Source organism: Nuphar pumila, chromosome 3, assembly GCF_984573655.1.
Source record: "Nuphar pumila chromosome 3, dmNupPumi1.hap1.1, whole genome shotgun sequence".
NCBI lineage: Eukaryota > Viridiplantae > Streptophyta > Magnoliopsida > Nymphaeales > Nymphaeaceae > Nuphar > Nuphar pumila.
The window spans coordinates 146,568,101-146,640,189 of NC_143251.1; the positions used below are offsets into that span (position 1 = coordinate 146,568,101).

General features: G+C 39.1%; 4 protein-coding genes and 1 non-coding gene across 8 annotated transcripts in view; 3 read left to right on the top strand and 2 right to left on the bottom strand.

Moving 5' to 3' along the window:
* Positions 1–11,115: 11,115 nt before the first annotated feature.
* LOC149844326 (uncharacterized) lies at positions 11,116–22,750 on the top strand. 3 transcript variants are annotated; one of them, XM_090000500.1, is made up of 14 exons: positions 11,116–11,196; positions 11,324–11,367; positions 11,812–11,894; positions 12,132–12,258; positions 12,960–13,136; positions 13,240–13,422; positions 13,520–13,631; positions 13,717–13,750; positions 15,503–15,540; positions 15,642–15,676; positions 15,751–15,903; positions 16,747–19,364; positions 22,311–22,397; positions 22,516–22,750. In XM_090000500.1, the coding sequence occupies exons 5-14, from the start codon at positions 13,057–13,059 to the stop codon at positions 22,578–22,580; spliced, it is 3,405 nt and encodes a 1,134-aa protein (XP_089856626.1). In that variant the 5' UTR covers positions 11,116–11,196; positions 11,324–11,367; positions 11,812–11,894; positions 12,132–12,258; positions 12,960–13,056; the 3' UTR covers positions 22,581–22,750. The 3 variants fall into 3 exon arrangements, with proteins under 3 accessions (XP_089856626.1, XP_089856627.1, XP_089856629.1); XM_090000501.1 differs by lacking the exon at positions 12,132–12,258; XM_090000503.1 differs by lacking the exons at positions 11,116–11,196; positions 11,324–11,367 and having other exon boundaries at positions 11,778–11,894.
* Positions 22,751–23,182: 432 nt separating this feature from the next.
* LOC149844327 (serine/threonine-protein phosphatase PP1-like) lies at positions 23,183–26,516 on the bottom strand. The gene is made up of 3 exons (XM_090000504.1): positions 26,315–26,516; positions 23,467–24,026; positions 23,183–23,377 (listed from the first exon to the last, which is right to left on the bottom strand). Exons 1-3 carry the CDS (start codon positions 26,514–26,516, stop codon positions 23,183–23,185), a joined length of 957 nt encoding a protein of 318 aa, XP_089856630.1.
* A 1,704-nt stretch (positions 26,517–28,220) lies between these two features.
* LOC149844328 (protein CORTICAL MICROTUBULE DISORDERING 3-like) lies at positions 28,221–31,329 on the bottom strand. Its single transcript, XM_090001077.1, has 5 exons — positions 30,223–31,329; positions 29,684–29,899; positions 29,492–29,583; positions 28,782–29,052; positions 28,221–28,700 (listed from the first exon to the last, which is right to left on the bottom strand). The coding sequence occupies exons 1-5, from the start codon at positions 31,327–31,329 to the stop codon at positions 28,221–28,223; spliced, it is 2,166 nt and encodes a 721-aa protein (XP_089857203.1).
* Positions 31,330–40,420: 9,091 nt separating this feature from the next.
* Positions 40,421–40,493, top strand: TRNAA-AGC (transfer RNA alanine (anticodon AGC)). The gene has a single exon. It is a non-coding gene; the product is annotated as a tRNA-Ala (tRNA).
* A 31,340-nt stretch (positions 40,494–71,833) lies between these two features.
* The window catches only part of LOC149844330 (vacuolar protein sorting-associated protein 52 A-like), a 203,750-nt gene continuing 203,494 nt past the window's right edge, over positions 71,834–72,089 (top strand). For both annotated transcript variants that reach the window (XM_090000506.1, XM_090000507.1), the window contains exon 1: positions 71,834–72,076. The gene's annotated coding sequence lies outside the window, so the exon portion shown is untranslated. The remainder of the gene's footprint in view (positions 72,077–72,089) is intronic.

Consider the following 72,089-nt stretch of genomic DNA (forward strand, 5'->3'; position numbering starts at 1 on the left):
AGGGTCGACCCCTATATGTTGTAACCTTTTCAGGGTTTTTTGCTAATGAAGCTTAAGTTGTCTTCCCTCTCTATTCTCCTCTCTTCTCCTTTTGTTTTTGCTGGTTTCCCGATTTCAATATGGTATCAGAGCTCTATTGAAAATGAAAGGGTGCTTTGTTGAAGATCGGTGAGAGGAAGAAGCTTCATCTGGATCGGTCGTGCTGGGACCCACCTCAGTTTGTGTTCTCCACAGCTGACGTCCATACCAACCTTGAAGTCTTGAACTTTTGGTCGATTGATGTTGGATTCCATTAGCTCTTGATTTTTGTGATTGAATGAATCAAGAATTTTAATGGTCGGATGAAATCTCAATTTTTAGTGGATTTTCTTGTATTTTCTGAAAAAACTGATGAACAGTACCCTGAATGCAAAAAGTTTGTGATTGTGATGCTATCGGTGGGTTTTGTTTGCCCAAATCAATTGTAATCTGGTCATTTTTTGGTGTGTGATAGATTGGGACTGATTTGAAGGGCTATTTGGGTGTTTGGGTGCAATTTTGATGATAGATTTGGGTTCCTAGTTCAGGCGGTAACCCATTTTCTGTAGTTTTTCTCTGTTTTGACCAGCATATTGTGTTGGGTTATTGGTGCTTTCGACCAGCACAAGTACGACCAGCATATTTTTCTCTGGCGAAAGATATTTCTAAATATCGCATTATGTGAACTTATCAATAAGAAAGGTTTGTTCTTAGAAATCGCTGTATTGATGAACCGACGGTAATGTACACCTAAGGCGATTTCTTTAGACGTACTAGTGGATTTATTTGAGACCCAAGGATTCGATCCAATCGCATTGACTACCATTCAGAATAGCCCTCTGGCATGACATTGTTTTCATTAATGCGGAGTGCTTTTTTATTTAAGATTTGCTTTTGGTTTAATGAAACTGACGTATATACTCGAAAACTGACGGAGGGTGATAGGACGTGTCATTAATATTTGAAAGACACAACACACAGTTTCACTTTGCTTCGCGAATAAGGAACTGACATAATCGACAATTCATGCATAAATGACTTATTCTTGAATCGAGTGCATAGGCGGCTTCGACGCAGTTGTCGTATCCGTCTATACCTTTTTCATAGGTCTGTAAGATCATAATTGAAGAAACCGTCATTTAAAATTCAAGCAATTTTCAAATGCTGGCACAGGTTTTCATGGTCGTAGCAGTGTAGTTTGACGTTAGACCACCAAGCGTATCGCTTTGTACTATTCGTAAAATAAGAACGCGACATTAAAGAGATGTTTAAGCATACAACATTTCATAGCGATGTTGAATATTATCATTTCGAACATTAGAAGTCTTTGTTCATTGCACACATCGTAGTCTCACCCTGCGACTGTCAATCCCGCGGGTTGAGCGCACATCTTTTATCAATTACAAGCCTTTTAGATCCTCGCCTCCATCAGTTTCTCCTTCGAAATTAGAAAGGACGTCAACTTTTTGCAGAGTTCTTCGCGGAATCCGGGTATATCAACCTGCAAAAACAGATTGTAAACTAGAAGCAATAGACATGCCCTTAATTGCCAATAACAGAGGCCAAGGAATGGCATACAGCGTCAAAACAGGGTTCTGCACCATTGTATATCGCTTCAATGTACTTCATTACAAATACGCCGCAATCAACGCCATTATCTTGTAAAGGAGTATGGTATGTCGTGCAATAGATCCACTCGCTGACATCGACTCCCAAAATGGCTATGAGGAAACCGATCTGAGAATAATGCGATCGAAAGTAAATTCATGACCCCAGTACACTACACGATACTCATATAGATGGAATTTTACGAGATGGGAAATGTCTAGCCGTAAACAACTGTCAACTTCCAACGAATTGTAACACCATAGTTGTTTTTCGCGTAAATCCATCACGTATAAGACCCAATGCTTTTCAGACAGCCAGAGTGTAGGAATCAGTATCTGCAAATAGATCAAAAAAATGTTGTTACCACTGTCACGCTGTAATATTGCACTGTAGGTTTGTTTGCTTACCTTTTCACTTGTCATAAGGTCTCTGCAGTGATTACCGTTAACCCAATAAGGTTTGCCGTCTTGAAATCCACTGGAGTATGGCAAACAGCGTAATATAGTCTGCAAACCGAAAGAAACATTGCTAACACCAACGTTAACATACGAATCAATTGGACTAAATCAATAATGAAAAGCAACATAAAATATAACCGATATACCATGAAATATGGGCTGACGACGCTCACAGTCTGGCTTGGTGCGTTGCTTTTAATATAATTTATGAAATCGGATATAGTCTGTTTGCAGCAAATATGGTGTTGTATTGATCATACGTACACATGGCTTACGTTTATAGACAACTACTACTAGTTTAATACTAACAAAATTACTGATCATGTTGCATTGTGCGAATTCACTGCGCATTCGGTTGATGTCCTCCAGGAGTGATTGACTAAGTTTTCGCCCAACTTCGTCGGTGGATGTTCGACTGAAATGAATGCGGACATTGCAACGACCGATATTTAAATTACATTATATAGTACACAAAAACAAATCGCAAAAAATGCATGAAAGAGACGGATTTTGCTGAACATGTAGACTATGTGTAGACAATATACCCAGGATTCGCCATTGTTGGTCGTGTAGTTGTCTTCGTCTGCCTCACCGACGGATCTCCAAGTTTATGAAGGAACCGTCGGTTTGGTTGTTGCTGGTTCACGAAGTAGAAGACAAACACACCTTCCAGTGCTTGTGCGACTATTTATGACCTAAAAGATGTACTGCTCAACCAACATGATCAATGAATACTGTACGACAACTCAAACATTTATGGGTATCCGTTGGAAAATACACATTGAGTAGCTTTTTATTTATAATATATGGATACAACTTTTCACAAGATAACAATAATGATTTCAAAAGGCAAGTAGAGGTGTCGGGAACGCGAAAGATTTGCTGGAGAAGAAGTTGACTGGAGGTGTATGGCGATTTGTGGTTATTGTTGAATAGCGATCTGTGGCATCGCAGCACAGTGATTGACAGTCCTACGCTGCGATGCCACACATCGCAGCACACTTGAACAATCCTTCGCATCACGCTAAGATTGACAGTCCAACAACAATCAACAACGTTCTACGCTGCGATGCCACATATCGCTATCCACGTGTGATTAGACATTCGAACAATACCCAAAAATCACTATGCTGCGATGCCACAGATCGCTCTCCGACTCAAAGCACGAAGCTAATTAATTGATTGCGTTTAAAAAAAATATAAATACGGCTTTTCGCATGCCGCCTTTTTTTGATAACCGCCGCCAAATTAAATGCTTGCGTTCGAAGTATTCAAAAATACGTCTTTCCATGCCGCTCATTAAGTTTTAAATATTCAAAAATACGTTTTCCATGTGTGATTTGACATTCGAACAATACCCACAAATCACTATGTTGCGATGCCACAGATCGCTCTCCGACTCAAAGCACGAAGTATCCAGCGATGGCAACAAATCCTTTCCTTATCTATTGATTATTTGCATCGCTGTAATCAGCGATGGCAAACAATCGCTGTATTTGTCTTCGCCAATACTTTGTGCGCTATTCTTTCGAGGCGAAGACAAATACAGCGATTGCGAAGACAAAGATCTCTGTAATAGTAATTTCAATTGTAATCATTGCATTTTTTGGAAAAATGAGAAGCTTGACTTTTGAACAAAGATCTACGTTTACAAACAAATCTTTTGAACTTGTGCACTAGGATTTATGCTGCGATGCCACAGATCGCTCTCTGACTCAAAGCACGAAGTATCCAGCGATGGCAACAAATCCTTTCCTTATCTATTGATTATTTGCATCGCTGTAATCAGCGATGGCAAACAATCGTTGTATTTGTCTTCGCCAATACTTTGTGCGCTATTCTTTCGAGGCGAAGACACCCGTAGTATCTAAGGGAGGATTTGCTTACTATGTTATTTTTTTTATGATTATTCAAGATTTTGTTGGATATACTTCCTTAAACATAAGCATGAAGTCTTTGCATCGTTTAAGACATATCATATGATGATTAAAAATCAATTTAATGATAATTTCAAAAATCTTTAGAGTTGATTCCGGAGGAGAGTATCTTTCAAATGATTTTAAAAACTATCTTGAAAACCATAGAATAGTTAATCATAGATCTTGTCCAAAAACACCATAACAAAACAGTCTAGCTGAAAGAAAACATAGGTATATTATTGAAACAACTAGAACAACTAGAAGCAAAAACCCGCTATCTATCGATTTGAACAAATTCAACCACGAACTGCAAGTCGTCAATGACAAACGACTATAAACTCTCCAAAAATCCGGCATTGTGGAGATCAGGTTATGCAAAGAGGCATGCCAACTAAGTTAATAGCCCACACGAGATTCCTGTGTCCCAAACCTATCTGTCGACTGCATCGTAGCCTGTCATGAAAGAGAAAATATTAGACACTGAATTAAGTTTCACAAGAAATGCCTACCTCCCCGCAACATCGATTACATACCAAAAGCCTTGTAAAACTGTAGCGATCGTTGCCGGAAATCTGGTCGGGAGGAATGTAGGTTTGAACGTTTGCCGGTACTTCTGCAGGGTATTGCTGCATGATGGACATTACACGAGTTAGCTAATTGACAAGCTTCACGTAATGGGGAGCAATATAATGTTTTACATACCTGTTCATTCGAAAGGCTTTGTTTTTTATTACAGGTTGGTTGTTTCTTAGTCCTTTTCTTGCCAACCAATTCTAGTGCACCCTTTGCCCTCCGACGACTGTGATCAGAGGCAGGTTTTCTTTTGATACCCTTTGCTTCATGAATATGTCCATCATAATCAACAACGTTCACTACTGACTTGTTGAAGATAATGTTTACGCTTCGGCGCAACTTCTCGGGAGTGTCAAGCGAGACATGATTTTGACCTACGTTGTTCGATCCCATTATCTTCGGCTGGTATTCATTCGCTGCAAAAGACTTAATGTGAGTTAACTCCACGTTTTCAAGTAACTCCGTTGCAGCTTTTCTCGCACATGCATAGCCTTCTTCGCTTCTCGATGCCAAATCAGCAACATGCATCAATGACCTACACAGTTGTTGGTAACGGGAGGCTATTTGGCACTTCTCGTCAACACCAGATTTACTTGCATTGTCCATAACGAGCATTTCAATCTTCGCGCGTCTCGTCCATCTTCGCATTACGTAAGACTCAGGTATTTCTTGTATCTTCTCTTGATTGAGTGCCTTTAATGCATGACAACATAGGATACCTTTGAATTCATACATTTTGCACGAACATTCTACCCTTCCGTTGTCGACATTGTACGTGACATGCGCTTCTTGCCTTTCCTGATGCTTTTTGCCCTGACAAAAAATATGGTATTTGTGCATATTCTCGGTTTGCACCAGTTCTTCTATTCTGCAATTCATGACATGCAACACCTCTTTCTTGATCCATTCAAATACAGTTAGTGTATACAGAGCTGCAGGTCGCATCAATATTTTCATACCAAAAGTTAGAGGTCGTGTATTGAAGCATTTCACGTCTTGTTCAAACTTATTCTGTCTTAAACCGTCTACAAATAATTCATATTGTTCAATGAAACGAAACATTGTTAAACATGAATACAGGGTTTTCTTCAGCGTGGCATGCATAGATTCGGCTCTTTGTGTGCTTATCATACCTGCACAAAAGTATTGTCTTCCATATGCCAATGCCCACTTCTCTTTTTCTGCATATAAATTTTGTAACCACAGACAGTCAGCAAGGTCGTATGTCTTAATCATTTTGTCCCAATCTGACTTAAAGGTGACCTCGTCTACGCTACGAAGTACACACCTTGTAAAATGTTTGTCAAACCCTGTATTCTGATTAAATATGTGTCCTATGTTCTTTGCTGCATTTTGAAAGATATGCCACAAACACAGGCGATGATGTGCATCTGGCCACACATGAAGCACTGCACCCGCAATTGCGTGATCACCATCTGTGAGTACAGTTTCAGGATGCTTCCCGTTCATTGCCTGTGTAAATACTCTGAACAACCACTCAAAGGTTTCCTTGGTCTGGTCATACACAAAAGCACCGCCTAATATACAACTCTGTGCGTGATGGTTCACTCCCACAAACTGCGCAAATGGCCACTGTTCAGTGTTAATCTTTACTGTAGTATCAAACACAAGCACATCATTGAAGCATTCATAATCTAATCTAGACCTTGAATCTGACCAAAACATATTCACGGCATATCCATCTGCGTCCACTTGCATTGCACTAAAGAAACCATGTTCATTGCTTGATTTATTCTGTAAGTAACGAACCAAACAACATATTTCTCCGTTCTTCATGTTATCTGTCTTCTTCCTGCTCAAGTGGTTTCTAAGATCCAAAGGTGTGAATGGCACATTTTCGCGACCACCATCTATGCGGGTAAACAAATTGTATGTCTTCCTTGGTGCAATGCCGGCGCTATCGGCTATTTCAGCCATTGCAGCATGAGCTACAGTTACTTTACGATGTGACCTAAGCATAGGAGTCATAAATGATGCAGATAAATCATGATTATGATCACTGATTAAAGTACGCACGACAAATTTCCCATTTGGATGTCTTCTCAAAACCAATCTCGCCTGACATCCACATCTTGATTCTGGCGTGCTCCTAGTTGGATTTCCCATTGATTTCTTCCAACCTTGCTTGGAACAGACATATGTTTTTCTAACCAAGACACCCTGTGCATTTTTTGACCAAGAAAACCTTCTCACACTGAAGCCAACTTTTAAGGTATAATCATTGTAAAATTTATATGCATCTTCTTCGTTATTAAAATGCATTCCTTCTACAGGAACATAGTCAAGTGCAATTCCATGTACATTCCCAGTTCCTACGGTTTTATTAAGTGTACTGACATCAAAATCAGGATCATTATTGAATTGCATTTCTTCTCCTGGAACATTGAAGTCAGGTGTACTTCCGTGTACATTCCTGGTGCATACACTTTTATTATGTGCGCTGTCATGGTAGTCTACCTCATCATTGAATTGCATTTCTTCCACTGGAACATTCAAGTCAATAGTGGGTCTAATGCCTGCACCCTTCTTTTCATGTGCATCGTTAGTGCAGATGTTCAATTCTTCAGTTGGGTCATAAGTATAGATATTCAATTCTCCAGATCTTTCTATTGATTGAGCTACATCGTCTTTATTACAACCTGATGATAAGCTCAATAATGTTCTAAGCAATATATCAATTTGTGTTTGCAGTAACATGGCAAACAAGTCGATATTATCTCACAAAAACGAGAGTCTGTTACTAATACAGCGGTTTGAGATACAATGCATATGATGAGTGAATGTAGGATACCTGATGGGGTAGAGGCCCTTCCTAGCATCTGCAAACAAGCATTCCTGTCAACAGGTCCCAGCGTCTTACAAATATCGATAAGTTTCCAACCTTCGTAAGAACAAGATCTACCTGCAATAACCAAACAAAGCCTTAATGACACACAAGACGACATGCTTTCTTCATCGATAGCATGATGCTGGGAAGCTACTCACGCCGCCTTGATGGAACTGGTTGGAATGTTTGTGCATCATTGCTTTCTTCCTTAATGCCTAACAACAACGACAAATAAAAGAAGACAGTGGAATGTTTTGTAAGCAATATATCAATTTCTGTTAGCAAGCGGCATAGGTTTACTACGATTTAATCAGGATGCATATAAGAACGGATACCACTAGGGTTACGCAAGTCAAAGCAACGATTTAATGAATGAAAGTATCAAAGCAAGTGCGGTTTGATGTTTGCTTGTGCTGAGCATCGACGTGTCGCTTACCATGCCAATAAAATAAACATGTCGTACATGTGTGTTGACGATAACGCTCTCATAATATCCATGAGGCTCTAAAGCGAGTTCAATAGAAGTCGCTGAGAGAGCAACGATATGCATGCGAAAATCGCCCCGCCATGCGTGTCAAGATGTGTTTCTGCACCCAAACATTTTCAAAGTATGTGTACAAATATCTTACAAATACATATTACAAAACATATAATATCTTACAAAACGATATGTATAGTGATTTGTCAGATATTGAAAATCGATACGGCAGTTCAGTTTTTATAACTTATAACTCGACGATACAAAAACATACTATCTAAAAGGTCGATAAATATATCGCACAATAAATTACAAATCGATAAGAAAGAACTTGAACATAATAGCAAACAAATCGATATTAACTAACAAAAATGTATCTCACAAAAATGAGAGTCTGTTACTAATACAGCGGTTTGAGATACAATGCATATGATGAGTGACTGTAGGATACCTGATGGGGTAGAGGCCCTTCCTAGCATCTGCAAACAAGCGTTCTTGTCAACAGGTCCCAGCGTCTTACAAATATCGATAAGTTTCTAACCTTCGTAATAACAAGATCTACCTGCAATAACCAAACAATGCCTTAATGGCACACAAGACGGCATGCCTCCTTCATCGATAGCATGATGAGATGAAAAGCTACTCACTGTGCCTTGATGGCACTGGTTGGAATGTTTGTGAATCATTGTTTTCTTCCATGATACCTAACAACAGCAGTAATGAAGAGAAGACACTGGAATGTTTTGTAACACTGGAACGTTGATAATGGGAGCACTGTTACAGCAGATGGCGCAGGCGAACGTCTCCACTTTAAATGGTTAACATCAAACTTTCTGGAAGGAGGACTTTTTTGTCCTTTTCCCCACCCGTCGTTTCACAACTTTTGAATGAAGGATATTTTTGTCATTTCCTCAAACCGTCATTTCAGGGCAAGAAAAGCAAGTAAGGGTGATTAAGTCTTTGCAATAGCACCAGAGTCCGATGCAAAGTTATGTCAACATACACGGGAATACGAGCTCCATGTGCATGAATACGTGGCGCTCATTCGATCCCCCGAACACGGACGTGGGATTCAGTGAATCATCGGGGGCGAACATTCACAACCCTCCCAAGTGAAAGGGTGCTATGAAAAAATACTCCGTCCGTACATCCTCTCTTGGAGGATATGTGATGGGGACAAGGATTGAAGTGTGTGCAAGTATTGGCTGTTTTGATAAATGATTATAGAGAGAGAGAGAGAGAGAATATGGGTGCAAATGATTCAGTCAATCATTATTACATCCAAATTGAATCTGACATCAAGGTATGAGATACAAATCCAAGTCTGGATCTGAATTAGATTGGTGAGGTATGGTTGAATTGGATCCAACGAGTTGGTAAAGTGGGATAAGCACGTTAATGTCCTCATTCCAGAGTTCAAGGATCGAACCCCACTTATTAAAAAATGGCAAGTTGAATCCGCTACGAGTAACGTACACAGACAAAAAAAAAAAAAAAAAGAAGAAGAGGTTGACAGCATCATTAACCCATCAATCCCTTGAGATTGAGTTGCTCAAAGGGAACGTTGTAACTACGGATTGGCGTTTTAGCATTAAAAATAACAAAACAATGGCATCACATGTCATTTTTTGTAAAATAAGAGATCGAATCCCGTTGGTTGGAGCCACCGCTTTAGTCATCAATTGACCATCGACAATTGATAAAAATTGGGCACCGCGATGGCAGTGGACTGGGGGACAACGGGCTCCGCCCCGCCTCACCCCTTTTGGATCGAGGATGAAGAGCATGAAGGTTAAAATCTATCTCCATGCAGGGATGAACTTATGTTTTTCCCTGCCCGCCCCGTCCCCGTCTCAATCTCTGCCCCATCACGTTCCCAATCCTTTAAGGAATAACTATAGACCGAAGGGAAACGGGGCTTCGCCCCACCTCACCCCGTTTGGACCGGGGATGGAGGACATGAAACGGGGATGAAGGTTAAAATCCATTGCCGTGCGGGGATAAAGGCGGGGATGAAAGTTCAGATTTTGAAACGGGGCAGGGGTGGAGACCTTGTCCGGGCCCCGCTGGGGTCCACTGCCATCCCTGTTCACGTACCTGGATGAGGGCAAAATTTAACGGTCCGATTAGGAACACCTAACGGTGGCGATCTCTTGTCGTCCGTATTCTTTTTTTTTTTTAAGCACCAAACTCACACGTAATTATGACGTATTTATTCTTTTGTATTTTGGAAAGTTCGAGAGCGTCCCCCGGATTCTCGCGACGCAAGCAAGAAAACACACGCTTGAAGCCGAAAAGGCATCTAGCTGAGCAGTCAAGCCGCGCCGATCGTGAAGCCACAAGTGAACACTAAGCAGGCCGCCAGAGGTGACTGTCGCGCCAACAACGAAGCCGACTTCAGCCAGCACACTATGAAGCCAAGCTGACTTGGCCACGCGCGCGCTCTGATGCAGTGCTCTTTATTTTGTTAGCAGCTTTCAAGTTTTTGAACGAAGATCTTTATACAATACGTGTCCTTTTTTTATTTTGATAAAAATCGTCTACTACCCTCCATATGGCTATAAGCCCATAATATAACTAGTGTTGGGCATCAGGCAGGCCGGCCCGGCTCATTTACTATCGGGTTGGGTTTCGATCCCGTTTTTAATGAGCTCGGGTTTTGAAGAAAAGCTCATGGCTTAGCTCATTGGCCAAAGCAGGCGAACTCAAACAAGACGATTCTTATCCAAAACAACTCTAGCTAACTGTGATTTGGTGTAATTAATTATCTTTTTCTTAAAATTGATATAATTAATTAAGTAATTAATAAGTTTTAATGTACCCAAATTACTATGTTATTTTTAGTTTTTATAAAAAAATTATTTTTTTTGTTTTTTTATAACTCAAGCTCATTGGGCTGGCCCGCTAATGAACCCAGCCAAGTTTCAGCCCGATTCTTAAAACCTAAAATCCAAACCCAACCCATGACTAGCCGGCTTGGCCCATCGGGCCGCCCGGCCCGTTGCCCTCACCTAAAATATAACCCCTTGTTTTTAAAATTCTTAGAACTGGAAATGACAAGGGGGGCCTTGGGACACCTGTAGTAAACACCAAAGGTGTAAGTGGAACAATTGACAGTGGTGTGTGTCTGAAGGTTGACAGCTTTCATCTTCTTTCTTTTTCTCTTTTCTTCTTTTCGTCCCGTTTCATTGTCTGGTCCCGTCCACCTCCACCTCCGCCTCCACCTCTCTCGAATTTAAGGGGTAAAGATTCAACAGAATTTCGTCAAAGTTTAAAAGGATGGTTCACTCTGAGGTACCTTCTCTTTCTTCCTACTCTGTGCTTCTTCTAGATCCATCTAATATTCGAGACTGATGTTTGATGATAACGTTGATTTTTACGTTGTTCACCTGTAAATTTCATGTCTTTTTGCCTCGATCAGGAAAATGTGTCACATTTGGGCCTTCTCTCCACACTTTTGTGAAGGTACGTTTTCTTCGTCTTCAAATCTTGTTCCTGCGCAGGTATTGGTCTAAAGATTCTTCGTTAAAGATTTGATCTTTGAGCCTTGCATATTTGCGTTGAGTTAACGCTTCTTAGGTTCAAGATTTCAGGAAAAAAAGAAAAAGGTCTTTTTTTTTTTTGCTCTCCGCACTCCTCTTTCTTTTCGTTGGTCTGTTTGATTTGGAGACTAGAATGGTTGAGTGGGGACACCAAAATTTTTTCTCTGCAATTTAGCGAGAAAATTGTTGAAAATGTGATGGATGTGATTTTTCATTTCACTTGATTTCGGTTGGGGGTAGTCACTGAACCTCTCCCTTCTCCTTCCTTATGGAATTCATAAATGTTTTCTTTTAATGGGATCCCTTTTATTCCCATGATGATTTGAGCTGCAGATCTGAATTCATCTTTTGTTTCTTAATTTTGAAGCATCTTTCCGACAACCAACCATTGATTCTGATGATTCTTGAGCTTGTCATGAAGTATGGATTTAAACAGGAAAATGCTGTCAGGTCGGTGATTTATGATATACACTTACAGCAATTGTTATTTTAACAAGTGTCTTTCATCTGCAAAATTATACCGGTTTGCTTAATCATTTCTGTTTACAGCATTCCGAATCAGCTTCTTTTTTTATATTGACAAAGAAGCCCTACTCTTCTTTTTCCTATAACAAGAAATAAGGGTCGAAACATTCGGATCTTTCTGTCCCCACCCTAACATTGTCTCGTGTCTTTCTTTGAGTTTAGCACAAGAATGATGACAACAGGACTAAGTGTTTGAAAGTAGCCAATCCCTGCTTCCCGTTGAAATCCCTTCGCAACAAGGCGGGTTTTATATGGCTCAAGTGATTCCTTCAGCTGTCCTTTTAATGCGGTAAATCTACTTACATCCAATGAGATTCTGGGATGAATCATGAGGGACAAGTGTCCAATTTTTATTTTTTAGCAAGGCTGCAAATTAACTGCATAGCATCATGCCGGGATTGGGCATGTCTAAAGGTAGTAGGTTCAATGTTTGTGAATAATTCAGTGAGGGCAATGAGCAGAGGATGTATGGTGTCTTGGAACTGCTTGGGCTTAAGAGTTTTGAGTTCGTAGAGGAGGAGGAGGGGGGTCGGGAAGGACAGGTGACAGCAGGGGTGTGGTCTCTACGCCATCTAAGAGAGGAGTCATAGATGCACTAGGGTTGATAGGAGATGGATTAGGCACTGCAGGTGGAGTAGGAGGGACGTTGGACTCCAGAAGGGAAGGTGGGGCAACGGTAATGGGGACAAGGAAAAGACTCTCGGTTATAGTGGGTTGGTTAGGTTGAGTCATAGGCTGCAAATTATGAAAGGAAAATGACTCTTCGTCGAAAAAACATGGCGAGAGATGAAGACTTTTTGGTTGACTGGATTTATGCAGAGATAGTCATGGTGATGGGGACTATATCCTAGGAAAATATGACGAGCAGATTTGTAATCTAATTTGTTATAAATGTTTCTTCCCAGTTGATGCCTGTTTTTTTCTGAAAATAGAAGCATTAGTGTCATTGATGCTTTTGACTCTTACTGGTGTTGATGTTCATGCTCACAGTGTCATGTAATGCACATGTGTCTGGTGTGAGATTGCCTGACAATGCTCTCGTGGTTGTGAGAGGAGTTATTCTTGGAGAAAATTGCTAGGCCAAGCAATGTGGCAAATGGAAGCAGCGACCGGTGTCAATGGGCCTCTGGATTACGTTGCAATTAAAATTTTGCCACAAAACAATGGGTGCGTGCTACTATTATTGTTACGAATATTGATGTTACTGTTATTATTTCCTTATTGTTTGATTGTGGTTAAAATTCTGTCCCCTTGTCCTTTCAATTGGCAGCTGCGAGGTATCTCTATGTCACCAAGAGAAGGCAGAGAGGCTGGCATTATGGCGTCTAGAACAGATAACCTCGCATATACCATCCACAAAAGATCACTTTGACCATACAAATGAGATTTTTAAACTGCAACCCACTCAAAGCCCCAAGATTGCCCGTTGGTTTACTAAAGAAACATTGGACAGGTTTGACTTGATTTCTCTTGGGAAGTCGCATAATTCTGTCAACCATAGCAATGTGCCCATTATTATCTATTTGACCAATTGAATTGCATTTTCATAGGTTTTTCCGTATTGTTGGTGCATCCGAATTATTGGAACATGCCTGTGAACTTTCAAATGAGATGTCCCAATTGGAGGAAGCTAGGAGGTTTCATCTTTCTCTTTATTCTGAGGTAGAGTTGCTTATGTGATTTCATTTTTATGTGCTCCTCACCCCAAGTAAAACACACTTGATGATCAGAGCATGTACTTTTTCAGGGCGATGGGGACGGTTCCTTGAGAGGAACTACAGGTATGTTTCTATCTCACTACAAATGTTTGCAATTGTTTTGTGTCAATTGAATTAACCTGACAGAATCGCTTCTTTATGTAACTTACTCGCATATACACTCTTCATCACCATTATGTTTCCTAATGACCATGAATCCCTTTATGGTGGCTTATCCATCTCATTGGAGAACAATGGAAACATAGGAAAACCTGGGGCAGGAGAAGTGCAGAATTGCCTATGCTTTTGTTTTGGTGGGTTTCACACCAATCAATAATCCTGTGGTAAAAATCTTTGGTCTGTGTCAACATTATTGTTGTTTTTGTGGTCCTATATAGAGATGGCTATGAATTAATAATATAATAGGTATACTGGAACTATTATGCTTACTTGGATATAGTTGTGTACCTCATTTATTCCTTCAATTCATAGGCGTGGTAAGTGGGCTCATACATAGGATTCATCTTATCCTATGTGATAAATGTCGCTTACATGTTCATCCTTTATCATAAGGAAGTTTGTAAAAGTAGCATCACAAACTGGCATCAACTTGATGCCAACAGAACAGAGATACCATTATAGGTGATTATGCTTCCAGTGATGATGAGAGTATGTCCCATTAAGGATGGAAGCATATTGTAGTCAAGATGAGAAAGCAAGCTACATGTTGTTCCTCTCGAATCTATGGAACTGTGGATCAGAAGATGTATTTCAGATTGATAGTAGACTCTGCTACCAAGGTCCAAGTAGGTGCCTATGTTTTCCCATTGTGGATTTGAACAACATTGTTGATTGGAACGGTTGCAGCATATTCTATTCTGAGGGATGAATTGAATTGCGAACAGCCTGTGGTCTTACCTTTTCTGGTTCTCCATATCTGCAGCAGGCATGTGTGTGTGTGTGTGTGTGTGGTGGGGGCGGGATTCTTAATTTTCAATCCCATTGATTGGTTGCTGGTTAACACTTTTGAGGGATCATGCACCCAACAAAATAGGAGGATAGTTCACATTTAATCATAGTCTGTAACCAATGCAAGTATATTTGTCTTTTCTTGGACACATGGTGTTTGAAGTACACAAAGACAAGGATGAACTTTCTTTCAAGGAAGGAATTGTATGTCAAAAGCCATGGGTTCATGTGTTGATTAATTTACCCTAAAGGTCTATGAGATTGTGCATCCTGCATATGTCCATGGTTGATGAGAGCTAGATTGTTATGACTGAAGAAACATTTTCATGCATTCCACAAGGATGTGATTCTTAATTTTCATGCATTCCACAAGGGCGGGGGTGTGATTCTTAATTTTCAATCCCATTGATTGGTTGCTGGTTAACACTTTTGAGGGACCATGCACCCAACAAAACAGGAGGGAGCAACCAATAGTTCAATTTAATCATAGTCCGTAACCAACACAAGTATATTTGTCTTTTCTTGGACACATAGCTTTTGAAGTACACAAAGACAAGGATGAACTTTCTTTCAAGGAAGGAATTGTATGTCAGAAGCCATGGGTTCATGTGTTGATTAATTTAAGTTAAAGGTCTATGAGATTGTGCGTCCTACATATGTCCATGGTTGAGTGCTAGATTGTTATGACTGAAGAAACATTTTCATGCATTCCTCAAGGATGTAAACATGAAAATGGGTGTTGGTTTACAAGTGAAAAGATTTTCATGTCCATTTCAGCTACCCTGTCTTTGCTCTATTATCTCCTTGTGTGCTTCTGCTGCAGAATTAGAGCTTAGTTTTGTTTTGGTTTTTTCCATGTTCTAACAGATAGCAGCTACTTAGAAGGATTGGAGCTAACAGACAAGGTAACATCATTTTCTTATCGCAATTATTATTATTTGCACCCTCATCTACTTAGCATCAAATTGCCTGATTGATTGACATATACATGTGGTCTCACTTACAGTCCAACGTCCTGGGAGCATCTTGTGATGCAACAAAGTAAGTTCTTTAACCAGAACGTCTCAGATTTTAGCCTCAGTGCCTACGCTAACCTACAAAATCAACAATGCCAGGAATGAGCTATTGTGTGCGATGGATGTGAAACTAACAACACTGAGAGAGGAGTTGACCAGAACACTAGATCGAGCTTCAGGTGGCCCTTGCTCATTTCAGGAACTTTCTGATTTACTTGAATTCACTCAGATGTTTGGGTCTACAAATCTGAAGTAACTTACCTGAACTCTCTTGAATTTTCTTATACATTTAGAGCATATTTCCTGCTAGTATTCGTTAATATCGAGATCTTTGTAATTGTGAATGTTTTCATAGTTATGTTCCATTTTTTATTCAATGCCACATTTCTGTGCTTCTTGACTTCAGTCTGAACGACTTTGTCATGGACCAAACTGACTAATGTTCTACCCTGGTGTGGTCAAATTGATGTTAGCATGTGGTAGATCTCTGCTGCACAAGTTTAGCGAATTTTACATACCAAAATAGACATTTATCAAGAAAATCCTTTCAGCATTTGTACCCCTGTTTTTCTGTCTTTCTCTCTCTCTCTCTCATTTTTTTTACCTGCAATGATCCAGTTGACTTAAACATTCATAGTGTTTTGGGAATTTCCCTCTAAAGGAAACCTTAAACTATGTTGGAGACTCTAAAAATGTGCCATGTGTATATCTGTACAGTTATGCATGCTCATGACAATAAGTGTACATGTATCTATCTGTTGATTTGCTAAGTATTCCCTCAATGGAAAGATGAGTGATTACTGTTGACGAATCTTTTTGTTTGTTTGTGCATGTGTGTTGTAATGGCGCATGGATGCATGTGCATGTGCATGTGCAACTGGATGGTTGTGTGCATGTTTTCTGCTAAATGTTGATTATCAATGAAGAAGTTCTGATTTCCAAGTGCCTCCAGTATATGATAGCTTATCTTTCAACTGTATTATATAATGGTTTATGTGATTCAGGTATCCATGAGTCTAAAATTGTCAAGGACATCATTAGGATTTGCAATATTGTCTTTCATTTGTAAGCACTTACATTATGGTAATATACCAGGAATTTGTTTTTGAAGTACTTTGCTATGAGCCAACATAGTCAAGCAGCAGATGTATCAGATAACAAGCATTCAACCTCTGATGTAACTTCTGAAAGTAATGATGGAACTAGCATAAACAAAGTTCCAGATGCATGTCTTTCAGCTTTAAGTTGCCTTAACGGAGAAAAATGCTCAAGAAATACTGTCTCTCCTGCTAAAATTGCTCAAGCTGAAAGGCAGACACCAACTGACAGTGAAGAATCATCTTGTTCAAGTGATGAAAGACAAAATCCTACTGAAAGAAGTCGACCTATGATAAGATCAGCATCACCAAGGAGGTCAGCATCCCCAATGCGTCGGATCCAGATTGGTAGATCTGGCTCACGCAGATCAACAGCACTGACCATTAAGAGTCTAGGTTTCTATCCTGCAAGGGAAAAGATACCAGCTATAAATAGGGAAACTGAAAACAGTAGCGAGGATGTAGACCCAACAGAGGCACCTAAAAAAACTGAAAGTTCTGTGAGGAGTATGAGTGTTCAGGATGCGATAAACCTCTTTGAAAGCAAACAGAAAGACTTAAGTTTGGACTTTCAGAAAAGAAGAGCTTCTGCTGAGACAGGGGCTTCTTTTATCAACACAAAGAAATCTGTTTTGAGGAGATGGAGTTCAGGTATGGAAGATAGTTCCATAAAATGTATGCAGGAAGGTACTTCTGACAATGTTGCTCAGAGAGCCACCGAGAATTCTGTTCAGAAGATCTTGGAAGATAAGACAGAAGGAAATCCTCCAGCTTCATCCGAGATGCATTCTGGTGCTGAAAATCTAAATACAGATAATGCTATTGAGAGAGATAAGAAGGAATCTCCCAAAAATGGTGCTACTGAATTAGCTACACCCAAAGTCGATGAAACTTGTGAACATGAATTAACAGCAGCTGAATGGAATCAACAGCAGGATGCTGAGTTGAATCAAATGTTGCTTAAAATGATGGACAACAAGCCTACCAGTTACCAAAATCAACCAGAAAATGGTGCAAACCAGGCAATCCTTGATTTATCAAATTCACCGAAGGGTGGCTTCTATGAACAGTACAAAGAGAAGAGGAATGCAAGGCTGCGAGGAGCAAATGCTGGAAAAAGGGCTGAGAAAGACACCAAATTCAAGGCAATGCAGGATGATCTTGAGCGAAGGAAAGCAGAAATGTCCAGCAAGTCCAGAGGTGCTAATATCAAACAAGATCAACTGGGGCCATCTCAAAAGGCTCTAAGAAATTCGTCTCCATCAGGATTACCAAAACGTGAAAATTCAAAACCAGTCACTTCAAAAAAAGCCCCAACCAAATCTTCACCAGTCTCTGCAACACGTAGCCCTTTTTCATCAGCAGCATCACCAAGGATCTCCACTATACCTACTAAAACTTCTGCCACTCCCACATCCACTTCAAATGCAGTCACTCGCAAGAAACACCAACCAGCGCCCTCCCCAGCCCGGACAAATCCAAGAACAGAAAGATCTCAAACACAGCAGCTTAAAAACACAAAAAAAGGAGTTCAAAGTGAAGGAAAGCCTGGCTTAAAGAGCAAGGATGACAAGAAGCATAATATGATAAGAAAAAGCAGCAATGGTCTATGTGGTGAGAAAACTGGTGTTACTGCAGCCACCGATGATTCAGCAATGACTTCAGCCAAGCCAAGCTTCTACAGCAAGGTAACAAAGAAAAGCAGTGTGGTGCCATTGGAATCAAAGCCTTTCCTGCGTAAGGGGACAGGAATTGGCCCTGGTGTTGGTCCTGTTGTTGTTAAAACAAAAGCAGCACAGCTTGATGGCTCATCTAAGGCCGAGACAAACCTTACCCAAACCCAAGAATTGGAGACAGACACTATAATGGTGGATGCTCCTCAGTTGCCAGAAAGCAATGAAGTGGATCAGGTGAAAGTGGATGTTACAGGATCAGGGCACTGTGAGAACTTCCCTGAGAAGCTTGGAGATGGCATTATTGAACCTGACAACAAGAACGATATCCCAGAGCAGTTGCGTTCTAACACAGATGAGTGCTTTATAACTGAAGCCACATTTCCTGTAGAAGCTCCTATAGATATTGGTCAAATGCATGCACAGGAGGACGTGACAGATTTGATATGGGCTGAGATGGATCAGAAAGAGAAGCAAGTGGGGCATGAAAACACACTACTACAAGCAACAATTCCTACAGTTGTTGGTCCAGAATTGTCTATACAGAGTCCCCACGTCCGCCACTCCTTGTCACAGATGCTTCAGGCTGATAGTGGTGAATCTGAGATAACAAGTGAGTGGGGAAATGCAGAGAATCCTCCGGCATTGGTTTATCAGAAAGATTCACCAAAGGGATTTAAAAGGCTTCTAAAGTTTGCTAGGAAGAACCGAGGTGGTGATGGTATGACAGGATGGTCCAGCTCACCAGTTTTGTCAGAAGGTGAGGATGACAATGAGGAACAAAAAGGTTTTAGCAAAAGGAATATAGATGCTCTGCTGAGGAAGTCTGCACCACATGTGAAAGGTTTTGGACAGCAGAAGGCTATGCTTGGAGAAAGCTATGATGGAGGGAACTCAAGCAAAAGAAGTGTGGAGTACAATGCCCTTCATGACCACTTACCAAGTACGTATGTCACCATTTATGATTATTTATTGCGAAAAAGGTAACAGCAAATGTGAAAATATGAGTCATCCAACCAATGACATATATAATAATGTCAAGGTCCTCAGGCTATTCTTAAAAACAAATATTTAGTAGTCAATTATGTGAAGTTACTCTTTATCATTTTTGCCAAATTTATGCAATTTTTTCAATGCAATCAGTTTCTGTCTCAGATCTCCCAAATGCTTTGTACAATTCTTGCAGTATACATCAAATTATACCTAGCAGTTTTTATTACTGAACACCAAAGGTATCCAGCTTAATTCTTATTCTCATTACTTGAAACTCTTTTCTCATATTTAGGGCTATTATTTGAATGACAACATGCTTTGGCTGACACGGGATCCTAAACAGTGAAGCTTTTGCCACAAAAGTTGCTTTATCCTTTTTTCTTTTCTACTTTTTCCTGCTTTTTTTATACTGTATTTCTTTCAAGATGTTGCAGTGCCAGTGCCCTATAATTTGTTTTGAATTGATAAGGCCTTTATAGGTGTTAATATAACAGTTGTTTAGTGTAATTCTGAGCTCTTTCATGATGAAAAAATAATTTTCTTCAGATTAGGAAAAGCTTATAATGCCCACATAGTTCATCTTGGATGGGATCCGTCTCATATGGGTTATATTCATCTCTTGATTCTTAGCTGTACAAGGTTTAGCCCATGCCTTCCCTCTCTGGTGATCGCCTTGAGGTCATCCTGCACTTCTTGGAGTTCCCAGTTTCCTTCTTTCTTGGTATTTTTGCTGATATTTTCCTAGTTTTAATTGGTAGAGTAATGAACTGATTGTGAAGTCTCTGTTCATTAATTATTAGCATCTTTCTTGCTGACAGATATGAGATAACCTGTGGAAATCCAAAGTATGACAATCCTGAAGTGCTACACCGTAAAAGAGAATGCCCATCACTCCAACCATGAATGCTTTTACAAGAGCATGGTGTTATTTTGTCCTTGATAGCCCTAACAAGGCCATAGACCAAGTGAAAATGCAGTCATTTACCATGACTGTAGATGGCCTTTTCATTCATTTTATGTTTAACCATAACGTTTAACTACTATTTTCCTTTCTCTTTCAGTTTCATGTACGAAGTATTTAGCTACTATGTTCCTTTTATTCTGATTTCCATAGGAAGCGTTAACACCACACTTGAGGCATTCAGTTGCCATAAGGCCAGTCAGCATGTAGTATTTGTGGTTTCTAAATAGGTTCCCAAAATCCATCACTGCTAGCATTCTTTTCTCGTGTTTCCTAATTGTTATTGTAAGCTTATGAATTTGATTCGGAACGAGGAGATACGTAAGAAGGTAGGCGTTGCACCCATTGAAAATAAGATGAGAGAGAATCGTTTACGGTGGTTTGGACATATTCGGTGAAGGCCTAATGATGCTCCAGTTAGAAGGATGGAGAAATGGGAAAATATATTAGTTAAAAGAGGTCGGGGTAGGCCTAGGAAGACATGGATGGAGGTGATAGGAAAGGATATGAATGCTTTGAACCTCACCAAGGACATGGCATTGGATAGAAATGATTGGAGGAGAAGGATTCATGTGGAAGACCCATAATGATTTTCTTTTTTGGTTCATATCGCCGACCCCAATTATTTTGGGATGAAGGCGTAGTTGTTGTTGTTGTTTGTATATTGGTTATTATTTCCTTGTTTCTTGCTTATCTTTTTCCTGATTGTTTCATTTCCCCACCCTGTCATTTAGAAGTGCAGGATTCTATACATCCTTTCCTATTTCTCTCTCTATAGTCCAGTAACAGCTGGAGAAGCAAGATTTATCTTTCCGGACCAGGAGCTGTGAATTTGGGCCTCATTGCATTAGAGCAGAGTATATATATATATATATATATATATATATATATATGTGTGTGTGTGTGTGTGTGTGTGTGTGTGTGTGTGTGTGTGTGTGTGTGTGTGTCATTTTACTGCAGCATCATAATTTCTCGAACCTTATCCAGTGGAAAGCCAAAACGATCCCGAATTAGCAGAGAGTAGGTAGGGGTGCTACTTTGTGACCATGAATGCTCTTACAAATGCATCTAGTTATTTTTAAACCTTGATAACTGTACAAACTTCATATAATCAAGCAAACTGTGGTCACTGCACCTTGCTCATATATGGTGTCTTGATTCATCTTATTTAATCATGGCTCTTCTCTGACGCTCTCAAGGCCTGTAAATCAGGGGTTGTAGTGTATTTGTTTTGTTCCAACATACCACAACGACATGATCAGCTATTAAGATCTTGTTAAAATTCTGAAGCCCTCAAGATTCATGTCCTTGCCTTGGAGCCTATGTCACCTGGGTACAGGTGCGGGTACGGGAATGGAGGGTACGACACGGCAATTCCAAAAAATGTGGGTAAGGGGGCATGGCTAAATATATACTGTAGAATATATATTATATATCTAAAATATATAATGAAAATATATATTATATATCTAAAATATATATTATATATTGAAAATATAATATAATATAAGTATATAGGATATGGCAAATGCTGTGTCCGGCTACGGCACCTTAAGTGCCATGTCGTTGTAACATAGCTTGGAGCTTGTTTCAAATTCCATTTCTTTATGACATTATTTTCTTATCATGGAAAAAGAAGGCCATTCTTCAAGAAAAATCTGGGGAATTTGGATGTTTGCTTGTATAACCGTTGCTATTATATTGCAATCCTGATATCCAAGCGGCTTCATGGACCTGCCATGGTTTCCTAATTTTAACTGCACCATTCAAAGACTACCTTTTGTATGTGCATGAAAAGTTCCCCTTAAGTTTATCTGTGATTGTTGGGTACATGATGCCTGCATTATGTTCATACACATCAACAATTTTATGTCATGAATCATAGTCATTTTTGCTGTGTGATTCTCATGCTTTCACTGTTTTGCTTTTCTTCAGATCATTCAAATCTCAGCAATTTTGCTCAGTCTTCTTCCCCAAAATTACGAGAGGACCAAGCCTCTGCAACTTCCACCTCTACCAAAGGTTAGCTTGCCAGTTGCCATAACTGCAGAAATTTGATGCTTATTCTGGCTATTTTACTTTCTGCACCAACTTCCTTGAAAGAATCTGCTTACACCATACTTTTACTGTTTCTTTACAGCAACAAGGTCATTCTTCTCACTGTCAACTTTTAGGAACAAAGGAAGCGAGACAAAGATACGTTGATGCTAGTTTTGGTGCCGAGACAGTTGCCATTTGCCACGTGAATCTGAACGGGAAAGTCTTTCAATATTTGTCCTAATTTACATTAATTAGTAGCAAAATTGGTGTTTTGTGTCTTTGTAAGAGTTGCATCTGTACAGAATGTGATTATCAATGTAATATGTTTTCCTCAAGCTAAAGATGAATGGTTGCATAAAAATAGGGAAAGAAGCTCTTTTACTTGGTTATGAATAGGAAAGCTGTCATTCCTAAAGTGTTTGGAGTCAAATTGCGGAGGAAATGATGCCATAGCAATTTAAGGACCTTTCACTGTTAATAAACAACAAAGCAATTCATGCTGGCGAAGGGAAATATTTGTCACCCCAAGCCAGCGCTTCTTTTCTAATCGGGCTGTCCCAGAGACAAATTTTCAGATCATGTACACATTCAGGTGGCATTTGTGCCAACACATACAAAGAAATGCAAATTATGGAGGCGTCTGCAAACCTTCTCCCCGTGTAAGCGGTGCAGATGACAGCAGCACGCTCTCCCCTCTTGTTGAAAAGGTACATCGTTTTGTGCCATGACCAATGTCTTTTCCCTTACGTTAATGTCGCACTGGAACATTATCCTGACCTTGACGAGCTAGAAGAGGATCCGATCTTTCCCTTTCCAGGCTTAAGAATTTGAAAGGAGCAGAGGAGGTTTGTGTCGACAAGCATCATGGCTCCTGCATTATTGAACTCTCCACAGTAATTGGGAGCAGAAAATATGGTGACAAGCTGTCTATCTGCGAAGAACTCGTACCCATCTTCCACAACCTGAACGCAGAATGTTGTTAGAATGAAAACCAGATGCCAATGACTGGGTATCATATAATGTATGATTTGAGAAGCACGAAAAAAGTCACCTGGTGCGCCCTACAAATGAGATCCAAGTCATGTTTCTTTAGAAACTCGGCCACCTTCTCTGCTCCAAAGGTGAAAGAGACCCCTCTGTCATTTTCCCTCCATCCTTTAATGTCTTTATCCGGATCTGCCCATAGAAGATCGCACAGCAGCCCTTGTTCCGGCACATCTATTGGCCGTTCGATCGTCTTTATCTGATCCAGGGTATCCAATTCTGGTGATATCCCACCGTGCATGCAGAGAATTTTATCGTCTATGATGGCTGCAACAGGTAAACAATTGAAGCAATCCGTGAAAGTCCTCCAGAGTCGGACGCTGAACCTGCGTTTGCATTCATCATAGAAGCCATAGATTCGGTTAATTGATGCACATTCATGGTTTCCTCGCAAGAGGAAGAAGTTCTCGGGGTACTTGATCTTGAATGCTAACAGTAGGCAAATAGTTTCTATGCTCTGTTTGCCTCTGTCTACATAGTCACCCAGGAACAGGTAGTTGGCGCGTGGAGGGTAGCCACCATACTCGAACAAGCGTAGGAGGTCTGCATACTGACCGTGGATGTCACCTGCAAGGAACACAAAAGGATCATCAGAAAGCCGTTATTCAATACAAACCTGCAAGAGGATAACAGCATTTTGGGAAAATTGGTAATGCTTCTGACAACATCCATCACTTGTTCAGTAGAGGAGTTCCAAGTGTTGTGGGGCACTTCAAACCTGAGTGACCAATCCCTGTGGACAACCAACGCTCTCCATGGATTGGTTGGTCAGGTGCCTGAAGTGAGAGTCTCCAGCACCTGATCTCCTTTCACAAATTTATGGCGGAAACACCACAATCAAAAAGGTTATGCATCAAAAACCATAATCATTTACATTGGTGAAACCGATACACCTCCGAGATAGATAATAGTAGAAGCATTCTTTGCGACAAAATATGTAGCCATGATCCATACTTCAAATCTAGCAAAGAAGCATTCCACAGATTCAATAGAATTATTGCCACCGGACCCACGATGAGGATCAAAAAGGAAAAAAGAGGCAAGCAAACAAGCAGTGTACAGATACTGAATTCGTGAATACACTCAGAGTGGCGACATTTTGGCAGAAGGTTCTTGGCAATAGTTTTTCACTGTTATCATGTGCCAAAGACTGCATTGCAGAGGGGAACATTAAGCAACTAAACTGGGTGGCATACATGCTTGGCTAGGTGGCAAAGGAATACGAGACTTGATCCTCATTCCCGTTTTGTGAAACATTCCTTGGATTTAGGCAATATTGTGGTCCTTAACCTCCGGTTGGAGATGGGCTTCCCAGTCAGTCACTTCATAGGACTTCTCGCAAAAGACTAACCATGAAAAATGTGCACAAGAATTGCTAGAAAAGAATAGATAATGAGTGGCACAAACTGCTAAAAATAGAACCAAAAGCAGGCTAAATCTACAGCAAGAAGATGAGTGTGGATGGAATATGGATACAGGGGTTGGTCCAACTCTTTTTTATTGCCCAGCAATCACACAGGCCCCTATCTGAAACATGACTGCTGATGCATGCATACCATGACTATCTGATTATAATATTTCAGAGAAGTGCCAAAAATGAAAATAAGAGCACTTTTAGGTCGGCTTTTATAGTGGTGTTAACACGGGGATGAAAACGAACCCCATGTTGTGGATGCACTCATTCTGTCGAGGACCACCAAAACAAGGAAGAACGCACCAAGAATACCTAGATGAACACAGTTTTGTTTGAAACAAGCTATAACCAGCCACCTACCTAAGCAAGCGAATGCTTAGTCGAAAGTGTTGTAGTTTCATATTTGTGCATACCTAAGCAAGCGAATGCTTAGTCGAAAGTGTTGTAGTTTCATATTTGTGCATACCTAAGCAAGCGAATGCTTTCACAATGACAGAAAACACAAAGAACTACGAGGGAAACTCTGATTTTTTTAAAACATTTTACACAAAATTTATGGGTCGGTCGTAATTTTTTGTGCAGCTCTATAATTCAAAAGGACTAACAAGAGTAATCAAATGTTGATAACTATGTTGGAAAAATACCAAATGAACCTTGTTGGAATCCACTCTTATCTGTTTTAAAGCAAATTTCCTAAAGGATCTTGAACTTCATCAAACAACAATCTTATGTTTTGAAAACATTATTGACAAAGAGGTGAAAACTTACCCTTGGAAGAACCCACTTAAAATAGAACAATGTGGTTTGCTTTCCCGTTATGTAATCCAGAAAGCACACTTACTAATGGAAAATGTGTTTCTAAGCCGCAATGCAAATGTCCCTGCAAATATGTGTTCAATGTTTTGCAGGCATTATTCTTCTTATTGGAAAAGCAGCATTTCACAATTTTCTTAAAATTTCTGCTACTCTAGAAATCCTGTTAAAGGTTCTTCATCATAATTTCCCAAAAATGTGGTCATCGAGTTTTAACGCATGGCCAACTTGACATTCCCCTATGCATTTCATAGCAACAAAAACGATGGACTACCACACTTTCATTGTACCAGATGTAATCATGATCCTACGTTAAGGGAAACGCATTAATGCGCCTGCACTAAATCGAGATAACCACCAACACCCAGATGGGAAAAGGCATTAGAAAGCATGTATGATATTCTTTACCGTATATATGACGAACCTCCAAAACAAAAGAAAAAAAACAAAAAAAAAAAACGGCTGAAAAGATCAAGGAGTCAAAACCGCAAACAAAGTTGGAGGCCAGCAGCACGTTATCAAGAATAGAGATTTCCTTCCCATCGAAATGCCACAAAATTCCGAAGGCGATGGAAATGTTTGGGATGAAAAGATCATCAAGGAGATTGGTTAGAGAGCCGAGACTGACCGCAGATGTTGATGGGTGCCTCAAGCTCCAGGAGGTTGGGTTGGCTGAGGAAGATGTCCTTGGAAGCGTAGCAGAGCTGCATTATCTCCGACTCCATCAGCTGCACCCGCTTCACCCCCGACTTGTTGGTGGTGGTGGTGGTGGTGGTTTTCCTGGCCTCCAACAACCGGTTTATCAATTCGTCCAACAACTTCTCCTCCATCCCCATCACCACCGTCGTAGATCTCTCTCTCTCTCTCTCTCTCTCTCTCTCTCTCTCTCTCTCTCTCTCTCTCTCTCTCTCTCTCTCTCTCTCTCTCTGCGAATGTGGGTATATTCGTCGGACTCTAGACGACAACGGAAAGAAAGAGGGGAGCTCCGTTCGTTGTTAGGGGTTCTTCCGCTGGTGTCGTGCCGCCATCCACGCTTCCCGCCGTTTGCGGAGCATTTGCCTTTTGAAAGGGAGGTGATGATATATATGTATGTGGTGGTGGTGGGTTCATTTGATGATCCCTTCTGTCAACCCCCGCCAGCCAGCATTGGCCTTTGCCGGACCACGTTGGCGTTGCCGCATTGAGGAGAGGAGTGGATCGCTTCTAATTTTTGGATCTCCAACCCATGACTCGGTTTGTTGCGCTAAAAAAAGCCATCCCACGTGGTTGACACGTCGTCCCAACACCTGACATTCCCAAATTACTCAATGATAGGATTCAGCTACTAATCGATAAATGCCATCAGGGCGATGACCTTATTTTCATAGAAAAAAATTATCAGTGGCGACTAATGATCTTATTACGTCCGTGCCTACCCTGTGCTTGTGCGGCCGTAAAGACTGAAAGGGGAATGAATCTTCGTTTCTTTTTTCATGCCTTGCATTTCAAACTTGGATGATACTGCTTCACGAACGAACCAACTGCAAATTCTGATGATATAAAGTGATGGGACATTGCAGCATTTTTGTGGTCCAAGAAGCTCCTGACTGTTATGGCTTAATCTCTCTATCCGAGAAAACAACAAATGCCATCATCTCGAAAGAGCTACATCACATGGAATATTTAACTGCATGGCAAGCACTTCAATTACTTCCAAAACTATTAAAAGGCAATCAAATTGCCACTGTTGACAACCAAATGGACGTTTTCTGGAAGTTTGAATTCCAGATATCGTGTAACATCACATTTTTTCGTGGGCTATTGTCAAAAATATCAACGGTGCTTAAAAACCGCGAACTACAGAGGGAAAAAGAAAAAAAATTGCAGCTATTTTATAAATAACCATCAAAATTTCAAGTATTATATCTGCATGGTTGAAATTTTATCAAAGCATACCTGGTCCTTTTTATACATTCAGTTAACCAAAACATTCATTTCATTAACCATCAAAATTTTTATGGATGGAGCGAACAAATATTTTCATATTTTAAGCAAATATTTGAAATGCATTAAAGAAAAAGCAATTGAATCTAATGACGAATCAGTGCGCTTTTTTGTGATGTACTCAAAAGTATATTAATCTTACATAACAAGTCACCAGCCTAGCATCTTATTTGCAAACACAATTATACTTCCACAAGAAGTAGGCCATGAATAGTTTATCAAAAAGATCGGGTAGTCGTCAAAAGTAATTCATGAGACTCTTCAGAGTTTCAAAACTCTTGCACACAAAGGAACAGTGCCAAATTACCCTAGTTTTAACTTCAGACATTTCAAGGTACAAGGAAGACCTTTCAAAACAGAGTAGATTTATTTTTTAACAAGACCCAGAAAGTGAAAATTACTTCACAGAAGAACCCATGAAGAACACAGATGCTCAAAGGTCCACAGAAACAGATACGTAAAAAAGTATCCAGTCCAAGACCATCGAGAGAGGTACCAGGTATCCAGGTCTTAAATACACAGCAATATGATGATAAAAGAAAAAGAAATAATCAAGTAGCAGCAGTAGAAGAATTCACAGAAGCTGATTTTGACATATTAACATTAGCCTGATGATCAAGAGCACTAGCAGCCGACTCCACATGCTGAATCAGGAATCCATAAATCTTCCTTTTCAACTGATCTGTCTTCTTAGACAAGGAATCCTCAACTTTATTTGAGAATACCAGATCCAACCATGCAAAAACGCGTTTCAACTGTGATACGATAACAGCAACCTGACTGCCCTCATGTTGGAAGCTTTTCCCATGACCATGGTTTTCCCCAAACACTCGAAAACCAGCCTCTAATGCAGCTTCTACAAACTGCAGAAACCAAAGCTGCATCTCCCACCTCAAGTTCCTTGCAAAATCAGCAGTCTCTTTCACTCCATTACCCCTAGTCCATACTCCAAATGACTGGGTAGAATTATTCTTGGAAGCCGTACTTGTGGAGAACCTCTTCATGGTGCCAGACTTCATTGGAGAGGGAGGCTTTGAATTAAACTTGTCAGAATTTCCTGCCTGATGCTTTTCTACAGAAGCTTGGTTAAATGCTGAAAGCAAGGGGGTTGCTAGTTCATTCTGCTTGTTTAACAATGTGATGGACTCAAGATCAACTGCCAATGCAGTTTCAACCCAAGCAGATATTGACTTTGATCTATCATTATACAGCAAAGTCAGCTTGTTTGGTGATGCATCTGGGGAATTATCATTACTACGACAAACAGAAAGAGCTTCTGCAATTGCTATTGACTTTGCAGCATTGTCGTACACTTCAAAAAACCGATCAAGGGAAGGAAGAGGGTCAACAGCATTGGCAGAAGCGCATAACTCAGAAAACATGCTGCACAAAGCAACAGATCAGGAAGATCAATGTACGAAAGAAGGGGGAGAAAGTTCATCTTCCAGAAAGAGACCTTGCAACTGAATGCATCGGCAATTAGTAACTTCCATTGCTAGAAAGTGTGAAGCTTTACTTGATATTAAAACATCACCGTACATTGAAAGCAGAAAAATGTCTAAGGAAAACCAAATGCAAATGCACATAGATGAAAGAAAAAGAGTAGGATCATAGAGCTATAATGATGATAATACATTGACAACGAACGAGGTAGCTGGATGGTTAGGTTGCACTATCATAACCAAGGGGTAGCAGGATCGAATCATACATGGGTTTATCCCCAAGCTTGTTTATCACAAAAAAAAAAGAAAAAAAAAACTCATTACCGGATAAAACCAGCAGCAGACAAGTACAGGGAACAACTATGAAGGGGGAAGTATACCTTAGGCTTCTAATCAAGGATTCATTAACACATGCCTCTTCTAGAGCTTCAGCAGCAGCCATGGATGCCAGAATTCTCCTTCGTACAGCCTCCTAGCAGTTCAGAAAAAGAAATTCATCAGCATGCCTCATCTTGGACCCTTAAAGCAGCTGGGAAAAGATGGGGGGAGGAAGGAAGGAAAGGTTCAACCACCTTTCCACACTTTGCCAGATTAGGATGAACAGAATCTAAGGAAATGCTACCGTCGGTCCACTTCCGATCATGCACAATGATTCTTGGAACAACATGCCTCGGCTTCTCCACCATCGAGTCAGAATCATTCTTGCAAAACAACTTTGGTTTCTCAAAGGAAGCAGAATCATCATCATGCACCACATTAGCATCACTCAATCTCCGGGACATGGCTTCCTGCAGTCTCATCAGAGTGAATCACAAAAGATTACAAGCCTAACATTCGGAATTAAAAAAAAAAAAAACTAGAAGCCCCAATAACTGCCATATAAAACCAAATGCAATGATTGGAGGAGGAAAAACTGCATAAATAACACTGAAGATTAATCATGCAAGGATATAATCGGTCAAAAAGAAAATTTTTGAACATAATTCGGTCCCATAATCCAAAAGGTGTTTATCAAGAGGGATGGCACAAAGGATAGCATAGTAGACAACTAGACATGGTTAATCATCTCTACACAACTGATGGTTTCCAACGGCCAAGATGCAAAACACACCTGAGTTCGCAAGATCGCTTTCACGTTTGGCTTGTTTTTGGGGACACCCTTCTCTTTCTTCTCCATTCCAGGAAGAGGTTCCTCCCAACTCTTCCTTAGCGCTCTCCCCGAACCCGAATCCTCGTCCGAAGCTTTAGAGATCCCAACGCCAGCCGACTTCTTCTTTGCCGATTCAACGGCCGCCAGCGCCGCTGAAACCTTGAGTACACCAGAAAGCCTTCTCCCTGGCGACAATGAGCAACGCCTGGACGACGTCGATGCTTGCACAGTCCTTCTGCCTGGGGAGCACTGCACCGTCCTCCGGCTACTTGGTGAAGGTTGCCTATACCTTGACGGGACGACGATCGCTGGCTCCCTGCCCGACTTCCTGTTCTCTTCTTGTGCAGTGACCAAGCTCGGCACGACGCACTTGGAAGGCACGGGCGACGCAGACCGCGAGTTTGCTTTATCGACAGACGCCGACCTCCTACCGGCCACCGGCGATGGGAGCCGCTTCTCCGTCTTAGGCTCATCCCTTTTTCCGACGGAAGGTGTCGGAGAGGGAGCCCGCTTCCTGGACGCCTTGGCATCTTCAGGTTTTCCGGAAGGCAGATTCTCCTGGGAAGTGAAGACGGGTCGGGAAACAACACCGTTCTCAGACTGAAGCGGGTCCGATTTCTTCAAGGAAGAGACGTAGGCGAGGATAGGTTCCATGGACTGTTTTGGGTCGGAAACAGGTTGGATGATGAAGCCGGTCTTGGAGATCCTGGCTATGAGGGCCTCCGGGTTGCCTATGCAGGGATGGCGACCAGGGATAGGTCGGATTCCAGCGACTCGGGGAACGGGAGAGGCTAACTCGAGCTTTTCGACGTAGGCGAACTGGCCGAGCTGCAGCTTGTTGGTGAGGATGAGGTCGTTGTCCCGGTCGGAGAGGGAGACGTAGGTGGAGTTGGAGGAGTCAGAGACCTGGATGTAGTAGCCGTGGTTGGGCCAAAGGTCGGCTCCTGTGAGAGCAGGGACGATGCTGATCACCTGGAGGAGCACGGACCGGTGCTCCCCGGCGACCTTCACGTCGGAGTTTATGGAATGCAGGAGCTTCAGCAGGATTCCCGGCGTGAGAGAAGCCATGGCAGGCAGTCGGAATCCGGCGATTTTTTTCCTTCTTTTCTCAGTTTGATCGAACTCGCCCCTTTTTTTTGTTAGGGTTGGTTTTTTTTTTTTTTTGGTAAAGAGAAGAAATGAAACGGATGAAGGGGAGGGAACAGGGGGTCTAAGTAAGGATAAAGGGTTACCGTTGCTGAGTTAGGTTTGGGTTTTCGAAATTTGAATTCCTCCCGCTTGCTGATTTGGCGGAGCGTGGGAGACGGCCATGAATAGACGTTGTCACGTGAGCCGTTGGATGAAGAGCGGGGTCGGGGTCGGGCCCGTCGGGGTCGGGGTCGGCGAGCTTTTTCTCTCGCGGCCAAGCACCCGTTGGTTCTCTTAGTTGTAGGTGTCCACAACGACTCAGGATTCATGAGCCAGTGCCGTCCAATTCCATCCAAATAAGGATGGATCACGGGTGGTGGGTGGGCCTGCTAAAAGTTGCATGTGGGGTCGCTGTCGCTTGTTGGGCGCGCAGAGGGACACAACAAGGAACTAGGACAGTCAACAGCCCATCAGACCAGGGTCCGGTAGCCTATATATGACCCTATAATTAGTAACCTGGTTGACTTTGGATTCGATCTGATCAAGACTGACCATGTCCGACCAAACACGTTTTTCGGATTCTCAAACTTGTTGCTACCTTACAAACTTGGCCCCAATTAGTATCAGTCAGTTGGGTTGTGTTACTTGTGTATACATGGAAGAGGTATATATTCCGTGGATTTCAGTGCGCCCCCACCCCCTCATAGAAATTGTTTTCACGAAAAAGGGGGGTCCCCACTCTTAGGTTTTGGTGTCATATAGATGGCATTGCTTCAACTAGACTTAACACTAACGGACTTTTGCCTAAGCACTAGTATATATTAGTCAATTAGAACAAAGTTCGAGAAAGATACAACCAAGAACAAAAACCGTGAAAAACATTTATTTTAGTTTTGTTTAGAATTTTGAGCAGATTACAAGTATTTCAACTCAGTAAGGGACTGAATCCAATTCTCATATTGGACTTGGGTTTAGATTCAACTCGTAATTCAGTTCCAACGAAAGAATTCAAACTCAAAAAATAAAAGATACATACAATTTATGAATCAATTTAAAATCATTCATCAATTAAATAAAATGTTTCTAAACAATTGTCAAACAAATTAATAAGTCTTTCAATTTAAGTTTGATCATATATCTAAGCATTTGGTTCTTAATACCACCCGTAGCATCCCCCCATCACTCCTACTTCCAACTCATTACCTGAATATTGGTCATACAGGAGTCAAACTCATAAAAACTCAATAGGAACACAATAAGCATATGTATACAAAATTGACTAGTCACTAGATCACTAGCAATCACCTCTCTTGTGCAATGTAGCAAATCTCATACAACATGCACAATAATGTTAAGGTAAGACACATGACTTAGTGCATCATAGACTTCCCTATGCACTATGTCAAAATCAAACTCAGACAAAAAATCCTACCATCGAGCTTGCTTTAGTGTAAGCCTTTTTTTATTGAAAAGTAATTCTTTGCCACATTATTTGTCTGCACCACAAAGGGTTTAGCCAGCAAGTAGTGGCTCCACAACCTTAAGAAATTCACTATTGTTGCCATCTCCTTCTAATGGATTGTATAGTGTTGATCTATGTTGCTTAACTTATGACTCTCGTAAGCCACTGGGTGCCCTTCCTATAGCAACACCGCACCCAACGCCATATCTGATGCATTTGTTTCAACCTCAAAGGATACTGAAAAGTCTTGCAACGCAAGCACTAGCTCCTTCATCAATGCTTTCTTAAGGGACTGGAAGGTCTTCTCGCATTGTTCCGACCACTTTCATGTATGCCCCTTCTTGAACAAGTTTGTGAGGGGAGCAGCAATCTTTGAATACCTGCTCGTAAACTGTCTTTAGTAGTTTGCCAAGCCTAGAAAGGATCGCAGGTTTGTGATTTTGGCAGGTGTAGGCTACTCCGTAACAACCAGAATCTTATGTGGATCCATCTCCACACAACCACCACTCACAAAGTCTCCCAAAAATGACACTTTTGCTTGTGCAAACATGCACTTCTCCAGCTTCAAGAACAACTAATACTCCCTCAACATCCCAAACACCAACTGCAAATGCCGAACATGATCTTCCAACGACTTGTTATAGATATTAATGGCATCTAAATACATCACCATGAAGTTGTCTATGTAGGGGCGAAACACGTTATTCATCGAATTGCAGAACATTGTTGAGGCATTGGTTAGCCCAAACGGCACTACACGAAACTCATACAAGTCACAGTACGTAACATAAGCGATCTTAGGCTCATCTCCTTCTGCAATATGAATCTGGTAATACCCATATCACGAATCCTACTTTGTAAATATCATTATTGTCCCCAACAGATCGAACAAGTCTTCAATACGATGCAAGGGGTATTTGTTTTTTACTGCCAACTTGTTCAATGCTCTATAGTGAATACACATACAAAGACTCTCATCCTTATTGCGTTGAAACAATATCAGGGCACCATATAGAGCTTTGGATGGTTGAACAAACCCAGCCTTCAACAACTCGTTCAATCATTTTCAAAGTTCTACCAACTCGAGAGGGGCCATCTGATACGGGGCTTGTGTTGAGGGATGTACGTCCAGGACCAATCCGATAGCATGATTCACATCATGCCACAAAGGCAACTCCTTGGGCATCTCCACTGGCAACACATCCTCAAAGTCTTTCAACACCTCCTACACCACCTCAGGCACCAAACCTTACATGTTTCATTCCTTCACTTTCTTCAAAGTTGTCCGGTAAGTCTCCTCCCCTTTCTGCAATTTGTCCTTCAGTTTCAAGGCTGACACCACATGCAACTCCGATGATCCGACAAACAACGTTGGGATCATGCAAGGAGTCTTCTTGTTGGCTATCACCAATGCCTTCAAGTGAGAGAATAAAACTGCCTTAGTCCAATCGAAGGAGTTTATGTCAAGGACGATATCAAAATCATTGAGTTCAATTGTGGTCAAGTCACACAACCCCACCCAACTGCTTATTTGAATGGGCACCATCTAAGCCACTTCATGGACCTCAAATGGTTGCACCAGCTGACCATCGCTTCGCTTCAAGGTGAGTCCCAACCTTTCCACTTTTTTTGTATATGCAAAACTATGTGTTACCCCAAAATCTGACATAATACTTATCGTGATATTGTTTATGCAACTTGCACATACAGTAATCAAAGCCTCAATGACATGCCACACTTTCTCAACAATGCATTCAGCATCTACAGTGGCTTCATGCACCCTTCTTCAACATACAATGAACCAGGGGCATCAACCTTGACTGCCACTAAAATATTCAGCATGTTTTGATATTTTTTATTTTCTTAATATCTAAATAATGGAAATTTTGAGGCCTAAATTATGATTATCGAGTACATGATTGTTCATATCAAAATTTTGTGAAGAGTGGTCTTTATTTCATCAAAAACGAAGTTGAAACGAGTTTGGAGCGTATCCAACAATTTTTTAGGGCAAAATGGCTATTTCAAAAAAGTTATGGGGACAATTATGACCTGAAGGTCATAATCGTCCAAACCTGGGTTGATTGGCTTAGTCAACTGCCCAACAAATGTAATGGTCATTTCTAAAATTTCTTAATAGGGTATCTCAATTATTTTACTTTTTTTTAAAAGGGACGTAGTTGAAATTTTAGTATATAACTAGATGTGACCGAGTTACCCAAACTAGGGACCCAACCAACTTTAATGGTGTTTGGACTTAGATTGAACCTCAGTTGGATCCAACTCATCCCATACCCAAATTTCAAACCCCATACACATATTAGCCTCCTTTCTACTTGTAAATTCATTTTTACAAGTGTTGAATGTTAACACTTGCCACCACCCCATTCACACATTTTCTCTATAAATACCCACACTAGACTCTTTTCAAAACCCATTCCTCTCTCTCTCTCTCACACACACTCTCTTCTTTGCCTCACTCATGTTCACTAGGACACCCAACTAGGTGCTTCCTCCACCACCGACTATGCCTACTACCACCGTCGGACAATAATTTCATCGGATTATTCGAGCATCCTCCTCCTGCTTTGCCACAACGTAAATCTTTCACCATTATAAGAATATACAGCTTTTTGAGGTAGGTTTTCTTATGCGAAATGCATAGGATTATGTGATATTAAAATATACTTTTATATGTACGTAACACATACGCAGATCTTATGCACCATCATGAGTGGCATTTCGGTTTTAAATCTCAGTTTTGAAGAAGATAACTAAGGTTGTGAAGCATAGTAGTTATCTCTTGTAGGTTAGGGTCGACCTCCTATTGCTTCACAGAGTCACTATTCAAGCCTGAGGGTCCACCCTACCCTGTTATATACTTTGTGAACCTAGACTAGTGAGGCTTGACCCCTGTTTTTGAAGGGTCGACCCCTGCTGTGTTTTATTGTTTTCTAAAACCCACGAGGGTCAACCCTGGGGTGAACTCTTGCTGAGTATTGATCCTTGACACACGAGGGTTGACCCTTATTTCTTGGGGGTCGACTCTTGTTGAGTCTAGAATTGATCCTTGAGTATTTGGGTTGACTCTTACTAAGCAAGAGTCGATCCCAAAACTTTATAAGTTGACTATTGATTTTAGGGGTGTTGATTCATGTGTATTAAATGTTGGATTCTTTGATGTTTGGTTAATTTTTTTTGATGAACAATGTTATGTGAATCTTCATGTTGAAAAATCCATGAAATAAGAGTTCACTTTTCTGAACAAGGTCGACCTTGTGTTCTGAAAGAGTCGATCCCTGAGACATGTGTTGACTCTTCTTAACAAAGATTCGACCATGGACACTGTATATGTCAACTCTTTTGAAAAAAGGGAGTTGACCCTTGACTCTTTATGAGTCGACCCTTTGAAGAGGGAGAGTAGACCCATGTGCTTTCTCTTTGCGAGTCGACTCTTTTAAAGAGAGAGTCGGCCCTTATACTTTGTGAATCAACTCTTTTGAACAAAAGTCAACTCTGAGATTGTGAGGGTCGACCCCTGAGTTAAGAGAGTCTACTCCTTAGTTGCAATGACAACTATTGTGAACCTAAGTGCATGTTTATGATGGTTTGATCCAGGTAAAAGCAGTTTAACATTTGATAAATCCAGTCTTTACTGTACTGCCCAAAATATCTTGTTGATTTACAAATACAAGTATATTAACTGTTGAAAAAACAGAATACATGTATACAAGTTGTTTCCTTCGGCAATATGCACCAACTTTTGTGACTCATGTTATAGCCAATGGTTCAAGAACCTAACTAATAATTATGGGGTGTGGCATTCGTACTATAAAGCATATAAGGCTTGCAAGTAGTAGTATGAACTATATAACAAGCTTGGGGTTATGAAGAATCCCTATGAGTGTAAAGACACATGTTGAACATGCACAAATAAATAAATGATGATTCATCATCACTAGTGAGATGCTTGGATGGTTCAAGGCACCAGAGCAAATAGATGGGTCATCAGATAGACAACCCTCATAACCTACTATGAATTTGTGCTACCTTGGAGAGGGTAGGCGATACAAGCCTCGAGCAAAGTGTCGCAGTTGGTCTTCAATTACTTAGAGGTTAAGAGGTCGGGGCTATCAATGTGTCCTACGTGATAGGTCCCCAACTACTACAGTTAGTACATGATGCATCTTAATTTTTGTTTTATAGTGTTAAGCAAGAGCTATCTCTCGACCACTGACCACTCGTTTGGACTCTCATGCAATTATACATTCAGGAAATTTAAAATACAATAGTATAATAAACAATCAAAGTGATTTGTTCTATTACAATGTTTATGCATCACTGAGTAACCAAGTAAGCCTTCAATTAAAAGAAAACAAAGGCCTTGCTAACCACATAAATTTGTATTGAAAACATGCCTAAACAGATAGATAAATAAGTATATATATTGCATGGTTTCCATTTCATATCTACTAGGCTGATAATTTTCACAAATATCTGAAATGTGATATAATGAATATTTTAATGTTATATAGTTTCTTACATTTTTGTGTATATACCTGTTAGGCTTTCACGAATCAGACTCTTTAAAAAGAATACAGGGGAAAATGACTTGATGAACAATGTGGATCGGGATGCAAGGTAGGGATGATGGACCAAAGCTTCTAGGCTGTATTTTTGATGTTTTAGTAAACTTATTAAAAAATTTAAGCTCTAGATTGTCTAAACCTTGCATAACATTTATTTTGGAATGACATTTAGTTTTGCTCAAATTGGCCTTATTTTATTTACGAGCATTTAACTTATTTTGATTTGTTTGAAAAATGAAAGGGGTTGGGATTCAAAATAAAATCCTTGTTGTTAGACTTGGATCCAAGCCCTCTGGGGGAAGTTGGATCCAGACCTACGTGGTTCACACTACACCTGTAACCCGTTCAAGGTTTGCAAACTCAGGCCAATCAAACGATTTTTATTGTGCTCCAAACCTCATTTTATACTGATAATTTTTTTTTTTAAATTTTCATAAATTTTTCAAGTTGGAGATTTTTGGGCATTATAGATTGGTATCAGAGCCTAAAGATAGAAGTATTGGTTCAAGTCTCATTCTGCACCCGACATCGCATTATGAGTATGTTTTAAATTATGATTGTCTATTTATCTGAGATAGTATCTTATATTATCAAACTTAGTAAAACTTAGGAATACTAAGCATTCTTTTAGGTATATGTCATAACATGAAATGGTCGAAACACTAAAATCCTTAAGTAAAGTCATAGAGTTGCACATAACAACCCTTCAAAAGATGGAACTTGAGATTCAACAGTTGAATCACGAAAACACCAAGGAGGGTTGGCTAACATGCCATAACACCACAGTTGTCACTAGATGCATACTGGACAGAGTTGTCCTCTAGAGCTGGAGGACTATACTTTTTACGGGAAGATGGGTCATTTCATCGATGAATGCCATCTCAAACAAGTCTATGACAGGAGGAGATTAGCATCACAAGACCTTGTTGATGAGGCCACTCATACACCAATGCTAATAGAAATTGCCCTGAACTCCTCATCAAGTACACCGAAGATTGGAGAACCCAATTATACTATAGATTCTCTTACCTACACTCTGGCATCACCTATCTATACTCTGACCTCGCTTGCCTACAATCTGGCTTCATTGATTTATGATCTAGCTTCACTTGTCTACCCTCCAACTCTGTCGATCTACAAGTTGGCATCACCTGTATAAGCTTTGTCTTCATCCTTTCACACTCTGTGCAAACCAAGGTGCATGAGAAATAAGAGAGAATATCTAAAAAAGTTCTTGAAACACCCGTAGGATGAACATAAGAGTTTTTGTGTTGTTTTGGAGTCGGGATGATGAATCTCTACTAGATATGTGTCTTTCTGTTGATATCAACCAGTAATGTTGAGTTTTTGAACTTTTGTTATCACAAATATTATTGGATATGTATAAAGATATATATAATGTGCACTTTCGCCATTATAATTTTTCACCAACTTTAGTTGTTACTTTGAATATTCACTATGACATCACACACTTATTCAAACTTTTGTTCGTATAAATGGCTTGGCAAGGCAGATGCAAAGACATCATAGACACCCTAAACAACTTAGCAGGTATCATGAGTTAACAGACAGAAACTATGTGAGTCATGGGAGGCAACCTGCAGCAAGTTACCAAGGATCGATCAAATCCAGGCAATGAGATCACCTACAAGTAGTTCATAGACTTGAACCCTTCTGTATTCACTGGAAAATCAGACTCAAAAGTTGTCGATGATTAGGTTTGGAAGATCGAAAAAATATTTTGAGTATTATAAGTTCTTGATAATCGAAAAGTCGACTTTGGGGCATACCAGTTAAAGGATCATGTTGAACGTTGGTGGGCAACTGTTTATGAAGTCAAGTTCTAGAGCGGACTTGTTACTTGAGAATGGTTTGTCAAAGTTTTCTATTCTGTTTATTTTTTAAAGCATGAAAAAAACTGAAAGATGCAAGAATTTTTTTACTTACAGCAGGGTGAATCTTCCTTGATTGATTACACCACAAGGTTCAGAAGCTTGGAACGGTATTGCCCCAACGTTTATACAATAGAAGAACGGGTAACAAAATTTGTTAGAGGATTGAAATCGGCCTTAAGGACAAAGGTCTACACTCGTGGACCCTCCAAACCTGGGCATGATGTTCATATCAACTACTATGCTTCACAGCCTCGTGCAACCATTTGAGGTCCATGAACTATTAAGTATAATATATAAAATATATATAGTTTTAAGTGTAATTTATAAATTCTATGTATAGATAACATGGAATGTGTTTACACATAGCCAGCTCGTGTTTGGCTCGTCTCATTCAGGGACGAGAGCTCCTCTCGACTAAACACGACCACGAGCTCAATCCAATGGTAAACCTGAGCATGCCATGTTTGGTTCGTTCGGCCCGTTTACCAGCCCTACTTAGAGATAAAAATGTCAAAAGCCGTACCAGTTTATCCAAATCCTAACCGGAATGGATTGACTGATGGCTCAAAAGTTCACCATGCACCTTTGATTCCTCTCCCATGCATGGAGCTGGTTAAGTGGTGTCCGTAGACCATGCCTTGGTGCAGTTGACTACTTGTGCATGTCTGAGTCAATGTGGACAGAGTTGGTTTTACCTTATGCTTGGCTCAGCCTGACCATTCAAGGGTTGAATACAATGAACATGCGACTAGGATAGCTCCCGAGCCGGCATAAGACCCACGTTTGCACAAGGTCGATTGCGGCAATCATCCATCCATGTGGTAAGTGGAGTCTTGTGTCAAGCTGAAGGCCCAGGTTCGAATCCCTCTGCCACATGGGGCGGCTGTTGTTCTGATAGGGGTCGGCCTAACCCCAGCTGGACGTTCAAAGGTCCATGGATGCTAACCAGTCGCACGTGGCTGAAGCCTGGTGATAGGAGGGGGCGTGTACTTTGGCTTGTAAATCTCTAAGTACGACCTTTGTTGGCGTCCCCGTCAAATAAGAATAAGATCAACAAAATTAAATTTTATCAATCTTTCAATCCTGGGGATGTAGCTCAGATGGTAGAGCGCTCGCTTAGCATGCGAGAGGTGCGGGGTTCGATACCCCGCATCTCCAGATTAATAAACTTTTTATAGTGACGCCCTTTTTTTCCTCATCCGAATGAGCAGCGAGCCATTGGAGCGCTGTAGCCTGTAGGCTTCAGAGGATTTTGAGGCTAAACCTGCAGTCATCAACAACAGCAGGTCAATAGTCTTGTGAGTTTTTCATTTTTAAGTTCAAATTAAGTTGACAAAGAACATCGGGTTTCTTCGTTAAGTCGGCTGTTGTGTGTCAATGTTAATTTTGGTCACACAGATCATCACCAAAGTTGTAAGAGAAAAATGATGTCACATATGATTGTGTCTACTTAATTATCCTTGTTAAATTTGATGGTTGAATCATCAGAACTGCAGACACTGTTCAGGGATTGTTTCCCATCTTGGCTAACACAAAGGCCCGTCCTCACCAAAGGCAAAACACAACCAGGGTCTTCAGTGGCGTCTGAATCATTGCATTTTGCCGTGGGCCTGATAAATCCGATATATTTTTTACACAGAATTCACATAGTACATGATTCTGAAATCCTAATTTAAATCAAATCTAATCGAAGGCATTCAACTGTTTAAGCACACCCTTAAAGTCTAGCACTCATGTGCCCATGACTTGCGAATCATCAACACTTCTCTTTTCTTGTGTGTATGTGTGTGTGCAGTGCATGTGGAACACATGCAAGTGCATGTATGGCGCACCATTGGCGTCTTATTGTAATATTACCCTTTGTTTGATTGCTTGTTCATAACACTTGTCCAGCACATACAAAACACACGTTATGTTCAGAACATGAACAATTGTTCTTGTCCAATGTTTGCTTCCATTAATACTGGTTGTCCATTGCTTCTATGGTATCAGAGTATATCGGTTTTAAGCTGTGACTCCTGTTTTCCAGAGTACAACATGGCGTCCAACTCTGAAAGCTTCAACACCACCAGTAACTCTACGGGTACAACTTATTCATCTTCTTCTTTGTTGCAATATCCCAACAATCTTGAGCAAATTCTTTCTGTTAAGTTAACCACAGAAAATTACATGATATGAGAGTCACAATTTACTCTCATACCGATTTCCTTTGATTTAATGAGATTGGTCGATGGATCCAAACCAGCACCTCCTATGCTAAAGGAAGAAACAACTGAGATCAATGAAAAATATATTGATTGGCTCCGACGAGATCAGCTTTTGTTGAGCTGGATCAAATCATCATTGTCTGAAGAAATGCACACTCAGATCATTGGGCTAAAATCCTCTGTTGACGTCTGGAATGCTTTAAAGCAGTCCTATGCTGCCCATTCACGAAATCGAATTATGCAATTTAAATGCCAGTTACAAGACCTAAAAAAAGGGTCATCCTCTATGAACGCATATATCAGTAGAGCCAAAGCCATTGCTATCAATCGGCTATTGCATCTAAGCAGATTGATGAGGATGACTTAATATTTCAAATCCTCGAAGGGTTACCAAATGAATATCATGCCTTCCGCATGAACATAGAAACTCGGAAGGAGCCCATTCCTCTACATGAGTTGCATGGTCTTTTGCTCATGCAAGAGGTCAATCTAAAAGAACCTGATGATCAGGTTGATGAATCACTTATGCCAGCTGCCAACATGGTGACCAAATCAAATTTTGTTCGAAATTAGAATTATAGCAGAGGTCGAGGATGAACTAATTACCAAGGCAAAAATAGGAACTACCAAGGTAAAGAGAAACCAACATATCAAAAAATGTGAGAAGGTGGGCCATATTGCTAAACATTGTTGGTCATGACTCATATACCAACTTGTTAAAAGAGAAAGGTCAAGGTCCAAAAACTTTTAACGTTGCTTCAGAAAGGACACAAGCTCAGAAGTATGGAGATGATAATTGGTACCCATATTCAGGGGCCATACATCATGTCACCAATAATTTAAATAATTTGTCCATATATGTCGAATATCAAGGAAATGATGAATTGAATGTTGGAGACGAATCAAGTTTGCACATCTCTAACATTGGCTCATCTAGAGTTAATCAAAAAAAATTCTTGAATAATGTTTTGCATGTTCCTAGTATTACTCACAATTTGCTATTAGTTCAGAGATTTGCTAGAGATAATGGCGTTTTCTTTGAATTTCACCTGAATGTTTGTTATGTTAAGGAACAGGCAACAAGAATCACCCTTTGGCAAGGACCCAACAATAAAGGGTTCTACAAACTTGATTTGACAAGGCAAAGAAAAGAAAACTACAATGCTCAGAAAGATCCTGTGGATCATTGGCATAAGAGACTTGGTCATCGCACTCTTACCATAGTTAGATGTGTTCTTGATTCAATAAGTTTGCCTTATGATCTTGTTTTTTTATATTCCTCATACAAAGCATGTCAAAAAGCAAAAAGTCATAAACTATCGTTTCAAAACTCAAGACGTAAAGTTGAAGCTCCTCTTGAGATAGTTTACTCAGACATTTGGGGACCAGCCCCTACCATTAGCTCCAATGGTTTTAGATATTACATTATATTTGTGGATTCTTTTTCAAAGTATGTTTGGTTATATCTGTTGAAAAATAAATCAGACGTGCTTCAAGTCTTCTAGGCTTTTAAATCCTTTGCTGAAAATATTACATGCCACCAATTAAAATTCTTGCACTCTGATTGGGGAGGAGAATTTCAAGCTTTAAAATCATATCTTGTGGAAAATGACATTGAGCATAGAATTTCCTGCCCACATATTCTCGAACAAAATGGGATGGCTGAGAAGCGTCATAGACATATTGTGGAAATTGGTTTGACTGTCATGGCTGAAGCAAATCTACCACAAAAATTCTGGTCATATGCTTTTTCTATTGTAGTATACTTGATAAATAGGATGCCTGCCAAAAATCTTGGCTTTGTTTTTTCAATAGAAAAGCTTTACAAAGAGGTGCATGATTACAACTTCTTAAAAGTTTATAGATGTGCTTGTTACCCTTATTTGAGAGCCTATACAAAGCATAAATTGGACATCAGATCTGAAAAATGTATTTTTCTTGGCTATGCACCCCAACATAGGTGATATTATTGCATGAGCTTGAAAGATGAAAAGGTTTTTATTTCCCGACATGTTAATTTTGATGAGTCAAATTTTCCCTTTAAAACACAAATGCGCAAAGATTTGTATTCAAAAGAGACTAGTCCCTACAATCCCAACGTCACCTTACATTCCCCCTCTCATGTTGATCCAAATAGTGGCATCAATACCCAAGTCGAGTTTGAACCCAATAATGGTTTTCCAACTGATAATCATGACGAACCTAACCTAGCTTATTTACTTAATCATGAATCCAATTTGGATCATGAATTTGAACAAGATCCAGTTGAAAACCAGCCCAATTATCCCTCACATTCTCACCCTATGATTACTCGATCAGAAGTAGGAGTGATAAAGCCAAATCTCAAATTCAATGACTTTCAAACATACTTTTGTAGTAAACATCATTTCTCAAAGGACCTTGCATCCATTCTTCGTGAAGACTTAAAACCAACAGACTATAGAGAAGCTCTACAACATGAACAATGAAAAGAAGCCATGAAGTCTGAATATCAAGCTCTTATTCAAAACCAAACATGGAAACTTGTTCATATTCAGTCAGCAAAACATGTTATAGGCTGCAAATGGGTGTTCAAAATTAAGCGAAAGTCTGATGGAACACCAGAAAGATACAATGCTTGCCTTGTAACGACCCCAATCCATACCATTTAAAAATGCGGAATGTTTTTTTTTCTAAGAGTTGCGGAAACCTTCCCAGAGATCTGGGGTCCTCACAGTTCCAATTTCCATTGGATAGCCCAACCACCATAAACGAAGTTGCAACCATCATCCATAAGAACCAAACCAATTCCTTTATTTATGAGTAAGAGAAAATTTCAAAGACAAGATTTTATTCAACTGAAAATAAAGCGACAACTGAAAAGAAGCAAGAAGAACTAAGACAAAAGAAAGAGCCACTAAGTCCTCTGTTGAAGCTGACAAGCCCAAGTATGACTCTCATCCATCCCCAGTAGCCAGTCCAGCCTCATTGTTCACCATGACCTGTGAAAAACCAACAAAGTAGGGTGTCAGAACCGAAATTCTGAGCACAGTTACTTCTAAAGAAACCAGGTGAGACAAAGAACATGGATAAGATTTCAAGTAGTGATTTGAGTGAGTGCAGATATAAAGTTTGCAACATTCAAATATCCATGACTACCAACAATTGCATATGCTCACCAATCAAGAATAGTAAAACAATACCATATATCAGGAACTAAATAGCCAAACCTTGCAGCATGATTTCAAGAAGTAAATCATATGCTACCACCAAATCATGTCATGATATCAAGAATGATTCAAACATGCATGATCTAATACATAACAAAAAAATGCATGATTATGTGCAATGCATGATTTCTTCTGTTATCTTTCATTTAAGTTTCATCTTTCCATATGCATGCCCTATTAGATGCACACAACCTTAAGTTCCTCTTTTTAATTACCGTTGCTCGCGGATACACCAAACGGGTACAATCCCCGAGGTCAAGTAGGTTCCCAGGGTAGCTTAACACATAATTTGTATTTTATTACTGGGTTCCAACTTAGCCCTCGACTGAATCACCTTCGGAACATTAGACCTCCACATCTAATGTCGGGGACACAAGGGACACCCCATGCCCACATGTGCCACTTCCTTGGTACCATAACAAACTCACAGTTGTGACCAACACACCACTCCCGGGTAAAGTGGCGGACTCTCCCTAAAATCGTGGCCAGGAGAAAGAACCTCAATATCGGGTTCATGGGACCATATTACAGCACACAAAGTTTTTGTATCCTCACAGTCTCCTCAAGACCGGATATCTAAGATTCTCATACTTCAGATGAGATATCCTAGAATGTATATTACACTGTTCTTATTCATTATGTTTTTATTAAAGTTAATTCTTTAAGTTTGCAACACCATATGCAAAAGTAAAGTGAAAACCCGCATCCTCCCTTGCGGGGACCCATTCGGGACTCTAGCCCGTATAAACCACCAGAACAGTGTAGTAATGTGTCAAACCATCTTATGTGGTTTAAGTGATGCATTTAAAAACATAAATAAAAGAAAACCAAACCCACGACTCTCCAGGCCGATGATGGTCCATTTAGGCCATCGAGGCATCACATCACAAAACAAAAGTAGTGTTTTATTTATAACACTAAGCCAAAGTGCCAAAAGCATGTGCACTCATGCAATCATAAACCCAAACATATGCATGCCATTGCTCATTCATATGCATTTCCACTATATGTGTGTTACTTACATCACATACGGGTATTAACCAACCCATGTCTTCTTTTGAGTGTGTGAGTGTTCATGTACCACTTCACATAATAAATCAAGCATTCATGCCCAAGAAGAATTATCAATAACCAAATCATACTCACATTCCAAATTTCACAACTAGTATGATGAAAAGCAAAGCAACATTTACATAATTACTAGGCAAAAGTGTAAGCTTTGCCATATGCTAGGGAAGTTAGTCGGGCTTACCAATCCCAGACCCGCCAACCTCCTAGCTAGAAATATAGTCAATTCAGTCCAGCCAGCACATATCAACCAATCATATTGAAAGGACATAGATTTTCAGGAAAGAAAATACAGTTTGCATAATTATCTTAATGCGCACAAGGATCGATCAACATGATCAGATCATTATCCAAAGCTCAGGGTTTCAAGAAACATTTACATGGTGCTTATACACAACCCCATGATAAATCTGTCAAACCCAATTATGTATGCAATACAAAAACAGACCTGACAACTTTCATGCATGAGCATCACTATCAACCTATCATGAATGAACAGGATTAACATTATGAATAAAATCAACCATTACGAACACAATTTAGCTTAATGCATGTGTCCCCACACGAATTTAAGCTGTGTATCTCACAATTTCAGTGTGAGTATAGCCCACGCACACACAGTTTTATAACAGAAGTTTCATTTTCTGCTCGGCACTGAAACAACCCACGGAAGATGGGTACCCAACAAGTATTTTCCCAGTAAAAATTTCAGTTGGAAACTATTCAGATTTCCCCTTTTCTTAATTCTGGACAGAAAGGTCGATTCCCTTTTTCTTTGTTCACTATAGGTCAGCAAAAGCAAGTCATTCTTCAATTGTATGCATCCTTTAGGAAGTGAAGTGCATCATGTGATATTGATCCTTTATAACTAATTATGAAAGCAAAACAGGGCATTGTTCTGCATATAAACTAAACACCTAAAATACCACAAACAGTAATTTATGTACCCACCAAATGTCTGAGAAACTCTTGATCTGCTAACCAGCAACTCACATCTTATAACTCTAGTAAGACCATATCTGCCTAAGATAAAAATTCCAATGCCTGAGACAGTCCATTAACAACTTAAGAGCAAACTTTGAGTCATAACCTAAGAATTGTTCAAACTCCAAAGACAGAGGATGCAGCAACCAATAAGCTGACAATAACCCAGTCAGCTATACAATTTAAGTGTAAAAATTGTCCATCACTCTTTGAAAGTTGGCTCAGAGAAACAACCTACTACTTTAATAAATATTTGCTTAGAGCTTGCCTCAACACGTTGGAGTTTGCTAAACAGAATCAACCTAATGAGTCAAGGAAGAGAATTAATGCACATACTTTAGTTATAACGACTCAATCCACCAGACTCCCTACACATCCATCATATCTATAGTTAACAAAAACATCATTCATAACAAATTTATAAATCGAACGAGCCATTATCACCAATAGAAATCTAAAGAGTTGCATAAACAAGAAACCCCCTTTATATAAGAAAAATCGAAATCGTACATCCCCTTCATAAGGGAAATCCGAAACCCCCAAATCATAGATTTGGGGTTTTAGGTTTAGGGTTGACAGAACCCCCAAATCTGAGGTAATCCCAAAAAGAAATACTCGGGACCTACACGGCTGGGGCCATCCCCTACCTCAGCTGACCCCCCTTTCACAATGGAAACCCCAAACCTCCAAATCATAGGTTAGGGTTTTCGGATTAGGGTCGATGAAAACCCCCATATCGAAATTTAATCTAAGAAGCAACCAAGGAAACAAAAATCGGCCATCCAAAAGGTCCCCATGGACCCTCGCCTCAAAAGATTACACGGGATCGAACCCATGTTCGATCCCTCACCTAGAATCAAGAGGAGCACCGTACCTTTTTTATAATTTCCCGGTGATCGAAGGCTGGAGACGCGAAGGCCGAGCTGCTGGTGTCGCTCCACGCTGCTGCCGTGACAGAGGGCGCTTGCCGTGGCCTGTGGTGGCTGCTGGTGGCCGAAGTTCGCGAGCGACCACCTCTTTTCCAGAGCGCACGAAAATGAGAGGGAGAGACGAGATAGATGGGGGAAGAGGGCGAGATCCCCTCTCCACTCCCCCCTTTATCGACCCCAAAACCCCTCCTCTACCGAGAGGTGCGGGGTCGGTTACGCCCTGCGTAACCCCCCTCTTTCCCCCCTTTCTTGTTCTGTTATGGCTTTATCGGGCAACCCTCCCCCCTTTTAAAATGAACTCGGGTCTGGGTCCGAGCCCGTGACCCGCGATACCAAATCCAGTCTACAACTGGATCCGGGTCGCCAAACGCTAGCAGATCCTCAGTTGGATCCTTGCGGGTCCAACTGTGGGTCTGACCCCTGTACCACAGTTGTTTATTTATTTTTTTCTTATAATTAATATTAATTATTTATTTAATTTGAATTTAACATTATACATATAATTTAACCCCCATTTGTGGTTTATTTACGCATTCGGGTAATGGGTCCGAACTCTACGACTCGGGATCCAAATCCCAATTTGGATCCGGGCTGGATAAAGAGTGGATCCGTCTCCACTATTTACTGTTTTCTTTATTTTATTATGATTATATATATATATTAAAATATCTATACGGGTATATGGATCCGAAATGTGGATCCCGGACCCATCTACGCACTCCTTTTAAATAATTATTCCCCAAATCATTTAATTAATTAAAAATTATTGTACTTATACGTACATACCAAATTTACGAGGTAAATTTATTCAAAAAATCCCTTTATGGGTCCTGGATCCAAGATTTAGATCCCAGGCCCAAATCACCTAGAATCACTTAAATTTTTCGGGTATTACATGCCTCGTCTTAAAAGGATATAGTTAAAGAGATGGTATTGACTATACAGAGACCTTTAGCCTTGTTGTAAAACCTATAACCATTCGTGCAGTGCTATCTATCGCTCTAATGCAAAATTAGAAAATTCATCACCTTGATGTTCAAAATGCATTTTTGCATGGGTATTTAATAGAGGAAGTCTATATGCAGCAGCCTCCTGAATTTGAAAATACAAAATTTCCAAATCATGTTTATAAATTACAAAAATCACTCTATGGGCTAAAATAGGCACTAAGGGCCTGGTTCTCACATCTTAGTTCTTTTCTTCTCAAGTTGGGTTTTCAAAGTGCCCGGACAAATACATCTCTTTTCTTTCTTTATTAGAATAACATAAAAATGTATGTGTTGATTTATGTTGATGATATTATAGTTACAGGAAATTCAAATTCAGATATATCAAAGTTTATCTCTATCTTCAGTTCAGAGTTTGCTATAAAGGACTTGGGAGAGTTCCATTATTTTTTGGGCATTAAAGCTAGATGAAGTAAAGAAGGGATTGTTCTTTCACAACAAAAATATATATTAGAGCTTCTCCAAAGGAGTAACATGGCAAGAGCCAAAACTATCTCTACTCCCATGGCAATATCTCCTGCTTTAACGACAAATGTTGGTTCAGACTTTCATGATCCTACCCTTTACAGAAGCATTGTGGGAGCTCTACAATACATCACAATGACCAGACCAGACCTCACCTTTGCAGTTGATAAGGTCTGCCAGTATATGCATCGACCTACTGACATTCACTAGAGTTCAATAAAACGGATATTAAGATACTTGAAGCATACTATCGATTATGATTTTTTTCTTAAATCTAATTCTTTAATGGAAATTACTGTATACAGTGATGTTGATTGGGCAGAGTGTCCTAATGACATGCGATCCATGGGAGGATATGCAGTGTTTATTGGATCTAATCTCATCTCTTGGAGTTTGAAGAAACAAAAAGTTGTTTTTAGATCCAGTACAGAAGCAGAATATCGAGCTATTGCGGATACCACTGCTGAAATTACATGGATCCAATTTCTTTTCCAAGAACTTGGCATAAAGCAAAATCAAAAACCCATATTATGGTGTGATAATGTTGGAGCCTCATATTTATCGTCACATCCTGTTTATCACCAATGGTGCAAGCATGTGGAGATTAATTTATATTTTGTTCGAGAAAAGATTGCCAAGAATGAGATGACTATTTTGTATATTTCAATAAAGGATTAAGTTGCTGACGTTCTTACTAAACCATTATTGAAGCAGCGACTTATCATCATGATAAGCAAACTAAATTTGGTCAAGCTCAATCCTATTCAAAATACGATGAGATTGAGGAGGGGTGTTAGAAAAACAAAGTAGGGAAGTGGAAACGGATTCTCTAAATAGCAAAGTTATCAAGAAAGATGGTCTTACCATATCTCAACAAGAACATGAGATTAAGCCAGCTGGAGGACAATATTGTTACACTAAAAATCAGGAGAATCAAATGAATTTAGGAAACACAATTATCATTTTCATGATTCATTAAATAAAATGCTAATTTATAGGAGATAGCTTGACTATTTGTTGAAAAATCTTATCTCCACTTCTATATATATTGTTTAATGAAACCTCTCGTGATATCGCGAGAGAAAATCCTCTACCATGGACGTAGGTATTAAAACATCGAACCACATTAATACTGGTTGTCTATTGCTTTTATAATGATGGTCAAGATTATTCCCATAACAAGATACTACAACTTCGACCCCCCCCCCCAGTGCATGTCCTTTACCGCATAGCCAAAGTTGTACTCCTAGTGAGCAAATGGGACCCAAGGTTTTACACCAAGAACTCCAAGGGTAAAAACAAATGGGTTCCACTCATTCCTTACCATCATACGCTCCCTTGGAATTTCATTGATGCAAGATGTTTCGATCAAATTTGACTCCATAAATGTAATCCATATTGTTCACTTAGTGAAGATTGACAATTGAATCCCACTTATGTAGACAATTTTTGGTCGATTCAAAAATCAATGGTTGACTAAACACGAGATTTTGTGTTTTAAAAACATATTTTTTTATCCAAAAAGCAAATCCATGGGTCGATCTTATTAAATCAGTCATGCTGAATTCATCTATAGATTCAGATTTGATCAAAACAATTGCATCAATAAGATTTAAGAGAAGTATGAAGATGGAGTGTTGAAACCAAGTATAGACACCATAATTTTGACCCATTTGGATTTGGATTAGGCAATTCGTTGATGGAAAGCTGGAGAATTCGTATACCCATTTAGGGATTGCTTAGGTGGAGTCACTTCATATAAAAACCAATCACGTTCTCGTTAGAAAATGTTGTGTTTCTTTAGCATCATGGGAGGTGGGTGAAAATCAAAACGATATTGTGGTTTATCATAGAATTTATAAGTGTTTTATGGCTAAAGTGAGATTAAATTTTCTGACTCGATTGGTGAGTGATTGCTGCTATGAGGTTGGTTGGTGATGTGTGCCTTGCTTCGAAATGAAGTTTTCTTTTTCCTCTTAGACTTCTTGGATTTTTAATTCTTGGATCATCTCGTTGAATGATATATTCGTGCAATTTGTTGGAATCGTTCAAACATGTCTTTGTTTATTTTTTCTTCTTTATGGTGTATACAACATATAATTGATGTTTTTAGTGTTAACAATAGAGACCACGTCAATAATATTGACTATAAAGATCACGATAATATCAGACACAATAACGTCGATAATGGGACTCTAACAAGCAATTTCGATGGCCATGGAGATCATGATAATATCGGGCACGATAATGTTAACAATGAGACTCTCACAAGCAGTTACGATAAGGCCTAATATGAGGCTAATGTGGTGGAGACCAAGATTATCGACAATGCCAAATATGGAGCTAATATGATGAAGACAAAGATTATCGACAATGCCAAATGTGAAGCTAATATGATGGAGACCAAGATTATCGATAATATCAAGATTATCATTAATATCAATAATACAAAAGAATGAGCTAATACGGTTAGAATGAAAGGAGATCAAGATAGCAATCTTATCAAATATAACAAAGAAAAGAAGAATCTAGAAAATTGACTAAGTCGATAGCCGTGTAACATTTTTAAATAGTGAAAAACTCCACATATGATGTGTTGAGTGGAGTATCATTGTAAAACCTATAAATTTTGGATATTATTAATAAATAAATAATTCATCATTATCTTCTAGCATTTAAATCTCATTTATTGGTATTTAAATACTTAATTACTCATTTTTGGCTAAAAAGGGTAAAATTAGTATTTTTTTAAAACTATTTTAGATATTTAACAATCAATTATATTACTTCTAATAAAAAATATATTTTTAAGAGTTTTATAAAATATTGGTGTGATATTATTGAATTTTGAAATTTACTAGATGAATTTAGCTTATTAAAAAACTTAATTTTTAACTAAGGGGCATTTTTATCATTTTAATCAAAAGTACTATTTAAAATATTTAATCTATGTTTGCAGTAACCAAATTGGGTGAGACAAAAATGTTGGTGTATGCATCATTTTTTGCTCAACAGATAATATTTATTGGTGGTTCACCCTATCTTTCTAGATTTTTTGGGATTTCATATTTGTAGAGCTTTTGACATTTTCAACCGCACAACAAGTGTTTGGTGCATCGCTGTTTGAGCAATTTTTGTGGATTTCAAAATCCCTCAGTCTTTTGGGTTTTGATTTGTTGTTCCTCACATTATTAAAGTAAGTTTTCTTAACTGAATTTATAGAGAATGTTTAAGCACTAATTGCGTAAGCATGATGTTGTTGTGCTAAATACTTCATTGAATTGCAAATACAAGTTATGCGAACAGATCACACATAGTTGTGGATATCTAGGGGTGCTATGATTGCCTATATGTTTAACTAATTTGAATGTGGGATATACTTAAAATGTGATACTTACGCTAAGTATCAAAAAGCTATAAGATGCGAAATACAAATCGGGTAAATGTTCATGGTAAGTACGTGCACTACAACAAAGCAGTAGATTAGCGACGACCACATTCCGTCACGAATCCGTCGCTAACCATGTTAGCGACGGATTAGCGACAACGCGGCGACAGTATGCTTACGTCGCGAATATTTCGACGCTAACTGGCGACGGAATAATTCTGTTGCCAGATCCGTCGCTAATTGCGACGGAATAACGAGCGCTATATTCCGTCGCCAATCCACCGGTACTAAACGGCGACCACGGCTTGGCGACGGATTTAATTCCGTCGCTAGATTAATATGAATAGCGACGGATGGTTCCGTCGCTAAGCCGTCGCTAGATTAATATGAATAGCGACGGAATAATCCGTCGCTAATCCGTCGCAAACACGAAAAAAATAAAATAAAAAATTATTTAAAAATTAATTACCGAGAACTGTACAATTTCTATTTCCTGTACAATTTATATTTCCTGTAAATAAAAAACAAACCACACAAAAAAATTCATATAACAAGTATCTATAATAATTAATCGTTCCACCTTAAAATTAAGAAGTTTAATTATTTACAATTCAACAATTACAATTAGGAAAAATAAAAAAAATAGAACTTCTTCAAAACAGTCCTCTAATCATCGCCAAGATTTTGTGTGTCTTCTTGTTCATTGTCTTTATCTGTCCCTTCAGCTCCACTACCCTGATTATCGCTAGCAGCCTACACAAGAAAAGAACAGTCAGTATTGATAAACAAAATATAATGAAATAAATTACACACTATATGTGATTCTATCATGTGCTCATGTGTGATCTAAGGCAATAAAAAAACTCTATATGTGATTCTATCATGCTCATATGTATGCTAAGGCAGTCAAAAAATTGAATATGTGATTATAGCATGTTCATATGTGTTCTAAGGCATCTAAAAAAACTCTATATGTGATTCTACCATGCTCAGATGTGCTTTAAGGCAGGCAAAAAACTATATATGTGATTCGATCATGCTCGTATGTGTGCTAAGGCAGTAAAAAAATTGAATATGTGATTATAGCATGTTCATATGTGTTCTAAGGCATCTAAAAAACTCTATATGTGATTCTACCATGCTCAGGTGTGCTTTAAGGCAGGCAAAAAACTATATATGTGATTCGATCATGCTCATATGTGTGCTAAGGCAGTCAAAAAATTGAATATGTGATTATAGCATGTTCATATGTGTTCTAAGGCATCTAAAAAAACTCTATATGTGATTCTACCATGCTCAGATGTGCTTTAAGGCAGGCAAAAAACTATATATGTGATTCGATCATGCTCGTATGTGTGCTAAGGCAGTAAAAAAATTGAATATGTGAATATAGCATGCTCATATGTGCTCTAAGGCAGGCAAAGCCAAAAATTTTATATGTGATTCTATCATAAATGATATATAACATGTTTATATGTGTTCTAAGGCAGTTAAAAAACTCTATATGTTATTATAGCATGCTCATATGTGTGCTAAGGCAGTCAAAAAACAGAATATGTGATTATAATATGCTCATATGTGTTCTTAGGCAGTCAAAAAACTGAATATGTGATTATAGCATGCTCATATGTGTTCTAATGCAATAAAAAAAACTTTATATGTGATTCTATCATGCTCATATGTGCTCTAAGGCAGACAAAAAGTTAAATATATATATATATGTGATTCTATCATGCTCATATGTGTGCTAAGGCAGTCAAAAAATTGAATATGTGATTATAGCATGTTCATATGTGTTCTAAGGCATATAAAAAAACTCTATATGTGATTCTACCATGCTCAGATGTGCTTTAAGGCAGGCAAAAAACTATATATGTGATTCGATCATGCTCGTATGTGTGCTAAGGCAGTAAAAAAATTGAATATGTGAATATAGCATGCTCATATGTGCTTTAAGACAGGCAAAAAAACTATATATGTGATTATACCTGAGAGGGACCTGGAATCGAAGATCCCCTATCCTGAACAGCGGCCTTGATCTCATTTCGGAGAAAGGGGGCGACAGTGTATTGGAAGTAGTTATTCAGTGATTCATTAATGATCTCGCATACATCATCACCGGAAAGAATAGTCGGCTGCTTGAAGCTTATGTCGGCGCAAGAAGTCGGTGAGCCGTAACTGGAAGAACCAATAACTGGTGAAGTGTTCATATTACTCCCAAACCCGAACACGCGACCTTTTTTGGGTTCACCTGCTGCAGTCACCCATGCTGTAGGATCAAATGATGGATGCTGAGTAGCGTCTTCGCCATATCACTCTACCATCTGTTGCTCATATGCCTCCTACAAAATAATGTTTAAAGTATTCATTAATAATTAATGATAACATTATGATAACTTGCATATATATTGCAATGATTATTAATAGAATTAATACATACCGTTGTCGTTCTCGCCTTCTCTGATACGAAGACTCCCGTGGTCTTCCGTTTATGTGTTTCTACAAACACATCCTTATATGGTACACTGCCTCCTTTTTCTGCTTCCTGCGAAGTTAAATGACAAAAGATTTAGTACACAAGTTTGCAACAATACTTATAAAATTAATATTATATATTGATGAGTTACCATTTTCTTTAGGTGGCTCCCAAATGTCTTAGATCCACCTGTGTGTAGATGGGCTTCGGGCATCTTCGATCGATTTTGTGAAGCCTTCGCAGAGCGATTTTTAAATGCATCTCCCGCCCACATATCGCACATTTCATCCCAGTAATCTCTCCTGATAGTAATAGGACCATGGCCCTTCCACAGTAATGCATCATCTACTACGCCAGATGCTTTTTTTGCTGCAGTCTTCATAGTGTGCAGCATGTCTGCAAATCGATTGGCAGCCACCTTCTGCCACACCTTCCTTGCATCATTTTCTTCCACCATAGTTGCAAAGCGATTCGAAGCCTACAAATATTTTCAGAAAGTTAGTAGACATTGCTTAAATAAATTAAATATGAAACACATTAACTATGAGGAACAACTGTATACCATGAATGAGAACCACAATCTGTCTAACACCTCCTTTGGGTACTCTTTCCATTGAGCAACTGGTCCTGGTAGATGTTGAAGAAGTGAATTCCTAATCTCCCGTACTACTTCTTGTGGCTCAAACCTCGTGCTGCACATGAATTGTTACACAGTAAATATCAATATAAAATATTTAAAAGATATGCAATAATTGAAAACAAAATACTTACGGTCGATTATCGATATACACTATTCGAATGAGTCTTCTTGTGCCTGCCTGAGAAGACCCTGTTTCCTGTGTTGGCTGTTGACTTGTGCGATCAACTGGTGTAGGTGGGTCGTGTACAGGCGCAACATCATCTGTAAAAAAATACATTAGAAATTCTCAGAATGTGCATTTGAACTAATCAAGCATCTAATTAGTTATATGATATACCTATCACAGGAGCCCGTGAAGATGAAGGTTGAGCCTGGCTACTACTGGATGAGCGACCACTATAACCTCCACGAACCATATTCTAACAAATAACATATGTCATACAATACATTCAAATAATTCACATCAAGTATTACAATGCATTCAAGTCATTCACATCAAGCATTGCAATGCATTCAAATAATTCAAATCATTGACATCAAGTATTGCACTAATTCAAATCATTCGTTAATTGCATAAATTATAATACATTCAGATAATTGAAATCATTCACATCAAGTATTACAATGCATTCGAATCATTCGTATCAAGTATTACAATACATTCAAATAAAATTTTTAATCATTCACACCAAGTATTGCAATACAACTCACATCAAGTAATTCAATGCATTTAAATAGAGGTTTGTAGTATAAGATTTTGCTCACTAGCTTGAGAATTCTTCCTCGTCACTAGTTTGACTTTCTTCTTCTTCTTCTTCTTCTTCTTCTTCTTCTTCTTCTTCTTCTTCTTCTTCTTCATTGTTTGCCCATCTACTTGGTACATCATTTGGATCACATTCCTCTATGAATGTTTCATCAGCCAATGGAGATATGACATGCATATCATGCGCAACATCGTGACCATAAGCGAAGTCACAGACATCATCTGATTGATAGTAATCACTGTCTTCAGCTAACTCATCTTCCTGTAACTGATCATACTCGGGGTATAGTTTGGATTTCACCTTGCAAACTGCCCACCATTCATTTCTATCTGACTTTTTTATACTCGGATATGAAGTATAATAAACTTGTTGAGCTTGCGAGGCTAATATGAATGGTTCATATGTTCCAAACCTGGATTTATGATTCACCTCCACAATGCCTGAAGCTTTGTCGAGTCTTGTTGCAGTTGGATCAAACCAATGACACTTGAATACCGTAACCTTGTTATTCATGCCTAAGTAAGTCAACTCCATTATTTCCTCTATAACACCGTAGTAATCATGTTCATTTTCACCGTAGCTGCTACCCTTGACACACATGCCACTATTTATCGTTGATTTGTTTATACCGTAGTCTTTTGTATGGAATCGATAACCATTTACGATATACTCGTTGTAGCATTGCACAACTTTGGTCGGACCATTTTCTAAATCACATATTCCTTGATCTTTAACATCACCATTGCGAACCTACGCACAAACATAAACAATGATTGTGATCACGATCAATTAAGTAACTTAGTGTTGTTTATAAGTACAAAATTTATGTTAGCTTCTTTACCAACTGTTTCAACCACTCCACAAACTTAGTTTCACGTTCTTTTTGTACTTCTGCATCAGTGAGATGTGAAACTTCGTTTCGCAACTCCAAATCAAATCGTCTGCAAACCACAAATACTTATATTACCGAGTCATGTATCCACATATAGAACATAAAAGGATTTATAATTGAGTTGCATATACATATACTTACTCGATGTATGGGTCGATCGCTGAGCAATTAAAAAGAATATAGATGTGTGCTGCATCTTGCTCTCGATCTGTCAATAGCCTTGATCGGCAACTACCAAATGCATGCCCAAGTGGTTGAAATATCGACAGCTTGTCAGCTACAGTTACTTGTTCTCCATCATCGTTACGGGGCGGGCATGTGTAACGTGTTGGAATATGAGGTTCGAAGTACATAGATGAGAAATTTGAAATCTCTTCTAAAGTGTACGCCTCACAAATAGAGCCTTCTACTCTTGCTTTATTACGAACCTTTTTTTTTAGGTCGAACATGCATCTGACAAGAATATACATTTCAAATTTTAAATATCTGTCATTAAAGAGACAAATATAAAAAAACATATACCTTTCAAATGGGTACATCCATCGATATTGCACAGGGCCACCAACCCTTAGTTCATATGGCAGATGTATGATCAAATGTTCCATAACATCGAAAAATGCTGGCGGAAATATCTTTTCTAACAGACAAACAGTGGTGATGACAGAGTCCTCGAGATTCTTTACATCTGATACAATGACCTCCGATGCGCACAATGTTCTGAAAAATCCGTTCAACTCAGACAATACCCCCCATATAGGTTTGTCTAACATATCATGGAATGCTAGGGGTATCAATCGTTGCATAAAGATATGACAATCATGGCTCTTCAACCCATATAACTGTCCATTGTCAATCTTCACAGCCCGAGCAATGTTAGAGACATATCCATCTGGAAATCTCAGTTGTCTCAACCATTGACATACATGTTTTATTTGATCAGGTCCGAGCACGTACTTCGCCTTTGGTTTCAGTACTTTGCCATTATACTCTTTGAGTTCCAATTCCGGTCTTTTACATATTAATTTTAAATCCATACGGGCCTTCGGATTATCCTTCGTTTTTCCTTTAATATTCATTACTGTATTGAACACATTATCAAACACATTTTTCTCTACATGCATCACATCCAAATTATGTCGTATCAATAGGGTCGGCCAATACGGTAGTTCCCAAAAAATAGATTTTTTCGTCCAATTGTGTTCCTTTCCAAAACCACGGAAGGTTGTAGGACTGCGGGCATCTGTTAATACATCTGGAAAGTATCGCAATCTTCTTAAAATCTCTATGCCAGACAATCTTGATGATGGACCTTCCGTTTCAGTTGTGCCTGCTGTAAATGCATTCTTTTGACGTCGGAACGGATGATCGCTGGGTAGAAATCGACGATGGCAATCAAACCAGCAAGGCTTCCTTCCATGACTCAATCTAAAAGCTTTGGAATCCTCCATGCAGTACGGACAAGCCAACCTCCCATGTGTGCTCCAACCAGATAACATACCATATGCAGGGAAGTCACTGATTGTCCATAGAACAACGACCTTCATGTTGAAATTTTGTTTTTTGTGGGCATCATACGTGGTAACACCGTCATCCCACAGTACTTTTAATTCATCAATCAATGACCTTATATATACATCAAGATTTTGGCCAGGTGAGGTCGGACCAGGGATCAACAGAGACAAGAAAAGATTTGGACGTTTCATACACAAGCTTGGTGGAAGGTTGTATGGAGTTACAAATACTGGCCAACATAAGTATGGAGTTGATCTACCCCCAAATGGATTAAATCTATCTGTACATAGACCGAGTCTAACATTTCGCACTTCCATTGCGAAGTTCTGATGAGTACGATCAAAGTGCTTCCAAGCTTCAGCGTCAACAGGATGCGTGATCTTGTTTTCATCGTGTCGAACTTTATTTGCATGCCATCTCATGTGTTTAGCTGTCTTTGAAGACATATACAATCGCTGCAATCTAGGAGTGATAGGAAAGTAGCGGAGCGACTTGTATGAAACTTCCTTTGATCTCGTGCTACCATTGCCTCTTGTCTTTGGCTTGAACCGAGGATGCCCACATGACGGGCATGATATGTCGTTTTTCTGCTCCTTGAAATACAACATGCAGTGATTTGGACAAGCATCAATCTTTTTGTAACCCATACCTAGAGCGTTGACCATAACTTTCGCACGATAGAAATTTTGTGGCAATTTCTCATCTTTAGGCAACATACTCTTCACAATCATGCACAAACGATCAAAACATGATTGACTCAAATTATACTCGGACTTCAAATTCATTAGTTGAAGAACTGCAGACAAGATAGTGTGACTCTCATAACCGTTCCAAAGTGGCTCATCAGCATCTTTAAGTAAATCATAAAATCTACTAGCTGCATCGTTTGGTGATTCTTCATCTACGGCAGTTCTTACATCACTAGAACTCATAGCAGAACCTAGTTCTGTTCCTGCGGCATTAAATATCAAATTCGTATATGGATTATCGTGCACCACATTCACCCGTGCATCAAAATCGTTTCTAAATTCTTCTCCATGAAACGTCCAGTTCTGATAATCACTCACAAAACCCTTCCTGTATAGGTGATGTCTAACGCCATGAGGTTCTACAAATCGATTATTCTTACAAATCTTGCAGAGACACCTAATCCGACCTGTGGGATCTACCGTACTGACACTCGCCGTTGCAAATTCAATAAAACTATCGACACCATCCATATATTCATGCGATAACTCATTGTCCACTATCCTACGGTACATCCATTCATGGTTTGCAGTCATTCTGTCGTATGATGTTACGAATAGTATCCTAACGAATTAAGAAAAAAATAATCAGAATGCTACGATGAAGAAAATATCAAATTTATCATGCAATATACTATGTCAAACAATAACAAGAATTTTGATGCATGCATTGATAACTTAATATTTTCATGTGCAAACTATTAATGACATGATACAATCATTTGAAGCATGCTTTTATTATAAAATTTCACATAGAAGTCAAAATCAAATTGAAATTAACTACATGCAAGCATGGATACAATTACATCAAACATTGCAATACATCATAATCATTCATATCAAATAAATGGCAAACATGTACCTGCAACAAACACACTTCAATATCTCACTAACTACTACCATGCTTAGCATGGACTCCGTACTCAAAAAATAAGAACACTTCCATATTTCTACATTAAAATCATGCTCAGCATGATCTCCGAACTCCAACAAAGCAGTCCTAGATATCAACAACTAAGTGAGTGTGTGAACAATAAAGTGCTGCATTCAATAAATTAAATAACATGTGATACGTTTGCATCACTTACTCACCACGGGTATTTACCCGATTTGCATTGTTTTTGTCATTTACTTACCACAGGTGGCCGAGCACGAGTTGGTTCCGTTGAAAAATCTGCACAAAAACGAAACAAATTAAGTAACAAACTAACTAATCATGAAACAAGATGAAACACTAACTAAAAAAATTAAAACAAATTAAAACAACTCTAACTAATTGAAAGAAGAGAAAAGAAAAATAGTATATATGTTAAGCCAAATCTAACTAGAAGATGCTAATTTAACAAACCAGCTATAACATGTTGAACCAGTCGACTAACATAAAGTCATAGATAAATCTTTTGCTACGATTTTATTAATTTTACAACTGTTGGGTTCAATCACAATAGTCTATTATATTTTAGCAGTGTGGTTCTTCATAACTACAGTCGTTTCAAATTTCAGCAGCTTGAATTGTAGTACCGTTGTTATTCTTTTTATTTCAACAACAGTAATTATTTCTAATAATTACGATCTGATTTTAGCACAACATAAAAGTATTAATTTTTTTTATTCAAATCAACATGATTTTCAAATACAACAATTTGTTTTCAATTTGTTAGTTTGTTTTCAATTTGTTAGTTTAAAAGCACGGCAGGGGGTTAAACCCCCTGCCTTTCTGGCAGGGAAGGGTGTTAAACCCCCTGCCGGAAAGGCAGTTCCGGCATGGGGGGTTGACCCCCTGCCGTGCCTTTACGGCAGGGGGGGTCGACCCCCTGCGTTTCCGGCAGGGGGTCGGACCCCCTTGCCTTTCCGGCAGGGGGTCGACCACCCCTGCCGGAAACGCAGGGGGTCGACCCCCCATGCCTTTCCGGCAGGGGGTCGACCCCCCCTGCCGGAAAGCACGAGGAGCGGCGGCTGGCGAGGTCGCCGGTGGCCGGCGCAGTCGACAGCAGAGAGGGGGAGACCTGGAGCGAAGCTCGGGGGCCACTGGGTCGTCGGAACTCAGAGCGGAGGCGAAGAGGTGGCTGCAGGGAGGATCGTCGGTCGTCGGCGGCTGAGGACGCCGGTTGCGAGTCGCCGGCAAAGGGGAGACAACACCTCCCGGCAGCAGCCACAGAGAGGAACAGCAGGGAGGAGGAAGAGGTCGGCGACGGGTCGTCGGTGCTCAGGGTCCCTGGCGCAGCCGCTAGCCAAGCAGGGAGGTCGGCGAGGCGGCGGCGGCCGGACGGTGGCGAGAGCCGACGGGCGGCGGGAGGGAGAGGGCGGCGGGCGGGAGCAATACAGCGAAACAGGAAAAAGAGAAAGAGGGATGGGATTAGGGATTTACGCGACATTTAGCGACGGCTTAGCGATGGAAACATTCCGTCGCTAAGCCATCGCTAAGCCGTCGCTAAATCAAAATACAAAAAACGCGACGGAATATATTATGTCGCTACGCCGTCGCTAATTAGCGACGGATTAGCGATGACAAAGTTCTGTCTCTAAATCCATCGCTAAAATGGTGTTCTTGTAATAAAAAGTAGCGACAAAAAATTTATCGCTAATCCGTCGCTAAGTAGCGACAGATTAGCGATAAAATTTGTTTCCTCGCTAATCCGTCGCGAATTAGCGACAGATTCTATCTCTAGCTAATCTGTCGCTAATTAGCGACGGATTTTTTCCGTCGCTAATTAACAATTTTCTTGTAGTGGTGGTGCAAATGCATCACCCAATAAAAAATTTTTATGCAACACTTTCCTGCTCACACACACCACTTAGTTGTGGATATCTAGAGCTGTTGTGATTGTAGTTCGAAGATCATACTGAGCATGATTTGAATATATAAAAATAGAAGTAATTTTCTTATCGTAGTTCGGAGATCATGCTCGTCATGATTTTAGATAGCAAAATATGGAGTATATTTTTTACAGGTACATGTTTGAGCATGCATTTGTGTGAATGAATATTGCATAAATTGATGTGTTTGACATGACCATATTGAATGCTACTGTGAAATAATAATTATGTAATCATGCACAAAAACATGAGCGATAGAATCATGTTCATGATAGGATTATGCAAATATCGTTATGCATGAACTGATATGTTTTGTGCTCTCATGAACGAACCATGATTTGTGTGAATGCCATTAATATATATATATATATATATATATATATATATATATATATATATATATATATACACACACACACACACACATTATGTGCGAGACACATTATGTATGAAAAGTTTGCTTTGTATATTGATTCATATGGTGAAACAATGCATATATGACTTGAATCCTCTGTGTATAACTCAAACTACGTAGGAGTTACATATGTTGATGTTTAGTTGCTTTGTATTATAAAGTGTGCATGTTCATGTATGCATTGCATAAAACTCATATTTTGTTTAAGCATGCTTCGAGGTTCAATTTACGAAATACAATATTCTTTGTAGCGATGATATGATGCGTAGGATAATATGCTTCTGTATGATATGATTTAAATACCACGTGATATAAAATTATGAATGCATGCAATAAATATTTAAGTTCAATAGTGAACTATGGTTCATGGAACCTTATTGGTTAAATGTGTGATTTTATGATTTAAGTATCATATGAAATGATATATAATGTGATGCATATTGATTGTATATATGCTTGTGCTTGTGTTGGTGGCTATCGACTAAGATAATGGTCAACTATATTGATGCATGTATCACAATAGTTTTTATTGGATATGGTACTCGTTAAGGAACCATCCCCAAAGAATTCTCTGTGAGGGTATGCATGACCAGATCAGGTAATCCGGCTATAGTGGTAAGTCTCTATAAGAAAGTGCATTGTCCAAGAGTGTGTAGTCCGCAAAGATGATATATTCCTGTAAAAAAGTGTATTGTCCAAAACCAAACAAATCATCCGTCTAGGATGATAATTCTTTGTGAAGTTGTACATTTCCCAGACCAGGCGATCTGACGTGGATCTTGTGAATATTTATATAATAAAATAAAACATTATGATGAATTATGATGATCTTCTGAGTTGATTGAGATAGTCAGTTATGAATCTATAGATTTGACTTTTCTATTGTAACATGATTATATACTGAACTCAGATGTGAGAATCAGATCCTTATTGATTTTAGATCTTGATATGAGGCTATGATTGTAATGTTTATGTTAGTGTATAGGTTAATGACACATCACACCTATAAATGACTAGTTTTGACTTATTAGGTGAATGATACATCACACCTACATAATTTCATTGTAAATGATTGCATTATGATTGTCTGAGTAAATATATCATACCACACCTATATATCATGAATGTCTAACTAAATTACTTAGACGGTATGTATGTGTGTTTCACGCTGGAATGATCAAATGTGATTTAACTTATTGTTTATAAGAATTATGAATGCATATAAAAATGATGCAACGATCTGAATGTCTTAGATGCATATATATATGCAATGGTTTGTATGACTTGAATGCATATAGATTATGCTTTATTATCTGAGTTAAGGTTGAATAAAATATTAAGTGATGAACTGTTTTTAAATGCTTTATGTTCGAATGCTTGAAATGAATGACTCATAGGACATTGTTCACTTGTCTATCACTTGATGATTGATGAATAATCTATCATATCTTTACCTTTAAATGCTTGATGTATTTTATTTAAGTTTAAGTTTAGGTTATTTTACCAAACTTTAGTGAGTCTAACCCGTTTTATGGGGGACAGGTAATGCCGGTAGAGTATGATGAGTAGTTGGAGCGAAGGATTGGTCGAGTTGCATCCTCGAGGGTCCACTATTACCTTGTGATCTTGGTAGACATGATATTTTTGCTTTAAGTACTTAATCATGTAGAGACTGAACTATTGTTTTTATATTCTAGTTTAAAATTAAATTAAAACTCTTCATATTTTAGTCTTATATTGCATGTGGTTTGAAATACATATATCTTGTACATTTTGATTTGATTACTATCTTTATTGTAACCCCACCCAAAGTCTTAACCGTTTTTTAAAATTGTTTCCATATTATAAAATCTGAAATTTGGTTTTTAAATTTTAATATTTGAACAATAATTAAGGTTGAAATTTTGGGAGCATTACAATCGTGAACGTAGGTGATAGTTCACTGAACCACGTTAATATTGTGTGTTGTGTTTTCTCTTTATGGTATCAAAGCTTATTGCATCCTGAGTGATTGTAGTGACCTTCTTGATGGTGTCAACATCTATCAATTGCTCCATCAAATTCTTGTACCCCTTTAATCGGAATGTGACAAATTTTGTCATAATTAAACTCAATCATTCAAATTTTCTGTTGTAGAAAACACAATTGCTTGGTATTATTGAGAGTAAAGACTTGATTGACTTTGTAGATGGCGAAACTCCGATCCCAATTCAAACCATAGATGACGTCTCAAATCTAGAGTTTATTGCCTAGAAAAAATTTGACAGGCTGCTGTGAAGATGGATCATGACACTCTAGCTGAAGAAGTGTTGGGTCTCATCGTTGGCCGCCAAACATCCAGTGAGGTATGTAATACTATTATCAAGGCTTTTGCTCATGTCTCTAAGGAACGTGGATTCCTATTGATGCAAAAGTTTTAATTATATAAAAAAACCTCTCGATGAATGAATATGTTGGGTCCACGAAAATTAAAAATGGTGACCGTTCTCTTCATCTGAACAATGTCTTGGTCGTTCCTGATATTAAAAAGAATTTGGTGTCTATAAGATAATTAACTTTTGATATGCCCTGTTTATTTGAATTATCATATGATGGTTTTGTAATTAGGGATAAGAGGACAGACAAGCAAGTGACAATAGAGAGTAGAGTAGGAGACCTGTATGGATTCAACAACTCAAGGAACATGGTTGATCATAAAAAATAAGTTTTCTTTTCTTCACGATTTAGAAACTTAAATTGAGAAGTTTGGCATCAATGACTTGGGAATGTGCATACACAAGTTGACTTTCTTGAGAAAAAATAAATTGATTTCAATAACATCAAAGTTTGTTAAAAGTGCTATATGTGCAAGGTGCCAAATGGGTAAAATAAGTAAACTTTCATTTTCTTTCTGTTGATGACCACTGCACAGAGTTGTTTGGAAAAATGCATTGTGACTTATGCAGCCTTGCTCCTGTTACATCCCATCAAAGATTTAGATTTTATGCAGTTTCTATTGATGAATATTTTTGTTTTTCTTGGATATTTCCTCTAAGATATAAATTTGAATTATGCAACAAATTTATTGAATTTCATAAATATGTTCAAACTTAGTTTGAAAAACAAATACATATTTTTCAAACTGATGAAGGGGGCAAGTTCAGAAGTATTGAACTCGAGACTTACTTAAAGTTGAATGGGATTGTCCACTATAAAAGTTGTCCAAAAACTCCAAAACAAAATGGTATGGCTGAATGAAAGAATTGGTCTATCACCGAACTGGGGTTGACTTTGCTTTTTCATGCTCAAATTCCAACCTAGTTATGGGTAGAAGCTTTATTAACGATAGTATGGATCATCAACCAGTTATCTACACCAATATTGTCTTTGAAAACTTCTTATGAGAAGGTGTTTAAAAAGAAACCAGACTATACAAGCTTGAGAGTCTTTGGGTGCCGATGTTTTTCATATCTCTGGGACTATGCTTCCAACAAATTTTATTTGAAAAAGTTATCGTGTATTTTTTTGGGTTATAGTGATCATCACAAGGGCTACCACTGTCTTTCCCCCCATTGGGCGTGTTTATACATCAAGACATGTTTTTGATGAAAATGTCTTCCCATATTATAAACCAGGACTACTTTTCTCTGCCAACTAACACGGAAGTGAGCTCATAAGTCTAAAAGAATGGTCCACTAAGACTAACTCCTACTTGGTTGAGTCTAATGACTCACAGGATCCAAGAAACGTGACATGTGAGTTACCACATGATGCCACGGTCATACAACCTGCGCAAACTCAAAACCACTTGGTCAATGTTGCTTTTGTGGGTTCTCAGTCTTGTGATTCTTCTCCTGCTGGCGATAGACCATCAGTTGTCAATGGGGACAATGTTGAAGGCACCTCTACCATTCCGCATCCTCGAATCCATCATATGGTCACTCATATGCGGGATGACATAGTAAAGCCCAATCTCAAATACTTTATTGTTCTCTCTGAGCCTCTAGAACCAAAGAGTCTCAATGTTGCCCTTGCTCATAATGGGTGGCATGATACTATACTTGAGGAGATGCAGGCTCTTCATCTCAATGACACATGGGAACTTGTGGCTAAGGAGCCTGCCATGCATATCATCCGGTGCAAGTGAATTTATAAAACCAAACTCAAAAGTGACGACTTCGTCGAACGACCAAAAGCTCATCTTGTTGCAAAGGGATTTGATCAAATTCTGGGTGTTGACTTCCTAGAAACCTTCTCTCCATTGATCAAGCCTGCCACCATACATATTATTCTCACCCTTGCCTTGGCTTACAACTGGGATATTTACTAATTGGATGTTAAGAATGTTTTTTTACATGATCATTTGAATGAAAATGTGTTTCTTAAACTGCCTCTAGGATTTGAAGACTTTCAACGGCTGAATTTTGTTTGTAAACTGAAGAAAGCCATGTATGGGCTCAAACAGGCTCCTTGGGCATGGTATGATTGGTTTGGTGCATTTTTCTCTCTCTTGGTTTCTTTCCAATATTGTTGACCCATCATTATTTATTTGCAAAAGTGGATCCATGATAATTATTGTTCTACTCTATGTTGATGATATTATTTTGACTGACAATGATCCTTGATTTCTTAGTCAGTTCATCTACATTGTCAGTCAAGAGTTCGCAATGAAAAATCTCATATTCTTGCATTATTTTTTGAGCATTGAAGTTCATCGATCCTCTGGGGCCTATTTCTAAATCAGAAGCGCTATGCCTATGAGTTTCTTGACAAGGCTGAAATGGTTGGCATCAAGCCTGTCTCTACGCCCATGGTGACCCATATTGCTAGCACTACGGATGGTGACTTGCCTTTTTGGAATGCTACCTTTTACCAAAGTCTGGTTGGAGGCCTTCAATACCGCACTATGACTCACCCTGATCTCTCTTGCAGTGTTAACTTTGTCAGTCAATTCATGCAGAACTCGACCAATGCTCATTTTCAGTTAAGCGTATTCTTCATTTTGTTCATGACACTATTGATCACGGGATCCGACTGTTATCCAATACATCATTGTCATTATATGCCTTCTTAGATGCCGATTGGGCATGATGCCCCATTACCCAACACTCTACCTTTGGCTTTTACATATTTCTCCAGAACAATTGCATTTCTTAGAGTGCCAAAAAGCAACCTATTGTTGCCCGGTTCAGTTTAGAAGCAGAATACCGATCGATGGCATATACTACTGCTCAACTTATATGGCTTTTGTTTCTTCTGTGTGACTTTGGAGTCTTCAACAACCCACTGTCCTCTTTTGTGATAATATTTTAGCATTTCAGACTACCATCAAGCCCACATTTCATTCACGCATGAAGCATGTTGAAATCGACTATCATTTTGTTTGGAAAAAAGTTGCCTTGGGGGACTCTCATCACTCATTAAGTGCCCTTATCAAAATAACTCGTCAACATTTTTACTATGCCATTACTGCACACTCACTTCCTTGATCTCTAAGTCAAATTGGGTCTCTGCTCCGTCCGCAACCAGTTTAAGGGAGACTATTAATAATAGAGACCATGTCGATAATATAGACCATGAAGATCACGATAATATCATGCACAATAATGTCAACAATGAGACTCTAACAAGCAATTATGATGACCATGGAGATCACGATAATGTCGGGCATGATAATGTCAACAATGAGACTCTCACAAGCGGTTACAATAAGGCTAATATGGCGGAGACCAAGATTATCGACAATGCCAAATGTGGAGCTAATATAATGAAGACCAAGATTATCGACAATATCAAATGTGGAGCTAATATAATGAAGACCAAGATTAGCGACAATGCCAAATGTGAAGCTAATACGATGGAGACCAAGCTTATAGATAATATTGATAATACAAGAGGAGCTAATACGGTTAGAATGAAAGGAGATCAAGATAGCAATCTTATCAAATGTAACAAAGAAAAAAAGAATCTAGAAAGTCGAATAAGTCAATAGCCGTGTAATATTATTAAATAGTGAAAAACTCCACATATGATATGTTGAGTGGAGTATTGTGGATGTAGGTGATAGTTCACGAACCACGTTAATATTGTGTGTTGTGTTTTCTCTTTATTTAGGTGTGGGATTTTACCTTCTCATTTCTATTTTTGGTTTCTACACTGATGAAATTGTGTAATGCGGCATTCAACTAATTCAAAACCTGTTTTTACCACTGAATGGAAATTTTGGTTTTTAGGCTGATGAGTTATGTTATGGTACACAACGCATGTTCTAATTGAGTAGCCGATCAAAATTCAAATGGCTTATCTGTTGAGTTTCCGGGCAGGGGGTGGGGGTTGCACTCCATATAGGGCATTCACCAATTTGAGCTCTATGCCTCCAATGAAGGTTTTTAGTGCTTCATGGCCCACTACAACATATGCCCACACTGTTCTTACAACATTTGGCACATGATTATGTTTTCCAGGGATATGCAGTGTTAATTTGGCCAAGAAATCTTAGTAAAAGGTGTACAGGACTGCAAGAACTGGGATCTTCCTGATAAGCAGAGTGGATTTTGGAGAAATAAATTAAGGCTTCTTATTTATCTTCAGAGATTTATTTCATTTATTAAGTGTTCAAAGAATAAAGTCTGACATTAGTTCAAGTTTTGTCAAGCATTGCGAATTGAGATATAAAATGCATGCATTTGTGTTCTAATTGTGATATTATTATTGTATCTGTGTGGCACATCTATGTTGCATGTTCTTTTTTATAGGGTGAGCATGGTAAGAGTCTTGGAGTCCCATATCTGCCAAGATGATTCATTTTGAGTGTGATCAAAAGACTAAAGTGCATGAGTCACCTTATTAACCATGCATAGTTGCGAGGAGAGGTTGTAAGCAAGAAGAATCAGACGAGAATAGGAGCTTTGGTGTTTTTGTATGCAGAAATGCTTAGGGCTTGTTTGATCCCCCATTTCCGGACAGCGCAGCCGCTGAAAATAGGGATCTAACAAATGATGGACGTGATAGACGTGTGGAACGCCGTCCGGTGCATCCTTATTTCATTGATCCAACCATTCCACCCCTATGTTACGCTGAGAACGGGATGAAGAAGCGACTTAAAAAAACAGGCGGATTAGGGGGGTTCTAACCCCGACCATCTCATTCTTTCCTTCCTCTCTCTCTCATCCTTGTGTAGCGGCCAAGAGAGGCCACCGGCGGCCGACCACGACACCCTGCTTTCTCTCACTTTTTTATTCTTTCCTTTCTCTCTCTCTCACCCCCATGCAGCGAGGTCACCGACGACGACGACACCCATGTCTCTCACTCTTTCTTCTTCCCCTTCTTTTAGTTCTCTTCTTCTTCTTCTTCTTCTTCTTCTCTCTAATTAGGGTTTGATTAGAGCTTTGATTAGGGATCTGAATAAAAAAATTCTTTGATTAGGGCTTTTAATCATTTTTTTTAATTAAGGCCTTTTATATTTAGTTTGATTAGAATTTTTCTTTGATTTTTTTATCAAGGCTTTAAATCAAACATCTTTAATTAGTGCTTTTCATTAGGTTTCTTTTATTTGATTAGTTTTTTTCTTTGATTAAGGCTTTGAATCAAATTTCTTAAATTAGGGTTTTTATAGTTAATTCGATTAGTTTTTTTTTCTTTGATTTTCTTTTATTAGAGCTTTTAATCAAATTTCTTTAAACAAGACTTTTTAGAGTTAATTTGATTAAGTTTTTTCTTGTATTTGATTATGGTTGTTTTTCTTTTAATAGGGTTATATATATTTTTATTATGGTTTATTGGATTTTATGGCTTATTTATAATTTATTTTTCTTGTAGTTTAAGGTTTTTTGGTTTATTTATGATTTATTTTCTTGAATTTTAGGGGGTTTATAATTTATTTATGGGTTTTGCATTTGTATATAAAAAATTATGAATTCTTATTTGTTTGCAAATTACCCAAAATTTAAATACTTTTTTCTATACCTAGATCCAGTTTGAAGCATTTATATATCAAAAAATATTAATTCTTATTTTTTGTCAAATTACCCAAATTTTAAACATTTTTTTAGTTTTTAGATCCAATCCGAGAACTATATCCAAACTTAAAATCCATAATAAACACCGTAAAACACTTATATGGTTAGGCTGATTGAGTCTTACAATACAAAATGTTGTTATCCGACCCATTATCCATGTGTATTCATGTTTTTCGCACAACACAAAAGAAACGTTGGAATTTGAAACACAACTTTAGTGTATAGCCAAAATAAATGTTCAGACATACCTATTTCAGCAGGAAATCCTTCCCCTATTTTGGAACTATCTAGCCGTGGATTCCCTACATCCAAGTGTCATGGATACCATTTGGGTTAAGTACAAGTTAGACAATCCAACATTTGTTATTTTTACTTTAGATGCTATAACTAAAAAGACTGAAAAGAGCCATGTTACATATTTCATGACTCATGTTGATCCCTTTCTACATCAAATTGGATATATGGTATGATATGGTCTCTAAGTTTTTGAAATATAAATCCAATGAAAATCCAAAATATATTAGGTTGGGATAAGCATATAAATCCATTAGGAGACGATATAGAAATTGTTGCAGAATTGGACGAAGACAAGGCATGATAAAAGGAAAAGTCATATATTTTAAATAATGATCAAATTTACCTACTAAGGCAAGCCAGCCCCAGCGTAGGCCCAGCTAGCCTGGCTCAGGCGAGGCCTCGAGTGGGCTTGCCTCAAGGGGAGGCTTGGGTCATGGTCGCCTCATGCTCGAGAGAGAGAGAGAGAGAGAGAGAGAGAGAGAGAGAGAGAGAGAGAAGTCTGCCCCCACCCCCTCCCCCTTTTCGCCGTCACCTTGTTTACGAAAAACAAAAAAGTGGGTGCTTTCGGGTGGGCCGGTTTGGGTCGGACCCTAGTTGGCCCACCCAGCGCCGCACGCACCCATGTGACATAGCCCGTAAGGGTGGTGATAGTGGAGCCTGCAGGGTGATTCGAACCAGAGACCTGCATAGTGCGACACCAAGCGAGTCACCTGTCATATTTCGACCCTCTTTCTGTTCGTAAAGGGTCCTACCGATCGACGAAATCTTCACAGCATCCCCGAACCTGGGCTCTTCTGGGGCGAATCGAGGTTTTCTATTCTTCTTCTTCCTCTTCTTCATCTGATCGCAGTGGGAGACGGGAGGAAACAACGGGCAGAAGGCCAAGACGTCGAGGGAGAAGCAATCAGAGAAGCAGAAACCGTGAACGGTCTCGTCTTCTC

Coding starts and splice junctions, on each gene's coding strand:
- LOC149844328 (XM_090001077.1), bottom strand. CDS start 31,329: ATGGCTTCTCTCACGCCGGGAATCCTGCTGAAGCTCCTGCATTCCATA. Junction 29,900..30,222: donor AAGCGATCTTGCGAACTCAG/GTGTGTTTTGCA, acceptor ATGAGACTGCAG/GAAGCCATGTCCCGGAGATT. Junction 28,701..28,781: donor TAAACAAGCAGAATGAACTA/GCAACCCCCTTG, acceptor TTTAATTCAAAG/CCTCCCTCTCCAATGAAGTC.
- LOC149844326 (XM_090000500.1), top strand. CDS start 13,057: ATGTGGCAAATGGAAGCAGCGACCGGTGTCAATGGGCCTCTGGATTAC. Junction 13,137..13,239: donor ATTTTGCCACAAAACAATGG/GTGCGTGCTACT, acceptor TTCAATTGGCAG/CTGCGAGGTATCTCTATGTC. Junction 15,677..15,750: donor GCATCTTGTGATGCAACAAA/GTAAGTTCTTTA, acceptor CAACAATGCCAG/GAATGAGCTATTGTGTGCGA.
- LOC149844327 (XM_090000504.1), bottom strand. CDS start 26,516: ATGGAGGAGAAGTTGTTGGACGAATTGATAAACCGGTTGTTGGAGGCC. Junction 24,027..26,314: donor GGCACCCATCAACATCTGCG/GTCAGTCTCGGC, acceptor TGTTCCTTGCAG/GTGACATCCACGGTCAGTAT. Junction 23,378..23,466: donor TCATTTGTAGGGCGCACCAG/GTGACTTTTTTC, acceptor TTCTGCGTTCAG/GTTGTGGAAGATGGGTACGA.